At 31.7% G+C, this 72,089-nt stretch overlaps 1 non-coding gene across 1 annotated transcript; it reads right to left on the bottom strand.

The window, feature by feature from the left end:
* Window positions 1-50,259: 50,259 nt before the first annotated feature.
* Window positions 50,260-50,366, bottom strand: LOC148760780 (small nucleolar RNA R71). Its single transcript, XR_016028771.1, has one exon. It is a non-coding gene; the product is annotated as a small nucleolar RNA R71 (small nucleolar RNA).
* Between the last annotated feature and the right edge of the window lie 21,723 nt (window positions 50,367-72,089).

Genomic DNA, 72,089 nt, shown 5'->3' with positions numbered 1-72,089 from the left:
TCGGATAAGTTGCATGTCATATCATGCATATATACCGAGCCTGAATTGATTTTATAATGGTCAAGCATTGATGTGGTGAATTATGTATTGTACATTGTGGATAGGTGGTGAGCAAATTACACTGGTAAAAGTACAGAAATTGTGCTTGAAGACTGGGATTAGGAGTACATCGACTCCTAAAACTGTGAGTGGACAATTTATCGTCTTAAATATCTAGAGTTATTATACTTGTTTGATGCTTTTATTGAATGGTGAATTTAAATTATAAAATATTATGTTTTCCAATTAAAATGTTTTTTAATAAAAATGAGATTTATACTGGTTTTGAAATCAAATATTGTTTTGGGAAAATTGAGTATATGGAGACTGTGTTGAAATTTATGATTTTATATGTTATTGAAATTGGGGCTTATGACACTATGGTAGCATGATGGCTAAATTTTTGGGGTTGGCATGAAATATATAAACAATTTTGGATTGGTCTCGGTAGACTGGATTAAATTTTATTTGCCATATTAAGCTACTGAAAATTTTATGGGTCTGGTGGTATATTAAACGGTCACTGCAGTGGTGGGAGTTTCCGTGGACTGCCTATGAGAGGGGCACGGTAACTCAATTATATACTTACCTCCGGGGGGAGATGTTGGGTGAAGTATCTCCTGAGGTATGATTTGAGTGCACCTCACGTTCGGGCCACCACGTGAGAGTGAGACTCAGCCAACGCCAAGGAACGACTGTGTGTCAAATGTGAAAACATGTTTATGGGTATGGGTCATTGAACAACTTTGGCGGTCTCAGTGGGATACCTTGACGAAGGTACCCGCGAGAATGATTATGGTAGGGGCCAAGTTTAAGAAATTCATAAGCCGGGAAATTTTGATGAAAATAAATTGTTTGGTATAGATTGAAACGAAATTTGTGTTATGAACATTATTGAGATATAACGTTTTTATATTATCTCCATCTACTCGGCTTTAGATGCTTTTGATGGTAATTGTTTACTCACTGAGATTATTTTATCTCACCCCTCTTCCTATCCATTTTTCAGGCTCAGGACAGTTTGTTGATAGTTGATTAAGACGAGAATTAATCTCGGAGTTGCATCATAGGAAGTAAGGGTTTGTAGCTTTACACCTTCTTGGTTAGTTGGGGGCCCACGTGTCACTGTAAATGAAATTTCATACTTTAATTATCTTTATTACTATATGAATAAATTTATTTTACTCTGACGCTACAAAAGTTATTTTATGAAGACTTTGAAAATATTGTGTTTTAAGAAAATAAAATATTTTATTTAATATTTTTATTATATTCAAATAGCTATAATTTTACTTTAAACGAATGTTTTATACTTCAAAATTTAATTTAAATCATGAAATACGTGTTTCCACTTACATATTACATTTTTACGGATTTCAAAATTTCAAAAAAAAATGACGAAAATGCCCTAGTGAGCTAGAAAATAATATTTTTATTGTTTTGAGTTGGAAACAACTTATGATTTCTTGAAATGCGAGATTTAATAACTGTCGCTCACCGGGGAGATGCGGAAGTTGATGCTAAGCCTTGCGGGGTTTTGATCGGCATTCGGGGTAATGAGTGCTTATCGGGACGTCGCGACGGTTGTCACGGGCCCGATGGGAGTTTCGGGTCATGACATATATGATGCCACATTCATGTTACACAAAATTACTAATCGGAGATCTGTTTTTCCAATATTTTTCTTTTCATTACTAAACTATATATGGGTTGAAGTGATAATACAAAGTTTATTCTAATCTAAAGTTATTGGCCATTGTTTTTGCATGTAAACTTGCAATGCAATATTTCACTTCTTTTACTGCATGTTTGGTATGGGGAATAGCTATGCTATTCCCCCTCTATTCTCAACGCCTTCTTGTTACCTTATTTGGTTTAGGGGTGGAATGAGGAATAGGAATTCCTCAGCAATCTGTATTCTTTAAAATAGGAGAGAAGTCTGCTTTAAGTATTCCCGACTCTCCCTTTGGTTTTATCTATTCCGTGAATCATGGAATAACTTGAAAATGTTTAATGACTAAAATACCCTTACTAGATTTACAAAATTACAACTTGATCCATATAAAATAATTTTTTTTCTCTCTCATCCTCATTTCCCTTTTCTCTCAGTCGCTCTTCCCCTCTTTCTCTCTGCCGCTCGTCCCCTCTTTCTCTCAACCACTCTTCCCCGCTCTTCCCTTCTTTCTCTCGATCGCTTTTCCCCTCTTTCTCTCAGCCGCTCTTCCTCTATTTCTTTCAGCCATTCTTCCCCTCTTTCTCTCCATCGCTCTTCCACTATTTGGGTTCTGGCAGTAGCATCACCTTTCTCATCAAACTTTCCAGCTACGTTACTTTATTCCATAGTCCAAGTACTTGCTTATTGTGCTATTGTTTTCTGTTGAAGGTGTTCTTATTATGCTGGCTGTGATTTGGGTTTGCTGTGATTATGCTTAGTTTGTTACATGGGTTTTCAAATTTATTGTTTGCTGTGAAAATATTTTGGGTTTGCTGTGATTTACGGTTAAGGCTTACAAAAAATAGCCATGGTCAAAGCCTTGAGAAGCAAAACATCACACAGCATTTAAGTTCTCAATTCACAAGAAAATGCAATCAAAAGACACCAAAAGCCTACAAATGACCCAAACCAGGAATCCATCAGAAAACCTCAGGAAAACAGGACATGTAAGAAAAGCAAACAAAACCTTTCGAACTATTATAATATATATAAATAAAACCAAGAAGCTAGTGATGTCTTTTTTGGTTCTTTTTTAACATGCGAAGGGGTAAATAAATCTTAAAAGAAAAATACTATAGCAATTAAAAATCTGAGGCTTTAACCTGAAGAATTCAAGATCAATTTTTTAAAAATAATGTATGAGATTTATAAGATAAGAAATGATCACCTTCTATATATTATGTAAATCCAAATTATACATATCAAGAAAAATTATGGAAGGATAATATATGTATCATGAAAATTATGGAATGATCACCTTCTATATATTATGTACACCTTCTATAGCTGTACACATCACTCATTGTTGTTAGGTGACCTGAAATTAGCAGATGAATATGGGGTTAGGTTAGTGCATGTTTTGACTTTGAAACCAATGGAAAAGTTGCATTTGATAAAAATGTTTTTTAGAGTTAAACATGAAAACATAGATATTGATTTTGGAGTTTGCTGCCAGTGTCATTGCTTTCCATGAGGGTTAAATACTTTAAGATTGATTCAGGTTACCAGTCATGATATACTCTGGAGCAGCATAGCCTTGTGTGCCTATTACTCGGGTTGTTACATGTGTCTCTTCTCCTTCTGGACCATCCTTTGCTAACCCAAAATCTGATAGTTTACAATTGTAATCCTGCAATAAGAATTCAAAACAATCAGACAGCCATTTCAGAACTATTTTTCTCCTCTTATTTTCATCACCATTAGGACTTAGTGTATTATGTATAGAATATTGAAACATAAGAGCTTAGCAAAAGGGCTTACAGAGTCTAATAAGATGTTTGAAGTTTTAAAGTCTCAGTATATGTCACGACCCGAACTCCCATCGAGCCCGTGACAACCGCCGCGACGTCTCAATTTACATTCATTACCCGGAATGTCAACCGAGACCCCGCAAGGCTTTAATATCAGCTTCTCATTTCCCCTGTGGGTAACTGTTTCCAAATACCACATTTTAAAAGATTTTAAACTGTTTCCAACTTAAACAAATGAAATAATAATTTTCGTCTCACAAGGGTATTTTTGTCATTTATCCCAAAAATCTAAAAAATCATCTAAAAATATAGTATGTAAGTGGAAAACACATATTTCTTAATCAAAAATAATTTTGGATGTCTAAAACATTCGTTTAAAATGGAATTATGATTGTTATAATAAAATAAAAATATTCAATAAAATATTCAATTTTCACATAAAACGATATTTTAAGAACACTGCATAAATAATTTTTATAGCGTAAAAGCAAAATAAATTCTTACATACCGTAATACAGATAACCAAAGTATAGAATTTAATTTACAGTGACACGTGGGCCCACGAATGATCAAAAGTATCAAAAGAAATGAACCTACAGTCTTTGGATGTGGCAAGTTCAACTGTAATCCTTGCCGATATCAGTTATCTACAATCTATTCTGAACCTGAAATGGGTGGAAATGAGGGTGGTGAGATTATAAAATCCCAGTGAGTAAACAAACATCACTCAAAATATCTAAAGTCGAGTAAAAGGAGACTATTAAAACATTTCATCAAACTGTAATTTATCATCTTTCAACTTATTTCAACCAAATGAAATCAATTTATTTAAAGCAAGTAATCAGTATGGCTTATGAATTTCTTAAAAAGCTTGGCTCATGCCAAAAATTATTATCATACTCAGTTATTTGGGATACCTTGGCCGAGGGTTATCCCAACTGAGTCCGCCAAGGCTATTAGAAAGTCATGTTTTTATTTTGAAAACATAGCCATTCCTTGACGTTGGCCGAGTTCCCCTTCACGAGGTGGTTTGGCGTGAAGTGAACTCTAAAAGTTATACCTCAGGAGTTACCCTACTCGCCTCTCCAACCGAGGTAAAAATATAACAGGATTCTGTGCTCCTCTAATAGGCTAGTCCACAGAATCCAGCCCACTGCAGCAGGTCAAACCCACCATACAATAAAATTTTGACAGCATGACAGGGCTAATATATTACTACCCAGCTTGCAAGGGTAAAATAAAGCAATTCATACAATTCATAAAAAACATAGCCCAGCCAGTCATACCAATACAATAACATAAGCCATTAATTCAATTTTAAATTTACAACATATCAGTGGTCTCCAATTACTCTATTTGCAAAATCGTTATTTCGTTTCAAGACAATTTATAAAATATTTTCATTTAAACTCATTTTGTTTACAAAACATAAAAATTTACCATTTGAACTCATTTTCATAAAATTCACCAAAACCGAATAAAAACATACTTTAGATAATTAAAATGATGGTAAGGTTACTCACCGTGTCTAGAGTGGGGATTTTTGAAATACTCAAACTACTAGTCCTCGGGTGCAATTCCTTTGCCTTTATCGGAGGACTCACCACCTTGACACAGTACAAAATCGAGAAATTCACCACATTGGTACTAAATTGAAATTAAACTAATTTAGACTACGAATGCTTGATATGGAATGCAAAAATGTCTAAATTTTTGCCTAAATGCGGTGTTAGCCTATTTCGGTCTTTTACCCGATAAATTGATATACGCGTCCGTTTAAACTCCAAATTAATTTTTTTCAGTTTCTATACCTCAATTGCACCCAAATTGACTTAATGTCCCTCAGTGTGGTGCAAATTATCAGTCCCGATAACAAATTACGAAAATACCCCTAGTGGGTAAAAATTTGTATTTTTGCTCCGAAAATTTCCATTATTTTTCTAGGCTCATAATTCATCATTATTCATCATAATTCCTCAAATAACCATCAAGATAAGCAGCCAATATTCCCCTAGAAAATTCAGCATAATGGGTTTCAATGGGAGAAAATTATATTTCTAGCTTATTTTTGCTATATTTCAATATAACTTAACTAAAATCACTTAATTCAATTAAAATCAACCAAAAATCAAGCTCAAAACTCATCCATGGAGGTTTGGCCAGCATGGGTGTCCATACCCACTTTCTAATTTTGCATGGAAATGAGAAAAAAATGCATGGGTAGTGAAAATCACAAGGAAAATCAATGAAATTTACCTTTTTAATGCTTGATTTCTTGATTTCTCTTGATTTTCTCCAAATTTTTCAGGTAGGATTCTTGTTTTTTTTTTCCCTTTTCTCCCCTGGTTTGGACAGCTGAAGAAGATGAGAATTCCGGAATTTTTTACCTTTTTAAAGGCTAAAATAATATAATATTATTTTATTCATTTTTTTAATGTTTTATTAATTCCTTAAATTCTAGCCATCCATTTGTTTCCAAATTTTCACCATACACTTGTCCCACATATCCATAGCTTAGGTAAAATTATCAGACTTATCCAAAGTCTTGGTGGAGTAATTTTTGAAATTTACACTTTTACCCCCGTAAAAGTCAAAAATTACATTTTTGCCCCAAAAATTGAAAAATTGCCCATAGACATATTTTTCATCCCTTATACTCATACCATTCTCCAATTTGTCAAATTTGATCTAAATTCTCTCAAAATCTCAAATTTTGTCCGCGGGTGGCAAAATTACGATTTTGCCCCTACACTCTAGAAATCACTGCCAAACCCTCAAATTATACTCCAATACTCAAATCATACTCCAATAAGTCAAATGGGGCTAAAAAAATTCTTTTCTAAAAATTCCCATTGTGTCCTTGGGTGGCAAATGACCATTTTGCCCCTGGACAGTAAAAATTCTAGTTTGACTTCAAATTGATCCTCGAACTCCAAATCACCATATTAAACCATTCTGGGACTTTAATATTCTTAATTTCATTTTAAATTCTCTATTTGATCTAGTTCGAGACTTAAATTAACTTAATTGTACCATTTGGTACATTGTCGTCTTTTAACGATTTTTCTTTCAGGGCTTTCCAAGTATGCAAGCATATTGTCAATCATATGAATGACATGGAAAGTATTTTATAAGGTCGGGCTTGACAACACTATCCCCCTTAAAATAAAATTTTGACCTCAAAATTTCATGTACTGAACTCAGAGAAAATGTGGGGGTATTGTTTTCTCATATAATGCTCGACTTCTTATGTCCTCCCCTTTATAGGGAATTTCGATTTGTTCACCTCATTTACCTCCAATTCAACTCAAGTACGTCGCTTGTGTCTATTATTATCCTTTAAAATCATATCAATAATAACCTTCGCAATTATGATCTCTTATATTGAGACATTAAGCATGCTTCTATTACTATCATTAAGCTTGAACCATAACTCCATCTCAATCATACCAATTTCGATCGCATTTTATTCTTATTTAGGTATACCAATCACTATCTTATTACTTCATTCCATATCAAACTTCTCGACTTTCATTCATTCATCCTATCCTCATACACTATTGTGTAGTTTACAACATCATTAACACGCCATACTCATTCCTGTACATATCCTCAGCGTTCAGGAAAATTAATGGCTTTAATTATTTCTACATATTTCATGTTTACTTTGCATTTAGGAAATTTCAATCTTCTTAATCTTATTAATCCATCTCATATGGCTTAATCGTACTATAGATTATATTCCCTTAACTATTTCTCCAAAATTCCTTAGGTCACCATAAATCGTCTTCTGATAAGATTCTTAATCGTTACATTATCTATACAACTCATCAAATATATTGAGTTCAAATCTTGAACCACTAAAACCATTATTCATTTAGTTGGGTACATCACTACTCCACACATACATATACATATACATTCAAATGTCTATATTCCTCATTATGTATACAAGTCTCTGTTTTCAAATGCCTTCAGACTAATTTCTCTTAATTCATTCCCATCCACAATCAAGATTCAATAGAATAAGCTTCATAATTCATACAAATTCTCATCATGCCTGTGTATAGTTCCTCATCATTTATATACTTATATTCTCTTCTTATCGTTTCCAATTATATGCTTAAGTTTCCTTGTACTGTATATCATTGCATCACAATGTCATCTCCATTGAATTATAATCTATTATGCGTGTATGTTTTATAATCCCATTGGTATCTCAAAAATTTATCTTGACTTGATCATTGCATCTTATGCAATACTACAATTCCTAAAAGTCATCCTTATTCCTCGATTATCCTTCATGTCTCCTATATATTGTATCCTTATTGCATTTCGATATTGATTTGTCACTTAAAACTCAGATTCATTTGAATCATGTATGCCTCACGCATTTTCGAATTCCAATTCCCATAATATATTAAGAAAGTTTCATTATCTGACTTCATTATCAAGGTTAACTTCTATCATCCTTTATTCCACTCTTTCATATGAATATAACATCATTCTTCCTTAACTAATTTACAAATTGTACTTGAAATTACAAGACTTGAAACTAAATTCTCCTCAAGTACTTTTTAATGTTAATACTTATACCACTCTCAGCTTATAGCTTCCTTTTTATAACTACATAACTTAGTGCTTGCTTTCACAAGATCCATGGCAGAACTTCTCTTGTGTATTTCCTTAGGGATATTTATTTTAAATTTATGTCTCATAACATATGATCATTTAACCCGTAACTTAGCCATTTGGCTCCTTAGCAAGTTTCAAAGTCACGCATCTTATGCCCATCATGTATAACTTATAATTCTTTCTCAAGGGCGTGTAAACATTCTTGAAACACTTAATCACTTATTTACTCTTTTATACACCAAGTATATCATTTCCATAAAGGCATGCCCAACTACTCATGCTTCAATTTATCTCCATGGGTTTCTAGCATGTCACCTAGTTTACTTGTGTTGTTACTAATCCTTTCCTTTCAACAAGGTCAAGACAAGATCAGTATATTCTCATAACAATATTCTATATAAACTCATTTGCTATATCATTATTGAAATCTTTATTTACATTTTCCTCACTTGCTATTGACATCTCTTATCAGTATCTCATACATTCATCTAACCTTTCGCTCGCTTCCTCTTTAGTCTTTAACAAGACTTAATCTCTTGTCTTCTTTATTTCTTAAGATTTGACTTCAGTCATCATATTATTCATCTTAACACTCCACATGTTAATTTATTTTTATGTAGCCATCTCAAAAATTCTCTAACTTTTCTTCCTCTTACATGCCAATATATATAAGGTAATAAAATAAAAAAAAAAACTTTGTAATTTCACTCATCATCTTTATCTTAATACCTCCCAATGCACTTAAGACTCCAAACAACAAAGCTTAGCATGAAAACCAATGACCATTCTTCAACTCGTGTGTTTCATCTTCATGCCACTTTCAATTTGCTCTGCTTTCTAGCCATTAGGGGTTCTTAACGTGACAGCGTTTGATAGTCAGTACTGTGGCGTTGCAACGGTTTGAATTCACTTTATCTTAGCAACTCTTCCACCTTTAAAGCTACTACCTCAATTATTCACAATCGTGTGGCTTCCTTTCGAGTCTATACCACAATTAGCAAGACTAACTTTCTATCACAAGTGTGAAATCAAAACATTGATTTAACGTATTTTTTTTTTTGCCACTAGCATTCATATATCTTTACCATAACATTTAATACGAGTTTGCTTAAGCAAAGATCTCCAAATTTATTCATAGCTACATGTATCTCAAATTGCTCATCACTTATCATCAGTCAATAAATCCCACTCGAAAATACCCTTTCCATATTGTATAGTGATTTCACCATATAGCATCACTGCACGATGTTCCTCCATTCTACTATCATGGATACTCCATAGAAATTAATTAAAAGATTTACGTACCCTAACTAATGCTAATTCCATTTAATCATATCTTAAATACTTCAAACTTGTAAATTACAACTCCAAATGTATGTCCATATATTGATAATCTTTATATATTTCATGATCATGAAAACTACAACTTACAAACTAGCTTTCTATCATACGTACTTTATTAGAGCACTAATTTCAACTTATTTAATCTACCCTTGGTGGTATGTCAAAATCATCCCTGTCTCGGTTGCAATCCAGAGGAATCTCTCCTCTGTATATCCGTATGAGCTGGTGGAGATGGAGCAGCTACCGTAGCCCGTCCTAACTGTGGACAATCTCTCCTAATGTGACCCAGTTGATCACAATGAAAACATCGTGCAGGCCCTCTGCACGGCCCAACATGATAATTCCCACAATTTCTGCATCTACGTGAACTTCCTGAAACAGAGGAGTTTTTGCCCCTGTTTGGTGGTTGACTAGAAGATACACTCAGATTTCTCCTTTTTGCTAACTCAGCTCGCAAACTCCTATTTTCATTCGCAAGCTTCTCAGCTCTTATAGCCATTCGCACCACCTCTTTAGCCACGGTTGCGTCCGACTCACCCATAAAAGAAACACAACTATGTTGCCTAGCCTCTTTAAGCTTCTTAGAATCAGAAACATCCAGCACTGGTGGTGGGACAGGAGGTGGGGATGGTGGTACTGAAGGAGCAGCCAGAGGAACTGTAGGAAGAGCTTGACCAGCCTGAGCCTGGCCAGCAATAGCAGTAAAGAAGGTTGCTAATGCCTGAACTGCCTCAAGAGGCATAGCAAGAATACTAGTAAGTGGCAGAGGAGGTGGAGGATGTGGAGGAGTCTCGGTTTGTTCAGCAGCAGGTGCTGCCCGAATGGTGGATGCAGTCGATTCCTCCTCTATTGCACCTAACTGACGACGTTGAAAACAACCTCTTCCCCTCCCAGCTGATCTAGTGAAAGGTGGTTGTTTGCGTCGAGGAGACATAATAATCTACAAGAGGGAACAAAGTGAGTTTAGGCAACCTCAGGCTCTATATGCTTATGCATGTATTTTATTCAACCTAACCTAACTTAACTCGGGGCCACACTGACACTGTAAATTTTTAAAACAGCTTTAAAATAACTTTAAACCTAAAACTCTAATCTTTCAAACCAACAGCTCTGATACCAACTTAATTGTCACGACCCGAAACTCCCATCGAGCCCGTGACAACCGCCGCGACGTCTCAATTTACATTCATTACCCGGAATGTCAACCGAGACCCCGCAAGGCTTTAATATCAGCTTCTCATTTCCCCTGTGGGTAACTGTTTCCAAATACCACATTTTAAAAGATTTTAAACTGTTTCCAACTTAAACAAAATGAAATAATAATTTTCGTCTCACAAGGGTATTTTTGTCATTTATCCCAAAAATCTAAAAAATCATCTAAAAATATAGTATGTAAGTGGAAAACACATATTTCTTAATCAAAAATAATTTTGGATGTCTAAAACATTCGTTTAAAATGGAATTATGATTGTTATAATAAAATAAAAATATTCAATAAAATATTCAATTTTCACATAAAACGATATTTTAAGAACACTGCATAAATAATTTTTATAGCGTAAAAGCAAAATAAATTCTTACATACCGTAATACAGATAACCAAAGTATAGAATTTAATTTACAGTGACACGTGGGCCCACGAATGATCAAAAGTATCAAAAGAAATGAACCTACAATCTTTGGATGTGGCAAGTTCAACTGTAATCCTTGCCGATATCAGTTATCTACAATCTATTCTGAACCTGAAATGGGTGGAAATGAGGGTGGTGAGATTATAAAATCCCAGTGAGTAAACAAACATCACTCAAAATATCTAAAGTCGAGTAAAAGGAGACTATTAAAACATTTCATCAAACTGTAATTTATCATCTTTCAACTTATTTCAACCAAATGAAATCAATTTATTTAAAGCAAGTAATCAGTATGGCTTATGAATTTCTTAAAAAGCTTGGCTCATGCCAAAAATTATTATCATACTCAGTTATTTGGGATACCTTGGCCGAGGGCTATCCCAACTGAGTCCGCCAAGGCTATTAGAAAGTCATGTTTTTATTTTGAAAACATAGCCATTCCTTGACGTTGGCCGAGTTCCCCTTCACGAGGTGGTTTGGCGTGAAGTGAACTCTAAAAGTTATACCTCAGGAGTTACCCTACTCGCCTCTCCAACCGAGGTAAAAATATAACAGGATTCTGTGCTCCTCTAATAGGCTAGTCCACAGAATCCAGCCCACTGCAGCAGGTCAAACCCACCATACAATAAAATTTTGACAGCATGACAGAGCTAATATATTACTACCCAGCTTGCAAGGGTAAAATAAAGCAATTCATACAATTCATAAAAAACATAGCCCAGCCAGTCATACCAATACAATAACATAAGCCATTAATTCAATTTTAAATTTACAACATATCAGTGGTCTCCAATTACTCTATTTGCAAAATCGTTATTTCGTTTCAAGACAATTTATAAAATATTTTCATTTAAACTCATTTTGTTTACAAAACATAAAAATTTACCATTTGAACTCATTTTCATAAAATTCACCAAAACCGAATAAAAACATACTTTAGATAATTAAAATGATGGTAAGGTTACTCACCGTGTCTAGAGTGGGGATTTTTGAAATACTCAGACTACTAGTCCTCGGGTGCAATTCCTTTGCCTTTATCGGAGGACTCACCACCTTGACACAGTACAAAATCGAGAAATTCACCACATTGGTACTAAATTGAAATTAAACTAATTTAGACTACGAATGCTTGATATGGAATGCAAAAATGTCTAAATTTTTGCCTAAATGCGGTGTTAGCCTATTTCGGTCTTTTACCCGATAAATTGATATACGCGTCCGTTTAAACTCCAAATTAATTTTTTTCAGTTTCTATACCTCAATTGCACCCAAATTGACTTAATGTCCCTCAGTGTGGTGCAAATTATCAGTCCCGATAACAAATTACGAAAATACCCCTAGTGGGTAAAAATTTGTATTTTTGCTCCGAAAATTTCCATTATTTTTCTAGGCTCATAATTCATCATTATTCATCATAATTCCTCAAATAACCATCAAGATAAGCAGCCAATATTCCCCTAGAAAATTCAGCATAATGGGTTTCAATGGGAGAAAATTATATTTCTAGCTTATTTTTGCTATATTTCAATATAACTTAACTAAAATCACTTAATTCAATTAAAATCAACCAAAAATCAAGCTCAAAACTCATCCATGGAGGTTTGGCCAGCATGGGTGTCCATACCCACTTTCTAATTTTGCATGGAAATGAGAAAAAAATGCATGGGTAGTGAAAATCACAAGGAAAATCAATGAAATTTACCTTTTTAATGCTTGATTTCTTGATTTCTCTTGATTTTCTCCAAATTTTTCAGGTAGGATTCTTGTTTTTTTTTTTCCCTTTTCTCCCCTGGTTTGGACAGCTGAAGAAGATGAGAATTCCGGAATTTTTTACCTTTTTAAAGGCTAAAATAATATAATATTATTTTATTCATTTTTTTAATGTTTTATTAATTCCTTAAATTCTAGCCATCCATTTGTTTCCAAATTTTCACCATACACTTGTCCCACATATCCATAGCTTAGGTAAAATTATCAGACTTATCCAAAGTCTTGGTGGAGTAATTTTTGAAATTTACACTTTTACCCCCGTAAAAGTCAAAAATTATATTTTTGCCCCAAAAATTGAAAAATTGCCCATAGACATATTTTTCATCCCTTATACTCATACCATTCTCCAATTTGTCAAATTTGATCTAAATTCTCTCAAAATCTCAAATTTTGTTCGCGGGTGGCAAAATTACGATTTTGCCCCTACACTCTAGAAATCAATGGAATTAAACTTTTTCACTGCCAAACCCTCAAATTATACTCCAATACTCAAATCATACTCCAATAAGTCAAATGGGGCTAAAAAAATTCTTTTCTAAAAATTCCCATTGTGTCCTTGGGTGGCAAATGACCATTTTGCCCCTGGACAGTAAAAATTCTAGTTTGACTTCAAATTGATCCTCGAACTCCAAATCACCATATTAAACCATTCTGGGACTTTAATATTCTTAATTTCATTTTAAATTCTCTATTTGATCTAGTTCGAGACTTAAATTAACTTAATTGTACCATTTGGTACATTGTCGTCTTTTAACGATTTTTCTTTCAGGGCTTTCCAAGTATGCAAGCATATTGTCAATCATATGAATGACATGGAAAGTATTTTATAAGGTCGGGCTTGACAGTATATCACTGCCTTATCTGCTGCATGTAGGAAGGCAAGGCCCTTTGCTGCTCCTAATGCAATTTTCATCCTGGTTGACCACGGTAAAGTTGCAGAATACCTTATATATTGACCAAAAGCACAATTAAACTTTTGCAACTGGAAACTAGAACAGCTTATCACCTTAATTTGACATAATATATCTTGGAATGAAAAATATTTTTCTAATTTAACAAAAAAGGAAAAAAATAAGCTTTTTTACATTAAATTTGAAGTAGATTCACTTAAAAAGTCTCTAAACTTCATATATTTTACTTAAAACATTTTGGCATTTCAATTTGAAAGAAAGATAATTTTAATTAATTCCCTAAACCCTAATTTAAATGAAATACAATATTATGCATCATATTACTCATTTAATTAATTTCTTATTTACTTAATTATATAATAACACGTTCCATTACTTAATTAACTAAATTATTTTATTAACTCATTAAACCCTTAATTATTTTAAATATTTAATTCATTGGTAAATAACAAATTAAAACACGTATTCATTAATTTGATTAGTCAAATTCTTTTTATTACCCTAATACAACCTTAATTAAATTAACTAATTTTTATTTAATCTAAATTTAATCATTCAATTAATTGCTTAATTACCCTCAACCTTACTTAAGTTAAATAATTTTCATTTTTTCTAAATTTACTAATTTAATTTATTGATTAATTACTAATATATGATTATTTTTATTTACTTAAATTATTTAATTAATTCCCTAAGCCCTAAACCCTAATTTAAATGAAATATATTATTATGCATCATATTACTCATTTAATTAATTTGTTATTTACTTATAGGCCAAGAGTAAGATCTTATGCATTAGATTTTGCTGCAAATCGAGAGTATGTGAGGTGACTTGTGTATGATAATGATATTTCATGTATTTCACAAATTAGGATGAATAGGGAAACCTTTTTTAAATTGTGTGAAATGTTGTGTCAAGCCCTACTCTATTATATACTTTTCATGTCATTCATGTACTTGATAGCATATCTACATATTGGGATGCCTCGGAGAATCGTTAAAAGTCGGTATTGTACTTAGTGGTACAATTAAATCGATTAAAACCTCGAACTAGTTTGAATAGAGATTTTAGGATGTATTTAAGAGTTATTGAACCTTGGAATGTCTTAATATGGTGATTCGGAGTTCAAGGATTAATTTGGAGTCAAATTAGAAATTTTCATAACGTAGGGGCAAAATGGTCATTTTGCCATCCAAGGGCAAAATTGGAATTTTGGGTGATATTTTGACTAAATTTGACTAATTGGAGCATAATTTGAATTTGAGAAGTGAAAAAAATTTTAATTTCAACATTTTTTCGAATATAAGGGCAAAACAGTCATTTTAAGTGTCCATAGGGACGTAATTGGAATTTTTGAAATTTTACACCACCATAACACTTGTCAAGCCCATGAATTTCACCTATTATTATTTTATACTTTGGATAATTAAGAGATTACATGTGGTGGTGAGAAAATGCTTAATTGTTAAGTTTTAAGCATGGACCAATTACATAGTGACACGTGGCAAATTTTAATCCTTTTATAATTCCCTTTAAAAACTAGCACACACTCCTCCCAAATCACTCTCTCTTGGCCGGCCAAAGCAAAGAACAAAGAGAAAAGAATAAGAACAAACCCTAGAGAGGAAAATTCAAGAGAAATTTGTTGGATTTCAAGGAATCAAGCAAGTAAGGATAAGATTTTTTTATTTTAGCTTGTGATCTACCTTTCCCATGCATTCATTTTCATTCTCCATGGCTGAAATTCAAGTTTTTAAGAGGGAACCTTTGCTACCCAAACTTAGAGAGTGAAGTTTTTGTGATGAATTTTGCTAGATTTCATGATATTTTAGTGTTTTTAGATGTTTGATGATGTTTGGCATGAAAAACAAGCAAGAAAATCACATGCCCTTCAATAACCCACTTTGGCCAAATTTATTAGGTGACATGTTGATGATGGATTTTGTTGTATTTCATGTTAATTAGCTCGTAATTGATGATTTATGGTATCGGATATCGAAATCGAAATGAATTTCAGTTATGGTGAATTAAGTCACAATTAAGCTCATTGAGGTACTTTGGTGTATTTGGAATATTGGAAGTGTAATGAAGATATTTGGAGTTGAATTGGATGTTTTGGCTAATTAAACAAGGCATAGTGCGAGTTAGGTCGAATGCCAATTTAGTCCGATCATAATTGAACCCACGTAGAACACCGTCTTTAAGTGATTATTCGAACAATTCTCATTCAATGTCATGCATTCATATAGAGCCTGAAATAGTTTTATAATAGTTTGGCACAAATATCTTGAATTACGTATCGTGTATTATGTATAAGTGGTGAGCCCTCTGATAAGGGTAAAGATATTGTGCCCGAGGACAAGAATAAGAGTATGCCAAACTCCTGCTATTGTGAGTAATAGGATGTTCATCTTAATTATCTAAAGTGGTTTATACTAGTTTTAAGATTTTAAAGAATAAGGCACTTAATTTGCAAATTATTATATTTTACATTTTAAATGTTGGTTAAATGAATGAGATTTATAAATTATTCTGAAACTAAATGTTGATTTTCGAAATAGAGTAAGTGGAGGCTATACATTCGTATTATATATATCTATATATACATGATTTGAATTGATGGCTTATGAAATTGTGATAGCATGAATGGTTGAAATTGTCGTTTTGTGAATTATCTAAATTGTTTTGTCTTACATTGACAGGTTGGATAGTACTATATTAACCATGTTATGCTAACGAAATTTTATTGATTTGGTGAGTTATGTGTTTAGCTTACTGCAGTGGGCGGGTTTCCGTGGACTAGCCTATTAGAGAGGCACGGTAAACCCCGTTATATTTACATTAGTACAAGAGGTGCGGAGGGTATCTCCTAAGGTAAGTATAGAGTTCACTTCATGCCGAACCACCACATGAGGATGAAACTCAGCCAACGCCAAGGAATGGCTATATTTTAAAAGTAAAAACAAGTTTTATGGGTATATGTCGTTTTAACATCCTTGGCGGACTCGGTTGGATGCCTGGGCCAAGGTGTCACTGAGTATGAGTTTTGACACAAGCCAAATTTTTAAGAGAATCATAAGCCTTGTTGATTATTTTGATGAAATGTAATTGTTTTATAGGAATTGAAATGAGTTTTGAATGTTATGAACTATATTATGATGGGATGATTTAATTGTCTCCATTTACTCAGCTTTAGATGTTATAGATGAATTTTTCTTACTCACTAGGTTTGTAAAAAATCACCCTTTCTTTTTACCCATTTCAAGCTCAGGACAGTCTGTAGACAGCCGATTTTGTTGAGGGTTGCTTTTGGATTTGCCTCCTTAAAAATCGAAGGTCTACAGTCTTGTATATTTTCGGTTATTTTGAGACCTACATGTCATTGTAGAATATTTTCGTAAACCTGGTTTAGTGTGCTATTATATATATGAATTTATTTTGCTCTTACGCTACAAAAATTGTCTATGCAGGATTCTATAAATATTGTTTTATAAGAAAATAAAATATTTTATTTAATATTTTTATTTAGTTTGATTAGCCAAAATTTCATTTTAAATGGATGATTTAGATTACTAAAATTATTTTTAGATAAGAAATGTATATTTTTCGATCATATGCTGTGTTTTCACTAGGTTTCAAATTTTTTGGATAAAAATGACCAAAATACCTCTGTGTGGGAAAAATTACTTTTGTTTGTTTTTTATTTAAAAATAGTTTATATTCCCTTAAAACATGATATTTAGTAACTGTTGCTCACAGGGGAGACGTAAAATTGATGCAAGAGCCTTGCGAGGTTTCGATTAACATTCCGGGTAATGAATGTTTATCGAGACATCGTAGCAGTTATCACGGGCTCGAAGGGAGTACCGTGTCGTGACAGTTAAAAAGTATTGGAGGGTTGAAGTCAACGAAGAACATGCTTGTAGATGAGCAAGTAGCAATATTCTTACATATTATTGCTCATCATGTTAAGAATCGAGTAATTAGTTTAAATTTTAAAAGGTCGGGTGAGACAATCAGTCGGCACTTTCATAATGTTTTAAATGCAGTGCTGAAATTGTAAGAACATTTGTTTAAAAAACTTGAGCCAATTCCAACAAACTCAACAGACAATCGGTGGAAGTGGTTTAAGGTAGATTATTGATCTTCTTGCTTTTTGTAACTATATATATACAATACATTAATAGGTTTACTTATAAGTAATTCATTACATTGGATTTGTAGAATTGTTAAGGTGTTCTAGATGGGACATACATCAGGGTTAAGGTGCCAAGTGTAGATAAACCTAGATATCGCACTTGTAAAGAGGATATTGCAACAAATATGTTAGGTGTATGTACATCTGACATGCAATTTGTCTTTGTTCTTCCTAGTTGGGAAGGGTCTGTAGTTGATGGCAAAGTTCTTCGAGATGCACTAAAGAGAAGAAATAGACTTAAAGTGCCTCATGGTAAGCTTTCCTATGATAATGGGAAGGTATAATAAATTATGTACTATATGATTATTCTAATTAAATAAATAAATAACTTATTTAGTTTGTTTTATATAGGTTGTTACTATCTAGTTGATGCGGGCTATACAAATTGTGAGGGCTTTCTTGCACCTTTTGGGGGTCAACGATATCATTTGAATGAATGGCGTCAAGGACATGAACCAAGCAGTCTTGAAGAATTTTTTAATAGGAAACATGCTGTTGCTCGTAATGTTATAGAGATGTGTTTTGGGTTGTTGAAAATAAGGTGGGGTATCCTTAGGAGTCCATCATGTTATCCGATTAGAATACATAATTGGATTATTATAGCTTGTTGTTTGCTTCATAATTTTATTCGGAGGGAGATGAGTTTTGATCCTATTAAAGTGGATTTAGGGGAATATATTGAAACCAACATAGCAGTTGATGATGATTTTATAAGTACTATGGATCCTACTGATGTTTGGGGTAATTTGAGAATGGAATTAGCAAATCAGATGTTCAATGAATGGCAAGCATCTAGGCAAAATGATGATTGACATTTGTTAGGCACATTGTTATTGAAGGACTGTTTTAGTGTTTCTTTCATTTGTTAGTACAAGTTATGCTTTTTTCTAATTTGTTCTTAGTGTCTTAATGGGTTGTCAATTGTTGTTGTTAATTGTTGTTTATATTGTACTTTTTATCATGTGAATAAAGTTTGACAAGTTTTAATATATTATTGGATATATCTCTTGATCTTTTATTTTTTTAGCATTATAATTAATTTTTATAATTAAAAGTTTGGGGTATGGTAGAAAACAATGTCCACATCTTCAGACCTAGCTTCTCAAAGTTCAAAGGGAACCAAAAGAAAATGGAATTATCATGAAGATGTTGCACTTGTTTCAGCTTTGATTGATTTGCACAATATAGGAAAATACAATGCTAACAGTGGTTTTAGAGGGGGTTATTTGTTAGAACTTGAAAATATGCTTGCAACAAAATTACCAGATGCAAACTTGAAAGCGAAGCCTCACATAGAGTCTAGAATAAAGACTTTGAAAAAAGAATGGGCTATTATATATGATATGGTGCAAGGGACATATACTAGTGGATTTGGGTGGGATGATCAAAGGAACATGGTTGTTTTTGATGATCCTGTATGAGAATCTTACATACAGGTAAGTTTTTGGATTGAACTTATTTAAGTATTTTCATATTAGTTTCTTAATAATAATATAACTAATAGTCTTTTTTTTTTGTTATTAGAGTCACAAGGAGGCTAGCCGTTTTAGAAGAAAGAGTTTTCCTTTCTTTAATGTGCTTAGTCTTATTTATGCAAGAGATCGTGCAACAGGAAAATATGCACAAACTACAGCAGATATCCTCAAAGAAATGCAAGACTGTAATGATACAATGAATGTGGAAACTGAAGGTGAAAACCTAGCTGGATATAGTTTCGACGATGAGGATTTCTCCATTATTCAACATCAAACATCAGCTCCTAGAAGTGAAACAACTTCAGCAAGGAAGAGGAAAAGGCTAAATGAGACGGGTGATCCCATTACATCTGAATCAATTATTGCTGCTGCCACGATATTGGGTGAAAACATAAAAGAGGCTGAAATTGAGTTTAGCAAAAGTGTTGGGGCAGAGGTGAACATCCAACAAAAGGCTCAAAAGTTGGATGGAATTTTAAGTCAAGTAGAGGAATTGACAGCGATGAAAAGGGTTCTTGCTTCAATTAAACTTTCTGAATCTCTGACTCTTATGTTTATGTTTTTTAGTATTGATTCTGATCGAAGACTTGAATGGCTGAGGACATTTTTTGCTGACCGTTGAGCTTGGATGGTTCTAAAACTTTTTGTGAAGGTAAGTTCCTGATATTGTAAGTTTTTGGCACTTTTGATTGATGTCGATACTAATTATGAGGTTCATTAACAAGTCTAAACCCTTTTGAGTTGACTGTTGTGTTGCTGGTTGTATAATGGTGATGTTATTGTAGCTACTTTAATGCTTTCATGCATGTTGTAAGTTAATGTAATAGGATGAATATTCATCCATTACTTTCCTGGTTAGTGTATTTTGGTAAACTAGACTTTGGCTTTTGATTATATGTAATAATATTTTCATGCAAAGGGCATTTATAGTATGACAAAGCTTTTTTATTATTTATTGCTTTCCATGCTAATATGCACTAGTTATGCTTGTAAATTGTCATTTTCTTCCCAGAGATGGAATGCTTATCTAAATTGAAAGACACGTTATTTCTCTTTTTCGCATTTATGTTTCCTCAGCACCACATGCTTGGTTTAAATAAATGATATTTTTTAAGGTAATATGAATTTTTATTTAATATATCAAGGGACATAATTTACATTTTTTGTTAGGAAAAAATTTAAGACCATCTTTCTAATTTCAAAGATACGATTTTTTATTTAATATATAAAAAACATGATTTTCTACTTCTACTTGTTTTTTTTACCAAATATTTACTCTCAAATATTTTGTCTATGGAATATTTTGAAAATGATTCTTAACATGTGAAGAATTTACTAAAAATAAACATTTATACACAAAATTTAATTGAGTATGATGGAAAAAATATAATATAATATAATTATATTTTAGAATAATTATCCATTTATAAAAATATGTGTGTAAATTATAATTATTTTTAGCAATTGGGGTAAAACATAATTATGATGGATAATTATCTTTTGGGATAAATATGTATTTAAATTATAACAAGGATAATTTTATTTTTTTATGAAAATAAATGTTAATATGATCAAGGTTCTTTTTGGCTTTTAATTACCTATTCCTTTCTTATTCCAATTTTATTTCTACAAACCAAACACTATAATAAGTCATAATAGCAATTCCTGCTCTATTCCATTAACTATACCAAACAAAGTAATAACTATTCTATTTTATTCCTACTTTATTCTATTTCCACAGAATAACTATTCTATTCAATTTCTGTCTATTTCGCGAACCAAACATGCCATTAGAGTGGAACAGTTACCTTGATCTTTGTTTTTGAATACTAAAAATTCTATATCTACCACATATTAAGATACTATTATATACACTTTCTTAATTTTGCAATTTATTGTATATTTCTGGTGTTGATTTGGTTTTATTTAAATCTCCTCTACTAATAGTTGTTGACTTACTTTAAGTCATTGATCAATATTTGATGCTGCATTGTTCAAGATAGGATTATACTTGCCAAAACCTATGTTTAACCATGGATAATTATATGTAGCTGTCACGACCCGGAACTCCCATCGAGCTAGTGACAACCGTCGCGAAGCCTCGACAGATATTTTTCACCTCGAATGCCGATCGAAACCTCGCAAGGCTCTCGTATCAGCTTTCGTACTTCCCTAGTGAGCAATAGTTATCAAATATTATAATTCGAAGGATTACGAGTCATTTCCAAATCAGAACATAACATATTGTTTTCTAGCTCACAAGGGCATTTTCGTTATTTTTTGTTGAAAATCTCAAAACTTGCTAAAAATGTAGTAAGTAAGCAGAAAATATATATTTAGTGATTTAAAAACAAATTAAGTATCTAGAACGTTCATTTGAAGTGAAAATTTGACCATTTGAATATAATAAAAATATTCAATAAAATAAACTATTTTTTTGTAAAATAATTTTTATAAAGCTATCAGTAAATAATTCTTATAGCATAAAAGTTAATTATATTCATACATACTATAAAGAAAATAACCAAACCATAAAATTACTTTTACAGCGACACGTGGGCCCACATCTAACCAAAATGTATCAGAAGCTGAAAACCTACAGCTTTTGCCGATTTAAGTCCAAATGAAGGTCCTTGTCAAAGTTAGCTAACTATGAAATTCTCTGAGCCTGAAATGTGAGGAAATGAGGGTGGTGAGATTATAAAATCCCAATGAGTACACAGACACCATCTAAACTATCTAAAGGCGAGTAAATGGAGACAAATTAAAATAAGTCATCATACTGTAATTTCATTACCATTCAACTCATTTCAACCAAATAAACAAATAGGCTTATGATTTCCTGAAAAGCTTGGCTCGTGCCAAAAGTCATTCTCATACTTAGTTATTAGGGATACCTTGATCGAGGGTTATCCCAACCGAGTCTGTCACTGCTGTTAAATGTCTTTACATCCGAAATTTTAACCATACCTTAGCGTTGGCTGAGTCTCACTCTCACGCGATGGTCCACGTGAAGTGCACTCAAATCTTTACCTCAGGAGATACTTCATCCAACATCTCCCCCAGGAGGTAAATATATAATTAGGTTACCGAGCCCCTCTCATAAGCAGTCCACGGAAACCCCCACCACTGTAGTGACTATGGATTATTTTATCTACCACCTGATTTATAAAATCTTTTTCTGCATGACATGACAATTTATCGCAACCTAGCCTTTCAAGGCTGAATACACAGTACAAATAATTCTAATACCAAAAATCAGTTTAGCCATTCATGCTTATATATTGTCATAAACCATTCAATTTCAAACCATAAATTTACAACACAAGCAGGTAGTCTCCAATTACTCTATTTTCAAAACCAGTATTCAATTTTTCAGAAAATTCATAAAATCATTTTATAAAATCACAATTTCTCCTAAAACATAGCAATTTACCATTTAAATCCATTTTCCATAAAATCACACAATTGTATAAAACTACTCTAGATAATTAAGGCGATAATAAGTTTACTTACAGTTCTAGGAGTCGATGTACTCCTAATCCTAGTCTCCAAGCACAATCTCTGTACTTTTACCAGTTTAATTTACTCACCACCTATCCACAATGTACAATACATAATTCACCACATCAATGCTTGACCATTATAAAATTAATTCAGGCTCGGTGTATTTGCATGATATGATATGCAACTTATCCGACTACCGCTTAAATGCGGTGCTAACCTAATTCGGCCTATTACTCGATTAAATGACAATTGTGTCCAATTTGACTCCAAATTGCTTCATTTCATTTCTAATATTTCAATTCACTAAATACAATTCCAATAATCTAAAATTCAGCCTAACAACCCTCACAATTCTTCTTGAAAATTTCGGCCATTGTGGTGCACTATCACTAAAAATTTTTCCATTCCATTTTCTCACCATAAATCATCATTTCATCAATTTTTCAACCAATTCACTTGACCACAAAATCAATTCATTACTTCTACACTTCACATAGGGTTCGACCATTGAAGGTTCATGAGGAAAATGGATTCTTTCCTTGCTGTTTTGTTTCTAAACATGCTTAACTAACTAAAAATACTAACATAACTTAGAATCAAATCAATCTAACATCACTCTCTCTCCATACCCATTCCAACCAGCCATGAATTCATTATGAAAACATGTAATTTAACTATGGAAAATGAGGAGAAATGCATGGGAAAGGTAGATCACAAGTCAAAATCACGAAATTTTACCTGTTGTCACTTGTTTCCTTGAATTTTCACCAATTTTCCCTTGAATTTCTCCACCTAGGGTTTTTGTTTTTCTTTTCTCCCTTTGTTCTTCTTTTCTCTTGGTTTGGCCGGCCATATGAAAGACATGGGTTGATTTTTATGCCTTTTTATAAAGAAACAATAAAATAATAAAAGCATGACACATGGCATTTCCTTATTGGTTCAAATTTTAAATATTTGACTTTTAATTCTTTAATTCTCCACCACACATTTCTCATGTTTATCCATTTTCATGATGAATAAAATCCCTTCGTCTTGACAAGTGTCGGGGGTGAAAATTTACCAATTTACCCTCGAGGTGGCAAAATTATCATTTCGCCCCTATACTCTAAATTATACCAGAAATAAAATTTTTCACTTCTGAACCTCAAATTATACTCCAATACTCAAATCAGTCTCCAATAAGTCAAATGGGGCCCAAAAAATCTTCTCTAAAATTTTCATTTTGTCCCTAGGTGGCAAATTACCATTTTACCCCTTGATAGTGAAAATTCCAATTTAACTCCAAATTGATCCTCGAACTCCGAATTACCATTTTGAGTCATCCCTAGACTGTGAAACTCTTAATTTCACCTTAAAATCTCTATTTTAATTAGTTCGAGGTATAAATCGACTTACTTGTACTTCTAAGCACAATACCGACTTTCAAATATTCTTCCGGGGCTGTTCAAATATACAATTACTCTATCAGTCTCATGTGTAACATGGTAGATAATTTAGGGCTGGGCTTGACAATAGCTCTTTCAAGGGTTATATCTTGAAATGGATTAAAAATCTTAATCACAACTAATGATGGCCAATTGACTAATCAAACACAAAACATTGTTTACAAAGAGATATTTGATAACCTAAATACAGGTTCATGTCCTCTGCATCTATAAATATATATCTATTTTTATTTTATACCTTTTAAATACTTGAAATTCTATCCTATATCATTCACCAACACATTTAAATCTATCATCAATTTCATGTATTAATCTTTGATTATGCATGATATCATCCATTCTACCCTTGCTTATTTTTTTCTTTTATTGATTCAAAATTTATCATACTATTTTCCTGTTGAGAAAAAAGAGATTATAATAATCTTAATTTCTTATATTGATAAAATAATAAATACTTGCCTAAATAGTTTCATAATATTTGCTGATATTATTATATGTTTTGTACATTATATTAATACTAATTTATACTATTAAATTTATATTCTTTTATAGTATCTATTTATGCATACTATACACATTTAAACTAACCTTCTATGACCCTTGCTTTGAGTTATATATCTTTGTCTATTGCACACTTACCATCTTTTTTCAGAAACATTACCAACTTTATTAGCAATATTTTTTCCCACCTTTTTACTTCATATTATACTAATAATTTCTTATCCTCCAATACTGCACACAGCTTAAAAATGGGTGACCAATACTTGCATGATTTGCACATTTTCCAACCACATACTTTAATCAAAGTCAAGATTGTTAGAGTGTGGGAGTCTATTGACCCATCTCGACTAGATACACTGCTTAGTTTGGATTTCTTGGTTACAGATGCACAGGTATACAATTCTATATTGCAAAAACATCATTTAGACATATCTAACTCAATTTCGATATACATTTTAGTTTAGATAAAGTATATAAGACGTAAATTAGAATTTTTATAACTATGGACATTACACATTCCATAAAATTTTTTAGGAAATAGAACATTTAAAGAAATAACCATAAGAATATAACTGATACAAAGCTTCTATTTGCATTTTAAATTTTCCCCATGTGTAATGATAAATTAACAGTAAATTAAGAGTATGAGTCATAGTATAACCAATTGTTACATCCCAATTTTATAATAGGATATGACCAGTGCCTAAACTCAAACAAGTATAGCCCATTAGGCCCAAGCAAGCCTCATTCCATTTATTCATTAAACATTCATAATCATGTGTGGAAGCATACATTTAATCATCCATAAACGTACATTGTAATCACATGCAAGCAACCATAGGCAACATTATACAATTATAGAACTTCTTAACATAAATAGTGTAAGAAAAAACATATCATATATCATTAGAGTGCCATAATCTCATGCATAGTATCACATAAAACATTTAACAACACTCTCAAGTGTCCATGTAGGCTCTTAAGCCATCCTTTGCACATATAACATAACATTCATAAGTAAAATTCCAAACATTGGCTACATTATCATAAACATATTCATTATCCATAAACATAAACATAAATAAGATAGACTCGTCAGCAGAACATAACCCGACTCATTAAGCATTAAAGGGTTGCTAGACACCTATCAATGACGGATAAATGGATCACGTCACAATGATACTGGCTGCTAGTAATAAAGTGCTATCACTGATCTGTAATAAAAATAAGTAAGGAAAATAATGTTTGAGTTGCAAAGACTTCGTGAGTGGATATGGGGAGAGGGGCAAGCCAAAGGGATAAAGTAGCTCATGAACATGCACTTGTAATCTCATGCGATTCATAAACCATCTCATTAAATCCATATAGTTTATGAAACATGGTATCTAAACACCTTTTTAAATAACATTGCATAAAAAACAAGCTTGTATAACCTTTAGAAACCTTTTTGCCTTTGAAAAGCCTTTAAACATGCATAAACATTCAATATTATCTTCCATCTATCGATAAAAAAGGGTATTTATTAATAAATGGAATATAGAATGCTACCTGTAGCATTTTATCTCCTATCTATTGATAAATGTTCTTCAAGTATCGATAGATAGTATTTGAAACACTGTTTTCTAGGTAAAAGTATGCATAATGCCATACCATAAGTTCTGCTACCTCTAGGTTCTGTCTAACTAAGCCTATATTCATGTCATAAAACTATATTTCATAAACAATACTTTATCGACATAACTTACATAATCTCCATTTAACATAACAATCATTATCATTCAACATGTCATTAAATCATTCATGACTATTGCGTACACTTTTCTATGCTTTATATCATTCCTATGTGAGTGGATCCACCTCATTTCAATGAATAGTGGTTTAAACCTCTACTATTTTGAGTTCTTAGTGTGCTCTCGTGAATGGCACATCGACCTCATCCATGACCTATTGAGTGGTCTTACCCCACTCGAGCGAGTAGGGGACAAAGTCATCACTACCATTTAGTTGACATCACGTGAACAATCATCATAGTTGTGTGAGTGGCACATCGGCTTCACCCACAATCATCTTAAGATATCTTAAGCTTAGAATCATTCTCATCCTTATCTTACATCATAAGCATATTCATTTTCGTAAATCATTCTCATGCATATAAACATTATCGTATTTGGCCCATGAATGTCCTTAACACATATAACTCATGACATACATTTCACATTCTAACTTGAGAGGGGAATCCTACATCCTCCAAACTTATGGACATCATATTTATACATGTCGTATCATTCATTTTCTCATAAATGGAACTCATACATCGACAAATATAACGTCATCATGCTCATACATATCCTCATGGATGAAAACTCATACATCTAACATATCTTGCATGTTACCTTGTATCAAACATGTACATCTTATCATTCATACATTAACATGGATAACATTTCGTACCTACACTAGCTCGAAAGTCGGAGTAATCGAGTGCAATACAATTAGAAAAGGGCTTGCAACCCTTGTTGAAAACTAATACATAGTAGAGTGTTTACATACGTAGTAGATTCATAAACAATTTGAAAATCATTGTGTCATCTTACATCACAAATCATTTTTAAATCATTTCTTTTAAAACATATCCATTGGAAATCATTGGAAAGCCTTGAACATCAAATCCTTTGTAAACCATCAATGGAAACAGTATTTCATCATACAATAATAATCATTTCCATAAAAATCATGTTGACTTTACATATTAAAATACTTGAAAAGGTGTATATACTCACTTTATTGGAGATTCAATTCCTAGCTCTAATCATAACTCCTCTTCGGCATATTTTGTAGAGTTTTCAAGCCTTCTGAACATACAACAATCATCATAATCATTATCAAGAATAATAATCTTGTAATAATCACTCTAGGTACTTTCAAAACCATTCAGATTTAGCTAAAACTAATTTTTTAACTTAAATCCATTTCTGTTCAACATAATACATGTTTAGAAATTCATAAATCTTTCATTCTTACCTTAGGTGAGCTTAGATGCCAAGTAAAATTGTAAAACCTTTGAGCTTCAACAACTAATAGAAAATTTGGACAACAAAATCACATTTTTAAAATCTAAATATCAAGTTTTTGAGATTCCAAAGCTTAAAAATGTCACCTTTTTCTTAAAAATCCAAAACCAAGCTTAAAATCATAAAAAAAATGGTGATTTGAACCAAAAATGGGTTGGGAGGGCTTGTAGTTTGAGAAAATACCTTGAAAAAATGAGGGTTGAAAACCCCTGAAAAATGTGACGTATGTATAATATTGAGTGTGAAAATACGCTTTTACCTTTTTATTTTTCAAAAAATGGCATCATCTATTGATGGATCAGAACTATCAATCGATAGATTGGCTTCAAAGTCTTTTTAAAAAGTTTTCTAGTTACTATCTATCGATAAATCTGACTATCTATGGATAAATCTGGTTACTTATCCATAGATGTTCTTCAGGGATGCTTTAAGAAAATCTTTATAGATTGTATCTATCAATAAATGAAGAACATTTATTGATAGATAAGCTTCAGTAAGCAAAAATAAACTTTAAAAACATGTCCAATTGGACTCCTTTTAACATTAAACTTATTAAATCAACGTAATGCATCAAAACATGAATTTTTCCTAAATTAAAACTTATTTTTGAATCTTCAAAACACAAAATCATCATGCTCACCTAATGATTTCTTTACTTAGCATTTACATTAAAGTGAGATTTCACACCAATCAACTTCAAAATCCAACAATCAAAATTTTCTAACATTCTTATTATGTTTTCAAAATTAGAATTCTAAGACAACAAAAACTTAATCCATGTTTCCAACTTAATTTTCAAACAAAAATTTGTCTCCACTTTTATTAATTATATTCAAAACTGCACCCAAGTCTTTATTTATAGGTCCTTTTCTTTGGTTAAGCATATTGTTTATCGTTTTTGATTTATTTAGTAGCATTAAAAAATTTCTCCCCACCTTTTTTTTTGGTTAAATCTTTATTCTTTGCATTCAAACTCTAATCCAATGTTCAATATGCCATTCCTTTTAAAATTAAGAAGAAAAAAATTAGGAAAAAAAAGAGTTCATGATTGGGAATAAGTTTTGTCATTAATAGCAATAAAACTTTAGTGCATATAAACAAAAAGCAAAGCGAATAATGAACAAAATAGTCTAAAAAAGACAATTCAGGAACATTGGAGTAAAAAAATAAGATGCTAACCTACCTAGGTACAGTCAAGATTTAAAAATCGATCACTCAAATCTAATACACAATTCAAATAGAGATCCACCATCAAGCCTCTAACACAAAGTTGCATATACAATCATATAAGCATATCTACAAATCTAACCATACACGGTCAAATCCATAAAGCATAAACAATCCGCCGCGGTTATATTTTATTGTGAATTACATTTTATTGTCTTTTCTTTTAATATATTTACCTCAATTGGCTTTAATTATATAGAAAAATGAAAAGCACTATATGATTAAAAGTAAAAATGCACACCTATTGGCACCTAAATTAAAAGAAACCAGCCTCTATCGAATAAAAAAAATTTCAAGTGGCCAAGAAAAAAAAACTCTTTTATCGCAATTCCTTTAGAATTGATGACAATGCTCACAAGATATACTTAAATTAAAGAGATTCATGATGATCTAATCCCTACCTAACACACTACTTCCCTTTTGCAACCTTTGAACAACTCACCAATGAGCTTGTCATGATGCTATTTTAGCAGGTAAATTAAATGACAGCAACAACATTCTAATAATCTACATTTTTTATATTTGCACTGCACCAATCTGTTTGTACTATTATCACATAATCAAAATCTTTTTTAATTTACATTTAATTCATAATGGCTATTACACATCATACTGCTCACTACTTTTTCTCCTAACAGATTTTGTTGAAGCTTTCAAATCCATGACTACCATAAAAAAGTTTCGATTGAATAATAGAACAAATAATGTGAAAAAATGAGACCTTTTCATTGAAGATCTTTGGTAAAACAATGAATAAATATTTTTGTGCTTATACTTGCTTATCATAAATATTAAACATGTGAAACCCCATTTCTTAAATTAAGTTAAATTTGTAACTTAACTGGGTGAGCTGTTGTTTCAATGTTTTGAACTTAAATTTTAGATTATTTTGATTTAGAAATTTCATGTTTTCATAACCAAACATGTTTATAAGAGAGTTGGTACCTTTATGGGTTTGAATGGGATGGTTTTAGACTTAAAAATTACATTCTAGAAAAAATTAATTGATACGTGTCCATCATGTATCGATATATCAAACCCAGAAAGGGATTTTTATGAATATGTATCAAAACATGTTCATCATGTATCGATACATGAAACCTAAGGAAAAATGTATTGATACATTGCACTTATGTATCGATACATTAGGCATAGAGTTGAAAAAAATAAGGTTATTTCAATCTTTTCCTACTCATTTAAAAACCTTAAAACCTCAAACTTTACCCTATTTGGCTAAAAACATGGTTTTTCTTTGCAAACCCAACCACCTTCTTCCTCTTTTCTCTCAACTCTCATCTTCAACGAATTTGTGGATTTCAAGCATTAAAAGTCATCTTTAAGCTTGGAATTTGATTATAAGAATTTTGAAAGGTAAAGTTCTTTGTTTTAAATCTTTGAAATTAAGGTTTTGATTTTTCAAAATTTATGGATTCTCAAAATTGTTTTGTTCATGAAAAACGTAGGTTTTGAGTTGGTTTTGGAACTCTCAAGCTCACTAAGGTAAAGTTGTCTTAACTCTTGCTAGTGGTAGATCGAAATCTTTAGTTAGAGTTAGATTAGTTGCTGATTTGTGGATTTAAAGATTATTGGAAATTATTTGTGGAATAACATAAGATTATTAGTCTAGTATTATGTTACAGAACTAAGTACTAATGATGGAAAACTCCATGACAAGTATTGTGGAGAAAGTTTGAATTTTTGGAAAGCCATGTGTTCGACGAAAAGTGCTAAAAAGTAAGGCACGCTTTTTTGAGGTGGGTAAATGCGACTTTTTTTAATTATTTTAGTATAATTAAGCATGCCCATTCTACAACCTTGCATATGAATGAATTTCAATGAGTTTGTATTGTGAATAAAGGTTTACAAGTATGTTTTGATGAAAACTATAGACTAAGTATATATAGTCTACAATGTATTAGTTTTGAGCAAGGGGAACAAGCCTTTCAAAGTTTTGTCATCTCAAATATCTCATTTGTCTATGATTGATGGTTTTAAATATTAATGTGAGAAATTGTTTCTCTTTTGTGAAGCCATGGTATTTATGGTCATTGATCTCTTAATTGTTGATATACTTGATTGACTCCAGTTATGTTATGTCTCAACCTTTTGATATGTTGGTGAATGGATTCAAACCTTTACCTGATTGAATATTGAATATTGAATTATTGTATTGCAATTGGTGGAGCCTATCAAGATAAAGACTAATAGCTAGAGTGGGTAATCGCTAGCCATTGTGCATAATGAGTTACAACTTGAGTTGGTAGAGGTAAGTTCCTGAGACTCACTCGATATTGGTAGCTAACAGAGTTATACCCTTTTTTATGAATGGTTGTTGACTATAAGCAATAGACTGTTCTAGCAAGTGTGACAACACTTGGTGTTTTGGCCGTCATTGGGTAATGCTTCATAAATTGATTGCATTAATGTCTAATGTGTTAGATTTAAACTACAAATATGGTTTGATATGTTAAATTTGTATCATAGATGCTACCTATTTGATGATTACTTGACAATTAATTAATAGTCTTAATTGAGATCCTAGTTATGAGTTTTAGGTCGAAAAAGAGTGTTTTGTGCCAAATCTATCGATACATGTCACTGATGTATTGATAGATACAACATAGAACGAAGGGATTGCATTCTGTTTCAAATCTATCGATATATTGGGACAATGTATTCATATACTGGGTAATATATCGATACTCAATTCTAATATATCGATAAATAAAGTTTGTTTGAAATTTAAAAATGTTTTCAAAAGGTTTTTAAGATCTAAAAGTGAGTTGTTTTAAGATGGAACTTTTGATAATTTCAATTTATGTTTCAAACACCTATAAATTGATGTTTAATTCAAATTTATCGAAGCTTCTTGAATTGGTTTTCGAATTTTCGATATTGCTTTGAAAACTTACGAATTACTTTACAACTATGTTTTATAAAAATATTTCATTTATCCTTGTATTGTTTGGAAGATATCGAACATAGAGTTTTGGTAAACATATGTTTCTCAAGTCATTTGAAAGACAACAGACTTGTAAACTATGGGATTAGTTGGTCCATGATATGTTTGGAAGATAATGGGCTTGGAGACCATATGGGCATTTGATACGTTTAGTTAAGCGGGATTGTTTTATGATTATGCTTGGAGAGGCGAGTGTTACTTGGTTATGTCGGGTAAGGCGGGTTTTGCAAGACATTTGTTAATGTTTATTGCATATTTCTGAAAGTGTATTTTGTTAAATACTTTTTCCCATTAGCTTGCTCCCCTTTCGCGTATTTGCTAATGGAGTTATTTATAACTCACACATGTAAGATGAACTTATTATTTCAAATCAGAAGATTGTTTGTGTCGCTATCTTTTAGAGGGACCTACTTTTATAGACAGTTTTGGTAAGTGGTCATATGGCATCTAGTAAGCGTTAGCCCTTTTACTTCGAGTTGTACTCCGTTTGGTTTTGGTCCGATCCAATCTTTTATATTTAACTGTTATGGATTATAACTTGTTTATGTCATGCAATAAATAATATTATGGATGTTTGCCATGAGTTGGCTATGGATTGTATTCGCCATAAGATGGCTTATGCATCGGATTTGTTATATATGTTGCTTCAGCATTATGTGCACATAAGTGTGTCGGATTGATATGATATTTCTGTTATATGATATAATCTTGTTTATATTTGTTTGTATATGATGATTCCATGGTGAAGGTTCCCTTGAGGCATATATGATAATTGGTTTATTATTTATCTTAGGCTTGCATGAGTTAAGAGCATAACTCCTATCGATACTCTTGCATGGTTATGTCTTGGATTTGGGTGACAAAGTAATATTAATATTTATTTCTATCATTGATAATGGTAACAAGCTAAAAGTTGTTTTATATACGGATTAAGCACAAGAAATAGATGAAGATGAGCTCTTGAATGAAACAATAAACCCCATCCTCACCTTGGTTGTAACCACAGTGAAAAAATATAAGAGTAAGCTTGCTACAACACACAACTCACTTATAGTCTTTAAAAACCAACATAAAATACTAGTCTTAAAAACCACTCACCTATAAAATTATGGTTGTAATTTCTTCATATTCCACATACAATTTACGTCACATCATGTCTAGCCACAAGCGTTTATATAAATTTAAATATTACAAAAACCTCAGTTTTCAAACAAAGGTAATATCTACTCATTAAATACTTTCAATTTTGTATCAAAAGTAATAAATTAACATATAAATTGTAAGTATGAGAATGAACCATTCAATGTTGAAATCGTTCACATGGATGTAGATCCCAGCCAATCTCCTACTGATGGTAGCCAAGTGTTGCTCAATTTTCTACCCACGCAAGTATATGTATTGCAAAGATAATATAAAGATGAGTAAAGTGTCAATCCCATAGAGAATTGAATTAATTCTTACTGTTAACTACTAAAATTAACACACTCTAATTTTTCCAAACAATTAAATTTAAAATTATTAAAAAGAAAAATTAAACTAATAAATTGAAACTAAAATTAAATAGTAAATTTGTTTTATAAAACTCACATAACTACCAAACCTAAGATTATAATGTCCCTCAATACTTCATCTGATTATTGTCTCTTTCTTAACTTAGTTTACTGGATTAAGCTGCTAACCTGAAGTCCTAAATTATTTACAAGCCTTTATCGAGTTTCTCATAAAAACACCTCTCCAAATTAATTTACTATATGTCTATGCAAATTAAACTGAAGAAAGATTTATTAAATTCATGCTTTACTTTTGACTACGTATGGCTTATAGGTGTATGTTTACCCTATATGCAAATCAAACCACCTACTCAACTAAGTGCATTTAATTATACACTGTTCTATTCTAGGTCTACCTAAATCTTCTTCGTTAAGGTTTAAACTAGGTTTCCAATTTAATCTAATTGTTGATCAGGCAACTGAAAGCATTAAGAAAAAAATAAAATAAACACCTTAAATCCATCAAATATAAGTAAAAGAGAGATAAATAAATCAAACAACATATTGAGTTCAATCATAATCTTAGATAAAAAGTTTAGTTCCCCATCAAGTCACACATCATCATTGAATAAAATTTAAACATTAAAAACAAAACCAAGAAAATAAGAGAATAAAAAAAAGATAAAAAAACTCAAGAATTATGTTCTTGATCTCTAAATCTTCTTGAATCTTTCAAATTTTTCTTAACTTCAATGACTTTGTGGCTTGACTCTTAACTGTCAATCTGGTATTTTTTTTCTCTCCTCAAAGTCTTCCCAAAGGTTATTTTTATAGGGCTTTGGAGTTAGGTCAAGTTGGGTGAAGAAAGAAGTCAATTTCAACTGAGATTTCCTCATCAAACTATGTGGGCCCCAACCTTGACCAATTAATTAATAGAAATCGTAATTGCTCTAGGACTACTGAAGTGCTTCAACTTCAACAAGATTTTTAGCCACTTTCCAAGCCTAACTGGGTGAAGTGATAAACATAAAAGTTGTATTTTTTTTCTTTTATCTTTCTAATGTCTAAGAATCATATCATTTGAAGCTCTTTAGAGAGAGTTATGACCAAAATATCGAAATATGTGCAGTAAAAGTCTACAGCTTGAAATTGCTCTTCTTCTTCCACTAAATTTCTTCTTTCATCAAACACCTACAAAAGTATAAATAAATTAGCAACAACCTATCTTAATCACATTAACACCAAATTAAGCATAAAATTAACAAAAATTTGATTGACTCACCTAAAATAACTAACCTAAAATAATTTAAATAAAACTTACTAATTTTTATGCATTACTACAAGAACTACGTTAAATTACTATCAAATTAAGCCCAAATAACTCTATATCATAAAGTTATCACCAGGCCAGAAAAACAAGTTTTGCGGAGAAACTTACAACTGACCCAGCCACAATCTAGGTTCAAAAACAATATAATTAATGCATTTGCAACAAATGTTTTTGTTAACGAATATACTGATAATTTGTTCATGTTATAGAAAAACCAAACTCAAATTCAAAACTACAATTGTTGACATCAATACCTTTAACGATTGGTATTGTAATTCTTACAAAGAATATGGCACTGTCTTACGCTTTTGCGTTGGGAAATATTGGTGTGCAAATCATGAGGAATAACACCAATCTCAACGTAAGTATATCAACATTGGAAAATTTTAAAATAAAATTATATACCTCATTTGTTATTTTGTTATACCACTTTCTTGATACCAATGATAGCTCTTCAAATTTAAGAATCGTAAAGATCAAATACAAATTAGTTACAAAGAGTTGTTTGAAGAAAAGTGGAAAGTAAAAGGTTGCTCTACTTGACGAATAAGTTTTTTTCCATAATTATTTTGCATTGTGACTTTCACAAGAACCATTTTTTGAACTTGGCATATTGTGACTATTTAGTCAGCATTTATGTAGCGTTAGGCCTTATCTTTCATAATCAAAATAAATTGTGATTCTATAAATTTCAATGCTATGTTTTGTCTTGAAATTGTTCACCTTATTGTAGTGATAGCTGAAACACTTTAAATGCCAATTTCATTTGTGAATGCTTTAGGCCTTCTAATAAAGTAAACACACAAACTACTATATGATGCTAGGTATTGATCAAGAAAAATGTGGGTACAGTTTTAGTTTTGTTGACTCCATATGTTTTTGATGATAATAAAACATTCCTTTTTTATGCTAAATTTGAATATGGGTCGATCAGTTAAAGAGAGAAAGAAAAAAGTGATAAGTGAAGATAGAAAACTATTAACTGATTAACATGAAGCCTTAACTAGTTAAGGCATAACAAGGCACTAGATAAAAGCAAGGCAGACAAGCTTTAATCAGTTAGCACTAGACTTTACTAATTAAAGAGGTACTAAAAGTTGAAAATAGAGGCATGCTAATCGGTTAAGGAATGTGATTAATCGATTAGAGCACAAGACTTGAAGTGCCTTCAAGCGCTAAAATCGAAAGTTGAAATAAAGTTGATCGTTGAAGAAAGCCAAAATGAAAAAAATTAAAATTTGAATAATTTGAATTGGTTAAAGCTGATTTTAATTGATTAAAGATGAAAGAGATAAGCTTCAATCAGTTAAAACGATGGTTAACCAATTAAAGGAAGTCTACTAAATAAAGAACTTTGAAAATAAAGAGTTCTTAATCAGTTAAAGTCTCTTTTAATCGATTAACATAGTAAATAGAGCTGCTAGATAATGCATGTCAAAGAAGTCTTAATCACTTAGAGCCTGCCCTTAACCAGTTAATGAAACATTATCAGTTTATTTGAATTTAAATGCTAATGGCTAAAATGACATCAGAGTTGTTCCCAATGGCTAGAAATTGTCCTTAACTATAAAATTTGACTCCTTAAGTATAAATTAACGCTCTAACGGTCAAATAAGTAAGAGAGAAGCTACCAAGATCACATATTGAGCAAAATGCCATAGAACCCACTCTTACACTATTGTTTTTCATTCTTATTCTTGTAAAAGTGTTTGAGCTTGTTTGTATTCATCTTGGATCAGCAAAGGTGATCACATGTACTTCTTTTTCTTCTCTTTTCTTGGTTAATTAGAGTGTGATAAGCACTCTAAGGGCATTTATAAAAGATTAGAGCTTGGGTTGTAACTTCACCTTGTAAAAGCTTGGTAAAAGTTGTTAATTCCACCGGTGTAATGAAGTTGGGTTGAAAATCGTTGATTGGAAAATCAAGGTAGTGGATGTAGGTCAAGGGGATCGAACCATTATAAATGCATGTGCATTATCCACTTCCCTTTACCTCTTCTTTACTTAGTGTCTTTTAATTTTAACAAATTTTAATCTTTCTCTTTATCTTACAAAGAGTTTTAAGCATAAGAGTTGACTTCAAAACAATTTTTAGAACTGCTATTCATCCATTCTAGCACTCCTCAGGGACCAATAAGTGGTATCTAAGCCAAACTCTCAAAATTATGGCTTAACATCCTAAGGGGAGATCCAAATGGCTTTACAAAAGTTTGTTGTTGCTTAGGGACAATCCATAAATAGACCTCCTTCATTTGATAGATCAAATTATGCCTATTGAAACACTAGGATGTCCATTTACATTAGAACTTTTGATTATGAGATGTGGGATGTGATTATGAGAGGACTTTATATCCCCACATCACCTAGTTTTGTCACAAGAGAAAGAATTCTCAAACTAAGGGCAGAATGGACTAAAGTTGAAGTTAAAAAAGTTCAAACTAATTTTAAAGCTATCAACACTCTCCACTATGTGTTGACTCCTATTGAATTCAATAAAATCTCTAGTTATACCATAGCTAAAGAGATTTGGAAAAAACTTAGAGTCATCTATGAAAGGACTTATCAAGTTAAGGAGTCCAAAATTGCCTTATTCACCCATAACTATGAAATGTTCAAACTAGAACCGAGTGAAAATATCTCTACCATGTTTGATAGCTTTAACAACATTACGAACAAGCTCAATCAACTTGGCAAAACTATTCCTAAACATAAGTTAGTCAAGAGATTGCTTAGATGCCTCTCAAAAAGTTGGAAGCTTAAAGTCACTACCATCCATGAGGCTAAGGATTTGAATACAATCAGTCTTGATGAAATTTGTGGGTCTTTTTTCACACATGAACTTGTGTTGAAGAAGAAGAGGAAGAAGAAAAGAGAGAAGCTAAAGATAAAAAGAGGAACCTAGCCTTGAAAATCACCACACTTGAGGAAGAGCCAGAAAACCTTTCAAGTGATATTAAAGAGGAGTTGGCAATGATGGCTAGAAGATTTAGGAAGCTCATGTGGCAAAAAGGTAGAAGATTTGGAAGAAAGAATTTCAAATAGGATCAAGGTCCTCAATGGAAGAACAAAGCCAAAAATGACCTGAACAATAAGGATGAAATGGTTTGTTTTGAATGCAAAAAGTATGGACATTTCAAGTCTAAATGTCCACTACTCAAGGAAGAATATTCAAATAAGATGAAGAAACCAAAGAGAGCAATGGTGGCAGCAACATGGTCCGATAATGACTCCTTAAGCTTAGAAAAGAAAAAGGAACAATGGAAGAAAGAGCAAATTTTTGCTTGATGGCAAAACAAAAAAAATTAAGGTAACATTTAATTCTTGTGATATTTCCTATGATGAACTCCAAGATGAATATAATTGCCTATATGCTGAATTTAAAAAACTTGCATTGAAATATAAAACTATAAGAAATAAAGTTGTGGCATTGGATGATGAACTAGAAAAAATCAAGCATGATTTTAATTGCATTATTGAGCGAAGAAACATTTTTCAAATAGAACTCGAGCATTCCAAAACTGACTTTGAACTTTTAAAGTTAGAATTAGAAAGCAAAAGTTTAGAATTACAAAGAGTAGAAGAAGAAGAAGAAAATGTTGCACTTAAAGATTTAATGGAAGAAAGCTCATGTCATTGTTATGTGTGTGGTAAAAAACATCATATGCTTTATGATTGTTAACCTAATGGCAGAAATCTTCCCAAAACGAAATTGGTTTGGGTACCTAAAGGATTTCATGTGATTTTTAATCCCCAATGACCTATCAAAGTATGGGTACCTCTAAAGAAAAACGAAAAATTTGTTTTGTAGATTAAGCAATAGTAAAAGGATCAATGTTTTGAAGCTCAACAAAAGGAAAGGTAGCCTTGTTATTTGGACAGTGGTTGCTCAAGACACATGTATGGCAATGAGAAACTACTTTTAAAGCTTGATAGGAAGAAAAATGGTAGTGTTTCCTTTGGTGATGACTCCAAAGGTATTATCTAAGAAATTGGAACCATTGGTGCACTTCTCAAACTCAAGTCATACTTGTTTTATATGTTAAAGGTCTGAGACATAACCTACTTAGCATTAGTCGGCTTTATGATAAAGGGTTTAAAGTTTATTTTGAATCCAATGGATGTCAAGTAAGCAATGTTGGCACTAACAAAGTTGCATTCATTGGCAAAAGAATTAAGAACATGTATATTATATTTCTTGATGAAATTGAGCCCAATTGTAAATCATGTCTTATGGCCAATAATGTATGTGATTGTTGGTTGTGGTATAGAAGATTAAGATGTGCTAGCATGCACATTATTTTAAAACTTTTTTAAAAAAACCTAGTCATTGGACTTCCAAAGTTATCTTTTGAAATTGACAACGTTTGTGCTGCATGTCAATTTAGGAAACAAGTTGAAAGTTCTTTTAAGTATAAAAAAATCATATCAAGTTCGAGACTACTTGAACTATTGCATGTTGACTTATTTGGACTAATCATTATTGGTAGTCTAAAAGACAAGTCATATGGTTTTGTTATTATAAATGATTACTCTAGATATAAATGGGTATATTTTCTTACTCACAAAGATGATGCAATTGCCTACTTTTGTTAAACATTGTAAGAGAGTGCAAAATTTGAAATGGACTTACCATTGTTAGTGTTAGATATGACCATGGTGGTGAGTTTGAAAGTTATAATTTTGAAATCTTTTATAATGAAAATGGTTTTGACCACAATTTTCTACTCTTAGAACTCCACAACAAAATGGAGTTGTTGAAATGAAAAGTAGAACTTTAAAAGAAATGGCAAGAATAATGTATTGTGAAAACAATTTGCCAAAGTATTTTTGAGCTGAAGTTGTGAACACTGCAACTTACATTTTCAATAGAGTTTCCTTTAGGACCGTGATTTCTAAAACCCCTTATGAGCTTTATAAAGGAAAAAAACCAAACATTTCACATTTAAGGAGCTTTGCAAATGTTTCCAAATATTTGATGTTAAGAGTGATGAGACCATTTTCTTAGGATATGCATGATGAGTGCATCAAATACATATATTTAACGGGAGATTAAGTACCTAATTAGTCTAAGTTAGACTAGATTTAGGATCGAATTTAGGTATTTTTATTTATTTTATTAGTTTAGTTTAATTTATGTTTAAATGTTTATTTTAAGTTAATAATGTTAGTTTTATGTTATTAATATTTATTTTTATGTTTTTGTGGGAGTAGAATCAAAAATAATTTCAATTGGTGAAGAAAGGTGCATAATGGACTGTTGCTTTGTTTGCATATATTTCGGTTTTTAAGCATATCTCCCACTACAAAAGTCAAAATGACATGATTTTTAAACCATTAGAAAGCTAAGAGGTAGGGCTACAACTTTTTTGCCTATCACTTTTCCCAGTTCTAATCGAAAGATGGTCAAAATCTTTGTTGAAGTGAAATATTGCACCAAAAAAACAAAATTGGGCAAAACCTTTGAGAGCCCCGGCTCTGGAAAATGAGAGCTACAGCATTCACCGTATTTTCCAAAAGTAACAACCTTACGGGGATTTGGATGCTAGGGCTTTTGAAGGCTATTTAAGGGGTTTTTTTCAAAGGTTCTTGGGAAGAGGCAGTAAGCAATTTCTCTGGAGAAAACAAGCCAAAAACAAGCACGAAAGCAAGAGAATCGGACGGAGAATCAAGATCACAAAGCTTCAACTATTAGTTTTCTCTATTTACTTTTGTGTTTTTCTTATTTTCTTTGACTTGGATTAATGGCTAATTTTCTTTAGATGAAGTTTTTATTAGATATTATGAACTAAACTATTTTTCTAGGATTGCAATTGACCTCACATGTAATCTAAATTTTTAATCTCTTTCTTGCTTATCTTTAATGGGATTAGAATTGTTTATTCCAATTTGTTCTTAATGCTTTTAATTGCCTAGCCACCAATTAAATTGATTTAGGAACCTAAACAAACTTGAGAAAGGGAGTTTAATGTAGACTAAAATTAAGATAGCATATGATCATATTACTTGATTTGCATATAGGATAGGGATATACCTATAGGCCATATGTAGCCAAATTAGAGCCTGAACTTAATGAATCTGTTTTAATTTCAATTCACATAAGGATATAGTGTTTTGATTAAAATAGATATTTTTATAAGATAAGTCGGGAGATCCTTATAAATAATTTAGGATTCTAAGTTAGCAATTCAATCCATTGAAATAAGTTAAGGAAGAGAGGTAAGATTTAGATGAAGTGTGAGGGATATTGTAATCCTAGGCTTGTTTGATTTCATATTTACTCAAGGTATTATTACTTTGATTTTTCATCTTAGTTTAAATTTTGGTTAATTAGTTTTAGTTAATTAATTAATTTTGATTGTTTGGATAAGATTAAATTGTTCTAATTTTAGTATTTAGTAAAATTTTAGATCAATTCTCTGTGGGATCAATACTCTGCTTGCTTATATACTATCTACTCGATACGTATACTTGCATAATAGAATTTTAACTGACAATTGGTGCCGTTGCTGGGGAATTGTTTCTAGAATTTTTACTAATATTAATACCAAGCAAATTTTGTCTTAATTCGAATGGTTTTTATTTTATTTTCAAGTACTTTTGGTTGAGGTGATGAATTATTGTAACTATCAGTGGACATCTGAACAATTTGTGCCTAGGAGGGTTGTTAGTGATTATGAATTGGCTATCAGGGCTTTGGCAGTCAAAGTAGATGCTTTGTCTCAAAAAATTGACACTTGGGGCGTTAATGTTTTTCAAAGTCCTTTTGTGGCATGTGAGCTTTGTGGAGATAGGCATTCAAGTGATTGTTGTCCAACTTATTATGAATCAATGCAATTTAATGGAAACTTAAATGGGCAGCAAAACAATTCATACTCTAATAGTTACAACTCAAGGTGGAATAACCAAAACTTTTCTTGGAGAAATGATCATGGTCTTACATATTCATCACAGCCTATTTTCCATATTTTTAGTCACAAGTTAAAGTTCTTGTTCCTGAAGAGAAGTCTACCTTAAAAGATGTTCTCATGCAATTCATGACAAAGAATGATGCCATCATTCAAAGTTAAGGAGAATCAATCTGAAATCTTGAGACTTAATTGGGCCAACTTGCTAATTACATCAACAACAGGCCTCATGAAATTTTACCAAATGACATTGAGCCTAATCTTAGAAGAGAAGAATATGGTAAGCATCTTGATGAGGTAAATGGCAAGACTGTGGTAAATGATGGAGATAAAGTAGATCAAGGTAATACTTTCAGTGATCAAGTTCAAGATGAAAAAATTAAGCAAGATGAGGAAGTATCTACACCACCACAAGTCAAGACATATGTGCCTCCCAATCCTTTTCTAGATACAGTTGATGAGTTACCTAAGAAAGCTGTTGATATGGAAAATCCAAAGAAACTCCTTGAAGCTTGTTTGGTTCAAGATGCAACAACCAAGGACCAAAATGAAAAACTTACAAATGTTCCATATGTTTTGAAAGCTACACTAAAAGTGCATTATCCAAGAAGAACTCAATTTGAGAAGTTAGGTAAAAGTCAGCCTATTCTACCATCTTAGGTTGAGCAAGCACCAAATCTTGAGTTAAAGCCACTACAACCTCATTTTGTGGGGAGACTATTTTCACACCTCAAACTTTTTCCATACAAACTCAAACCTCCTTAAAGGGTGAATGAATACCTCAACCAAAGTCAAGCTAGTGACTATAAAGAAGTGCTTATTGGGAGGCAACTCAAGCTATATCCTTTTAGATTTAGTTGTTATTTTAGTTCCTTTTTGTTTTTCTATGTAAATAAGTACTTATAACCTCTCCCTAGCTTGTTTTGTTATGTATGCAGGTTTACAAAGCATGTAGATGAGGAGAAAGAAAATTAGAGCTTTCAAGGCACTGTCATCATTGATAAGGGAGTTTAATTTCCTTATTTTTTTTAGCTTTCCACATTGAGGACAATGTGCAATTTAAGTTTGGGGCAGAGTTTTATTGTTATTAGTCTTTGTGATGTTTTTAGGTTAGTTTATTTTTGTAATTTGTTTTTGTTTTTAGGATTTATTTTAGGAATGCTTGAGATGAAAATTGCTTATGCCATGATATTACCAATCTTAAGATGATATTTTAATTATCTTGCTATTTTGATTCTTGGTTTGATATAGACATGAATTGAGTGATTGTGATATTATTTTGTTAGTTTCATTATAGAATGCGATTTTCAATAATTTGTACACTAAATCTTTTACTTAGAATTATCATGTGATTTAGAGAAAGTTTATGTTGATAAAAAGTATAGTGAAGTCAAGGATTCTAGAATTTTTTTGATTCTCTCTCGAGGTGAAATTCTAGATAACACTTAGGATGGGACATGATTTAGGCTATCTTTGGATCGTTTGATCTTTTCAAGCTACCCTTGTTAAACTTTTATCCCTAGTATACCGCTTTGAGACTAATTTCCCCTTTCTTTGTTTAACCACATGATAATATCCTTAGCCTTAAAACAAAATTCCAATTTTGCAACCCTCACTTCTAAGCATGTTTATTGTTTTAGGAAATATAAATTGAGCTAAATGTTGAAAAAGGTAGAAAGGTGGAGTTGCTAAAAAAAATTTCAAAAATTGTTAGAATTCACCCCACTACCTACAATAAAAAAAGAAATAAGTTTGGGGGCATAGAATTGTGATAACCAAAAAAAAAAAAAGAGAAAAAGAAGAAGTGTTGAACAAAAAGAAAAAATTTCCTGAAAATGGTGTACTTGGTAAAGGAAAATAAAGCTCTATAGGTCCTAAAATAATTACATGCTTAGGGTGATATTGAGTCACATTATATCCTTTATCATGCCTAGCCCCTAGTCTTACATTATGAGCTTAATAAAGACCTATTGATCTTCAAATAAGTGTTAGTCTACATTAGTGGAGAGAGAGATGAAAAGCAAACCTATGGAATTCTAGCACTTAGCTAAATTTTGCATTGGCATAATCTTATCTGGATTTTATAGTTTTCTTTGTAAAAAGATCATTCAAACACACATAAATATTATGAAATCCATTTGAGAATGAACTTGCAGTTGAATTGAGCATGAATTTAATGATTATCTATGTTTTACATTGTTAAAATTGTGGGATACTTTTTGAGAAAAAAAATTGGAGAATTCATGCTTTGGTGAATTACATCTCTAGCTAGTTGTTTTGTTTTTAGTTCTACCCTTTTGCTTGGGACAAGCAAAGATTCAAGTTTGGGGGTATTTGATGAGTGTATCAAATACATATATTTAACGGGAGATTAAGTACATAATTAGTCTAAGTTAGACTAGATTTAGGATCAAATTTAGATATTTTTATTTATTTTATCAGTTTAGTTTAATTTATGTTTAAATATTTATTTTAAGTTAATAATGTTAGTTTTATGTTATTTATATTTATTTTTATGTTTTTGTAGGAGCAGAATAAAAAATAATTTCAATTGGTGAAGAAAGGTGCATAATGGACTGTTACTTTATTTGCATATGTTTTGGTTTTTCAAGTATATCTCCCACTAAAGAAGTCCAAATGATATGATTTTTAGACCAATAGAAAGATAAGAGGTAGGGCTACAACATTTATGTTTACTACTTTGTGCAGTTCTGATTGGAAGATGGTCAAAATCTTTGTTGAAGTGAAAGTACTACACTAAAAGAATAAAATTGGGCAAAACATTTGAGAGCCGCTGTTCTAGAAAATGAGAGCCGCGACACTCACCGTATTTTTCAAAAATAACAAGCGTATAGGGATTTGGATGGTAGGACTTTTGAAGGCTATTTAAGGGGCCTTTTTCAGAGGTTTCTGTGAAGAGGTAGCAAGCAATTTCTTTAGAGAAAAAGAGCCAAAAACAAAGCAAGAAAGCAAGAGAATTGGAGGGAGAATCAAGATCACAAAGCTTCAACTATTAGTTTTCTCTATCTACTTTTGTGTTTTTCTTATTTTCTTTGACTTGGATTAATGGCTAATTTTCTTTGAATGAAGTTTTTATTAGATATGATGAACTAAACTATTTTTCTATGATTGCAATTGAACTCACTTGTAATCTAAATTTTTAATCTCTTTCTTGCTTATCTTTAATGGGATTAGAATTGTTTATTTCAATTTATTCTTAATTCTTTTAATTGCTTGGCCACCAATTAAATTGATTTAGGAACTTAAACAAACTTGGGAAAGGGAGTTTACTGTGCACTAAAATTGGGATAGCATATGATCATATTACTTAAGTTACGTATAGGATAGGTATATACCTATAGGCCATATGTAGCTAGATTAGAGCCTGAGCTTAATGAATTTGTTTTAATTTCAATTCACATAGGGATATAGTGTTTTGGTTAAAATAAATATTTTTATAAGATGAGTTAGGAGACGTTTATAAATAATTTAGAATTTTAGGTTAGCAATTTAACCCATTGAAATAAGTTAAGGAAGAGAGGCAAGATTTAGATGAAGTGTGAGAGATATTGTAATCCTAGGCTTATTTGATTTCATATTTACTCAAGGTATTATTACTTTGATTTTTCATTTTAGTTTAAATTTTGTTAATTAGTTTTAGTTAATTAATTAATTTTGATTTTTTGGATAAGATTAAATTGTTCTAATTTTAGTATTTAGTAAAATTTTAGATCAATTCTCTGTGGGATCGATACTCTTGCGTGTTCTTGCGTATTAGAATTTTAATTGAGAATACATTGAACTCTAAAGCTTATAGAGTATTTAACAAAAGAACTCTAGTTATAGAAGACTATAATTTTTCATTCTAGTCAATTCATATCGTATTTGACGAGATTAATGCTGCATAAAGAAAAGTAGTGTCTGATGATGATGTTGCAGATGACATTGAGAAGAAAATGGAGAAGATGGGCTTGGATAACAAAGAAAATGATAGAGAAAGCTTAGAAAAGAAAAATAAGGAAGAATCACCATTAAAAGAATTGCAAAGAACTAAAGAGCAGCACAACAACTTCCTAGAAGTTGGAGGTTTGTAAGAAATCATACTTAGGGGTCCCTCGGAAGGTGTTAAAATTAGAAGGGGATTAAGAGGGACTTGTGAATATCTTACATTCATATCACAAGTGGAATCAAAAAACTTTGAGAAAGCTGAAAGGGAAGAGAATTGGATACTTTCCATGCAAGAGGAACTTGGCCAATTTGAAAGGAATAAGTTTTGGAATTAGTTTTAAGGCCAACCAACTATCCAATTGTTCGTACAAAATGGGTATTTAAAAACAAGATGGATGAGTTGGGAAATGTGGTAAGGAACAAAGTAAGGTTAGTTGCTCAAGGCTTCAATCAAGAAGAAGATATTGATTATGATGAAACCTTTGCCCCTGTAGCTAGATTAGAAGCTATTAGACTTTTACTTATCTATGGATGCTTTAAGAATTTTAAATTGTTTTAAATGGATGTGAAGAGTGCATTCCTTAATGGCTTTATATAAGAAGAAATGCATGTTGAACAGCCTTCTAGTTTTGAGGTCTTTGATAAAATTGATCATGTGTGTAAATTGCATAAAGCCTTATATGGTTTGTAACAAGCTCCTAGAGCTTGGTTGAAAGACTTTCAAAATTTTTAATTGAAAAAAGATATTCTAAGAGGAATGTAGATAATACTCTTTTCATTAAGAAAAATGAAACTAATTTGATTATAATGCAAATATATGTTGATGATATTGAGTTTGTACTACTAATCAAAGGTTGTGTGAGAATTTTGCTAAGGAAATACAATGAGAATTTGAAATGAGCATGATGGGAGAGTTAAAATTCTTCCTTGGTCTACAATTCAAGCAATATGAAGATGGAATATTCATCAACCAAGAGAAATATACCAAAGATATGCTAAAGAAATTTGGTGGGATGAATATGAAATCAATTGGAACTCCTATGAGTCCTTTCACAAAGCTTGATAAAGATGATAAAGGAAAATATGCAGACCAAAAACTCTATATAAGTGTGATTGGCTCACATTTTTATTTAATTGCAAGTAGACTTGATATTTTGTTTAGTGTTGCCTATGTGCAAGATTTTAATCATGTCCCAAGGAATCACATTTGACTGCAGTGAAGAGGATTTTTAGATATCTCTTGGATACTTAAGGTTTAGGCCTATGGTATCCAAAAGGTTCATCTTTTAATCTTTTTGGCTATTCCAATGTTGATTTTGCTGGTAGTAAAACTAATCGAAAAAACACTAGTGGTACTTGTTAATTCCTTGGAAACATGCTTATGTCTTGGTCTTGCAAGAAACAAAATTCTATTGCTTTATCAACTGTTGAAGCTGAATATATCTCACTAGGTAGTTGTTGTGCACAAACATTATGGATTAGACAACAACTAAATGATTTGAAATGGCTATTCGTAAAGTTCCTAGATATTGTGACAACATGAAGGCCATAAATATTTTCAAAAATCCTATTCAACACTCTAAAACTAAGTACATAGAATTAGAATCATTTCATTAGAGATAATGTGCTTAAAAGAGATATTAAAATAGATTTTGTAGATACCTTGCATTAATTAGCTGATATTTTCACAAAACCATTAAATGAAAATTAATTTTGTAGAATTAAGAGAGAATTAGGAATGCTAGATGTTAATGAAGCCTGACTGAGCTGAATTAACCATGTTTCTAGTTATATATAGGATGATGATTGTGTTTATTTCTTGGTTTAATTGATTAGAAAATGTTTTGATTAGTAAAGGGACCTTACAAGGAAGATAAGATTCATATTAATCAGTTAAGGGCTTCCCTAACCAATTAAAACAATTTTGAGTTAAGTTAGTTAATCTAAGTCAATGAGGTATTAGTTAGTTAAAAGCTCCCTTAACCAGTTAATGCAAGTTTGGTTGTTAGAAAGGTTCTAAGTCAGAACCTCTTTAATCAGTTAAGGCTTACTCTAACCGATTAGAGCTTCTAGTTAATGAGAAAACTAATATGTAGGAAAATTTTAATAAAAAAATAAGGAGTAAGAGGTACGAGATAACCTCTCACTAAGAACGTGGGTTAACCAGTTATTAAACCCTCTTCCCAAAACTCTTTAGTTTCTTATAAAACCCACTTACAAGAAAATCAAAACCCCCAAACACCCTGACCCTCTAAAATCATCTCCTCCTTGGCTCTTAGTCAAACCAAGACACCCTAAGTTCTCACTGATAACTCTATGATATAGAGTTACTTGGGCATAATGTTGATAGTAATTTTGTTTAGTTCTTGTTGTAATGCATAAAAATTAGTGAGTTTTATTTAAATTATTTTAAATTAGTAATTTAGGTGAGTCAATCTAATCTTAGTTAATTTTATACTTACTTTGATGTTAATGTGATTAAGATAGGTTGTTATTGATTTAATTGTTCTTTTTAGGTGTTTAATGAAAGAAGAATTTTAATGGAACAAGGAGAGCAATTTCAAGGTGCAGACTTCCACTGCATTTATCTTGGTATTTCAACCACAATTCTCTTCACAAAACTCCAAATGAGATAATTCTTGGACCATTCAAGAGTTCAGGGAAAAAGCTACAACTTTCATGTTTACCACTTCACCTAGTTTGACCTAGAAGCAATTACGATTTCTGCTAATTAATGGGTTAAGACAGCGGCCCACGTAGTCTAATGAAGAAATCTTGATTGGAATTGACTTCTTTCTTAACCCAACTTAACCTAACTTCAAAGCCCTATAAATACAACCTTTTAGAGGACTTTTAAAAGGAGAGAATGAAGACACTAGATTGACAACTGAGATTAAAGCCACAAAATCATTAAAAGAAATGTATCATTGGAGCTTAAAAGAAATTGAAGAATTCAAGAAGATTTAGAGATCAAGAGTTTCACTTTTAGAGTTTCTTTATTCTTTATGTTTCTTGGTTTAGTTTCAATGTTTAAACTTTATTTGATGATGATGTGTGACTTGATAGGAAACTAATTTATTTATCTAGGATTATGATTGAACTAAATACGTAGTTTGATTTATTTATCTCTCTTTTACTTATGTTTGATGGATTTAAGTTGTTTATTTTATACTATTCTTAATGCTTCCAATTGCTTGATCACCAATTAGATTGAATTGGAAACCTAAGTTAAACATTAACGAAGGAGATTTAGGTAGACCTAGAATAGAATAGCGTATGATCGAATACATTTAGTTGATTAAGTGATTTGATTTGCATATAGGGTAGATATACACCTATAAGCCATTTGTAGCCAAAATCAGAGCACAAACTTAATGAATCTTTCTTCAATTTAATTTGCATAGACATATAGTAAGTTAATTGGGAGAGATATTTTTATAAGAAACTCAACAGAAACTTATAAATAAGTTAGGACTCTAGGCTAACAATTTAATCCATTAAACTAAGTTAAGAGAGAGATATAATAATAAAAAGAAGTATTGAGGGATATTATAATCTTAGGTCTGGTAGTCACTCGAATTTAATAAAATAATTTTACTAATAGATTTTATATTAGTTTTAGTTATTAGTTTGAATTTTTTTCTTTTTAGTAATTAGGTTGTTTGGATAAGATTAGGGTGTTATAATTTTAGTAGTTAGTAATTAGGAATTAAGTCAATTCTCCGTGGGAATGAATTTTACTTTCTATTATATTACTTGTTAACGATACATGCACTTGCGTAAGAAATCAACAAGTTTTTAGTGCTGTTGCGGGGGAGTTGACTTTGAGTTCTTTCTTGTTAATATTAATACTAAGCATTCTTAATTTTAATCCAAACCTTTTTTTTCTTTAATTTTCTAGGTACTTTTGGTCATTGTATGCAAAGAGCTCAAAATTTGAAAATTGTTCCTTTTGTTCCAAAAATCGAAAAGACTTTTCGAAGACTTTGAAGGAAAAAAAAAATTTCTACTCCAAGTGAAACAATGACGAATCAATAAAAGGAAAAGACCAAGTCTTTGAGGGATTATGCTATCCCATGAGCACAAAATCTCCACTCTAGTATTCAAAGATCTCTTATTCAAGCCAACGACTTTGAAATTAAGCCATCAATTGCTCAGATGATTCAGATTGCTGTTCAGTTTGAGGGTTTGTCTAATGATGATCTAAATGCTCATATTGTAAATTTTCTAAAAATTTGCAATACATTCAAGGCTAATGGTGTTACTAATGATGCCATAAGATTGAGGCTTTTCCTTTTTTCATTAAGAGATAAAGCAAATAGTTGGTTAAATTTGCTTCCTGCTGGTTCCATTAATACTTGGGATGATTTGGCTCAAAAATTCTTTCCACCTGATAAGTCAACAAAGATGTGGAATGATATCACTTCTTTCATTCAATTTGATTCTGAATCACTATATGAGGCTTGGGAGTGGTACAAGAATTTGATAAAAAAGTGTCCTCACCATGGATTACCTAAATGGTTGCAAGTTCAGACTTTTTATGATAGTTTGCTGGGACCTTTTAAAACTACCATTGATGTTGTCGCTAGAGGTGCACTCATGAGTAAATCCATTAGTGAAGCTTATGGTTTGTTTGAAGAGATAGCTTCCAATAATTATCAATGGCCATCTGAAAGATTGGGTACAAGAAACATTGCTAGAATTCATGAATTAGAAGTGATAAATACTATTTTTACACAATTGGCTTCTCTCACAAAGAAAATAGATAAACTGAGTGTTTAGTGTCAAAACTCCTTTATGACGTGTGAATTTTGTGGGGAAAGACATTCCAATGACAATTATCCCCTTTATTCTAAGTCTTGTCAATTTGTTAGAAATAGGCAACAGAACAATCCCTATTCCAACACTTATAATCCTAGTTAGAGGAATCATCCTAATTTCTCATGGAATAATAACCAAGGGTTTTCATCAGCATCTAAGTCAAACTTTTGTCCTAGAATTTCATCTAGAGCCCCCATGCCAGAGAAAAAGCCTTCAATGGAGGATATGTTCACGCAATTCATGACAAAGACTAATGCATTCATAACAAAGACTGATGCATTTATGACAAGGATTGATGCCTCCATTTAAAATCGAGCAGCTTTAATTAGAAATCTTGAGACACAAATAGGCCAACTTGCCAGTGCTTTACATACTAGACCTTATGGTACCTTATCGAGTAATACTGAACCTAACCTAAGAAGAGAAAGTAAGGACCATGGTATGGCAATCACTCTCTGCAATGGAAAAAAGGTAAGTAAAGAGGTAAGTAATAAAGTTTTAAATTTTGAGATTTCAATTCAATCTAATGAGAAAGAAATTGAAAAAGAAATTATGGTTGAAAAAATCTGTTAAATTCAAAAGAAAAATCACAATTAAAATCTGCTCACACATCTCCACCACCTTTTCCTCAATGTTTTCAAAAGCAAAAACTTGACAAACAATTCAAGAGATTTCTTGAGGTATTTAAAAAGTTGCACATCAATATTCCTTTTGTTGAAGCTTTAGAAAAAATGTCAAGTTATCTTAAATTCTTAAAAGACATCTTGATCGAAAAGAGGAAATTGGAAGATTTTGAGACAATTGCACTTAATGAGGAGTGCAGTGCTATAATCCAGAATAAGCTCCCACTAAAGCTTAAGAATCCAAGGAGTTTTTCTATTCCTTGCACTATTTGTAGTTTTAAAATTTCTGAAGTTTTGTGTGATTTGGGTGCTAGTGTTTCAAAAATGCCTTTGTCTATTGCTAGAAAACTAGGATTTAAAGAGATACAACCTACCACAGTTACCTTGCAATTAGCAAACAAAACAATCAGGCACCCAATTAGGATTATAGAAGATGTTTTGCCTAAAGTTGGGCACCTACACATTCCGGTGGACTTCGTTGTGCTGGAAATTGAAGATGATATTGAAATTCCTCTTATTATGAGAAGACCATTTGATAACTCTATAATATAAAATTATTTGGGCTTAATTTTGATAATAATTTAGCTTAGTTCTTATAGTAATGCATATAAATTAGTATATTTTATTAAATTATTTTAAATTTGTTATTTTGGATGAGTCAATCTAATCTTAGATAATTTTATGCTTAATTTGGTGTATATGTGGTTAAAATGGGTTGTTATTGATTTATTTGTGATATTGTAGGTATTTAATGAAAGAAGAATTTTAATGAAAGAAAGAGAGCAATTTCAAGGTGCAAACTTCCACTACACATATTTTGGTTTTTTATATATAACTCTCTCTCTCTACAAAGCTCCAAATGAAGCAATTCTTAGACCATTGGAAAGATAAGAGAAAAATATTCAACTTTTATGTTTACCACTTTACTCAGTTCAACCTAAAAGATGATCAAAAATCTTATTGAAGTTGACACACTGTAGCAGTCTTAGAGCAATTACGATTTCTGTTAATTAATTGGGCAAGGTTGTGACCCACATAGTCTGAAGAGGAAATCTCAGTTGAAATTGACTTCTTCCTTCACCCAACTTGGCCTAACTTCAAAGCTCTATAAAAACAACCTTTTGAAAGAGAAAAAAGAGAGGAACAAAAACACCAGATTAACAGTTGAGAGTTAAGCCACAAAGTCATTGAAGCTGATAATAAATTGAAGTATTCAAGGAGATTTGGAGATCAAGAATACAATTCTTGGGTTTTTCTATCTTTTTGTTATTTTTTTATTTTTTTTAGTTTGATTTGAATGTTTAAATTTTATTCAATGATGATGTGTGACTTGATGGGAAACTAAATTGTTAATCTAAGATTATGATTGAACTCAATATGTAATCTGAATTATTTATCTCTCTTTTACTTATGTTTGATAGATTGAAGTTGTTTATTTTATTATGTTCTTACTGCTTCTAGTTGACTGCCCACCAATCAAATTGAATTAGAAACCTAGGTTAAACTTTAACAAAAGAGATTTAAGTAGACCTAGAATAGAATAGTGTATGATCAAATACAGTTAGTTGATTAGGTGATTTGATTTGCATATAGGGTAAATGAACACTTATAAGCCATACGTAATCAAAATTAGAGCACAAACTTAATGAATCTTTCTTCAATATAATTTACGTAGACATATAGTAAATTAACTAAGAAAGGTATGTTTATAAGAAACTCGACAGAGACTTGTAAATAATTTAGAACTCTAAGTTAGCAACTTAATCCATTAAACTGAATTAAGAGAGAGAGAGAGAGAGACAATATTCAGATGAAGTATTGAGGGATATCATAATCTTAAGTCTAGTAATCACTAGAAGTTAATAATTCTGTTGATACATTAGTTTTAGTTTTTAGTTTATTAGTTTTGAATTTTAATTTTAATTGTTTAGATAAAATTAGGGTGTGTTAATATTAGTAGTTAACAATAAAGGATTAACTTAATTCTTTGAGGGATCGACACTCTACTCATCTTTATATTATCTTTCCGATACGTACACTTGTGTGGGTAGAAAATTGAACAACACCATTCTTAGCTACAATTAGAGCAATTATTGATGTGAAGAATGGCAAAATAACTTCCAGAGTTAGAGAGAAGGAAGTGGCGTTTAATTTGTTCAATGCAACTCAGTATCCTTATACAGATAGTTACTATAAAGTAGATTTTATTAATGAGGGTAAAGGTAAGTCTAGTCCACCACCTTCAATGAAGCAGGAGCCAACTCTTGAGACAAAACCACTCCCACTTTCTGGTCATCTTGATTTTGTGGTTGGACAACAAGTATATTTTCTGATTCACGACTTTATCTTTTGCCATGGAATCTTAAACCATATTGGGAGAAAACTGTCAAGGTGGCAAAGATTCATCCCTATGATGTTGAAATTTATAGTGGGCTAACCAGAGCAATCAAGGTCAATAAAGAAAGTCTCAAACCTTAAAAAGTAGTGCAAAAAGGGGTGTCATAGTCAAGCTAGTGACAATAAAGAAGCGCTTCTTGGGAGGCAACCCAAGCACTCTAACTTACTTTATTTTCTTTTCTTTTAATTATTTTTGTTTATTCAATTATTAAATTATTAACACTTTTTTTATTTTTCAGGTACATTTTAAAAAAAATTCACTAAAAAATCCAAAAAAATATAAAATAATAATAATAATAGTAAATTAAAAAGGGTAGGCCACGACTCAAAGGGAAACCCAACATGGGTCGCGACGCTAGCGGCTTTCAGGAACGAGGGCCACTGCTCCCACTAGGGGTAAGCCATATCCCGGTGTTCAGTGGGCTACCAACAATGGGCAGCCCACAGTTAAAAAAAAAATTTGGGCCTGCGGCCTAACGGCTTGTTGGAGCACGAGCAGCCATTCCTCTGATGTGGGCAGCCCACTACACAAATAAAACCCTTTTCCTTTATTTGGGCTGCCATAACAAGGAAGCCATCACCTTCCAATATAAAACCCCCTTTCTCACTCCAGCTCCGTCCCATTTTTTTTTATGCAAATTTTTAGACTTTTCTATCTTTTCTGCTACTTATTACTCTTTGTCTCTCTTTTACTCTTTCACTCACCATTATTCCCCTTTCATCTTTATTCCTCCGTACCCATTACCCATATTTATTTTCAACACTTTTGCTCAAGATTTCCACTAAGTTTCAAGTTTCTTTTATTTATTTATTTTTATTATTTTCTTTTTTTCTTTTTATTTTTTATTTTTAAGAAATATTGTTAACTTGTTTCACATTATTTATTTTGTTGAGAAATTGTGTTTGGTGTTGATGATTTTTAAGCCATTGTGCTTAATTATTTTTTACTATGGTAGATTTTTTAGATTTGAGCTCTATAATTCTAAGGTAACTTGAAATTGGGACTACGAAAAAATTGAGAATGGCACCCAACCGAGTAAGACAAAATTCCAATGGTTCGTTTGATAAGATCCAATGCAATCAACATATGGACCACATGTTTCAAACCTATGATGCATTTATGGGAATGGACATGTCTACTCTTCCACTGTCACCTAATCCCCCTAAGGGTGCCAATGAGGCAGAGGACAATGATGCAGCGGATGATGGTGACGAGGAGGAGGATTAGAGCTTCTCCAAATTCATCCAACAATCAGGAGAGTATTATTTACCTTTCCTTTATTTTTTCTAATATTAAGGACAATGTTTAGTTTAAATTTGGGGGGGTGAATTTATTTTTCTGGTGGTAAATATTCTGTGGAAGTTTTAGATTTATTTTTATTTACATGAGTATTTAGATTTATAAATAATTTAGGGTTAGTTGATAAATGAATTTATTACTTGTTCAAATTTTAGGAATCTAGAGTAAAGTTGTGCCATTATTCGATGATTTCCTTATCCAATAATGATAACTAGTTGTCTTGAATTCTAGCTTTTGGTGAATAAAGTTTTTGTTTGGATTCATCTTAAATTCTTTTGTTAAGTATCATTGTTAAAATGTGATTCCACAATTTTGAGCACTTTATCTTTTGCTTTGAATTGTTGTGAATATCTAGAGAAAGTTTATATTGATTTGAATTTTAGATTATGTAATGAATTCTAGAATTTACTTGATTTTGTCTCAAGGTAAAATCTTAGGCAATACTTAGTTAGGGAGATGATTTAGGTCATCTTTGGATAGTTTGAGCCTAAAAAGCCAACCTTGTTAAATTTTTATTCCTGGTATACCCCGTTGAGCCTAATTTCCCGTTTCTTTGTTTAACTACATAATAATTGACCTAATCTTAAAATAAAATTTCGATTTTGCAATCCTCACTCCTAAGCATGTATATTGTTTTAGGAAATATAGATTGAGCTAAATGTTGAAAAAAGTGAAAAGGTGATGTTGATGTGAAAATAAAAAAAGAAAAAAAGTTCCAAATATTAAAAGCCACCCCACTACCTACAACATAAAAAAAAAAAAGTTTGGGGGTGTGAAATTGTGAAATTGTAAGTTAGAAAAAAATGTGAACAAAAGAAAAATTCAAATGTGGAAGAAAAGGGTGTGTGTGGAGAAGCAAAATAAAGCTCTATTTATAAGTCCTCGAATAATTATGTGCTTTGGGTGATTTGAGCCACATTATATTCTTTATCCTACCCAAACCCTAGCCATACATTACAAGCTTTATAAAGTCTTATTGATCCCTAGCTTGATGTTAGTCTATATTAGTAGAGAGAGAGATGAAAAGTAAACTTGTCAAACCCTGTTCTATAAAATAATTACGACGTCATTTACATGCTCAATAGAATGTTTGCATATTTAGGAAGTTCAAGAAATCGTTAAAAGACGATATTGCCCCTAATGGTACCATTAAGTCGATTAAGCCTCAAACTAGTTCAAATAGGAATTTTAAGGTGAAATTAAGAGTTTCACAATCCAGGAATGATTTAAAATAGTGATTTGGAGTTAGAGGATCAATTTGGAGTCAAACCGAAATTTTCACTATCTAGGGGTAAAATGGTCATTTGCTACCTGGGGATAAAATAAAAATTTTAGAAAATCTTTTTTTGACCCCATTTGACTTATTGGAGTATGATTTGAGTAATTGAAGTATGATTTGAGGTTTATAAGTGAAAAATTTTAATTTCGGTATAATTTGGAGTATAGGAATGAAATGGTAATTTTGCCACCTCGAGGGCAAATCGGTAAATTTTGACCCTAATATTTGTCCAGACCAAGGGATTTTATTCATCATGGAAATGGATAAACATAAGAAATGTGTGGTAGAGAATTTAAGAATTAAAAATCAAATATTTAAAATTTAGACCAATGGAAACATGCCATGTGTCAAGCTTAGGATATTTTATTATTTAACTTAAAAATCAGCATAAATCAACCTATTATCTCTCCAAATATTCAGCCAAGCAAGGAAGAGAGGGAAAGAAAGGAAGAACAAACCCTAGGTGAAGAATTTCAAGAGAAAAGTGTGGGAAATTCAAGGAAACAAGTGACAAAAGGTAAAATTTCTTGATTTTGACTTGTGATATACCTTTCCCATGCATTTCTCCTTATTTTTCATGGTTAAATTACATGTTTTCATGATGAATTCATGGCTGGTCAAAATGTGTCAAGCCCGACCTTATCAAATACTTGTCATGTCATTCATATGATTGACAATATGCTTGCATACTTGGAAAGCTCCGAAAGAAAAATCGTTAAAAGACGACAATGTACCAAATGGTACAATTAAGTTAATTTAAGTCTCGAACTAGATCAAATAGAGAATTTAAAATGAAATTAAGAATATTAAAGTCCCAGAATGGTTTAATATGGTGATTTGGAGTTCGAGGATCAATTTGGAGTCAAACCGAAATTTTTACTGTCCAAGGACAAAATGATCATTTGCCACCCAGGGACACAATGGGAATTTTAGAAAAGAATTTTTTTGGCCCCATTTGACTTATTGGAGTATGATTTGAGTATTGGAGTATAATTTGAGGGTTTGGTAGTGAAAAAATTTAATTTCAGTGATTTCTAGAGTGTAGGGGCAAAATCGTAATTTTACCACCCGCAGATAAAATTTGAGATTTTAAGAGAATTTAGATCAAATTTGACAAATTGGAGAATGGTATGAGTATAAGGGATGAAAAATATGTCTATGGGCAATTTTTCAGTTTTTGGGGCAAAAAAGTAATTTTTGACTTTTACGGGGGTAAAAGTGTAAATTTCAAAAATTACTCCACCAAGACTTTGGATAAGTCTGAGAATTTTATCTAAGCTATGGATATGTGGGACAAGTGTATGGTGAAAATTTGGAAACAAATGGATGGCTAGAATTTAAGGAATTAATAAAACATTAAAAAATGAATAAAATAATATTATATTATTTTAGCCTTTAAAAAGGTAAAAATTCCAGAATTCTCATCGTCTTCAGCTGTCCAAACCAGGGGAGAAAAGGGGGAAAAAAATAAGAACCCTACCTGAAAATTTGGGGAAAATCAAGAGAAATCAAGAAATCAGGCATTGAAAAGGTAAATTTCATTGATTTTCCTTGTGATTTTCACTACCCATGCATTTTTTTCTCATTTCCATGCAAAATTAGAAAGTGGGTATGGACACCCATGCTGGCCAAACCTCCATGGATGAGTTTTGAGCTTGATTTTTGGTTGATTTTAATTGAATTAAGTGATTTTAGTTAAGTTATATTCAAATATAGCAAAAATAAGCTAGAGATTTAATTTTCTCCCATTGAAACCCATTATGCCGAATTTTCTAGGGGAATATTGGCTGCTGATCTTGATGTTTATTTGAGGAATTATGATGAATAATGATGAATTATGAGCCTAGAAAAATAGTGGGAATTTTCGGAGTAAAAATATAAATTTTTACCCACTAGGGGTATTTTCGTAATTTACTATCGAGACTGATAATTTGCACCACACTGAGGGACATTAAGTCAATTTGGGTGCAATTGAGGTATAGAAAATGAAAAAAATTAATTTGGAGTTTAAACGGACACGTATATCGATTTATCGAGTAAAAGATCAAAATAGGCTAACACCGCATTTAGGCAAAAATTTAGACATTTTTGCATTCCATATCAAGCATTAGTAGTCTAAATTAGTTTAATTTCAATTTAGTACCAATGTGGTGAATTTCTCGATTTTGTACTGTGTCAAGGTGGTGAGTCCTCTGATAAAGGCAAGGGAATTGCACTCGAGGACCAGTAGTCTGAGTATTTTGAAAATCCCCACTCTAGACACGGTGAGTAACCTTACTATCATTTTAATTATCTAAAGTATGTTTTTATTCGGTTTTGGTGAATTTTATGAAAATGAGTTCAAATGGTAAATTTTTATGTTTTGTAAACAAAATGAGTTTAAATGAAAATATTTTATAAATTGTTTTGAAACGAAATAACGATTTTGAAAATAGAGTAATTGGAGACCACTGATATGTTGTAAATTTAAAATTGAATTAATGGCTTATGTTATTATATTGGCATGACTGGTTGGGCTGTGTTTCTTATGAATTGTATGAATTGCTTTATTTTATTTTACCCTTGCAGGCTGGGTAGTAATATATTAGCCCTGTCATGCTGTCAAAATTTTATTGTATGGTGGGTTGGACCTGCTGCAGTGGGCTGGATTCTGTGGACTAGCCTATTAGAGGGGCACAGAATCCTGTTATATTTTTACCTCGGTTGGAGAGGCGAGTAGGGTAACTCCCGAGGTATAACTTTTAGAGTTCACTTCACGCCAAACCACCACGTGAAGGGGAACTCGGCCAACGCCAAGGAATGGCTATGTTTTCAAAATAAAAAAACACGACTTTCTAATAGCCTTGGCGGACTCAGTTGGGATAGCCCTCAACCAAGGTATCCCAGATAACTGAGTATGATAATAATTTTTGGCATGAGCCAAGCTTTTTAAGAAATTCGTAAGCCATACTGATTACTTGCTTTAAATAAATTGATTTCATTTGGTTGAAATAAGTTGAAAGATGATAAATTACAGTTTGATGAAATGTTTTAATAGTCTCCTTTTACTCGACTTTAGATATTTTGAGTGATGTTTATTCACTCACTGGGATTTTATAATCTCACCACCCTCATTTACACCCATTTCAGGTTCAGAATAGATTGTAGATAACTGATATCGACGAGGATTACAGTTGAACTTGCCACATCCAAAGACTGTAGGTTCATTTCTTTTGATACTTTTGGTCATTCGTGGGCCCACGTGTCACTGTAAATTAAATTCTATACTTTGGTTATCTGTGTTACAGTATGTAAGAATTTATTTTACTTTTACGCTATAAAAATTATTTATGCAGTGTTCTTAAAATATCTTTTTATGTGAAAATTGAATATTTTATTTAATATTTTTATTTTATTATAACAGTTATAATTCTATTTTAAACGAATGTTTTAGACATCCAAATTATTTTTGATTATGAAATATGTGTTTTCCACTTACATACTATATTTTTAGATGATTTTGAGATTTTTGAGATAAATGACCAAAATACCCTTGTGAGATGGAAATTATTATTTTATTTGTTTAAGTTGGAAACAGTTTAAAATCTTTTAGAATGTGGTATTTGGAAAATATTACCCACAGGGGAAATGAGAGGCTGATGTTAAAGTTTTGCGAGGTTTCGATTGACATTCTGGGTAATGAATGTCGATCGAGACGTCGCGGCGGTTGTCACGGGCTCGATGGGAGTTTCGGGTCGTGACAAAATGGGTAAGGAGAGAGAAAGATGTTGGACTGATTTGATTTTCAGATATGTTAGTGTTTTTAGTTAGTTTAGCATATTTAGAAGCAAAACAACAAGAAAGGAATCCATTTTCCCCATGAATCTTCATGGCTGAATCTTCCTTAATGTGTGTGGGTGATGGATTGTTATTATTTCAAGAGAAATGGCTTAGAAAAGGATGAATAATGGTGAGAAAATTAAGTAGGAAAAATCACGGTGTTAGTGCACTATAATGGCCGAATTTTTCCATGAAGAAATGGGAAGGTTTTGATGCGAAAATTGGTATTATTTGAATAATGTTTGGTGAATTGAGGTATTAGAAATGAAATGGAGCAATTTGGAGCTAAATCGAATACAATTGTCATTTAATTGGGTAATAGGCCAAATTAGGTCAGCATCGCATTTAAACGGTAGTTGGATAAGTTGCATATCATATCATGCATATACACCAAGCTTGAATTGATTTTATAATGGTCAACATTGATGTGGTGAATTATGTATTGTACATTGTGGATAGGTGGTGAGTAAAGTATACTGGTAAAAGTATAGAGATTGTGCTTGAAGACTGGGATTAGGAGTACATCGACTCCTAGAACTGTGAGTAAACTTATTATCATCTTAATTATCTAAAGTAGTTTTATACAATTGTGTGATTTTAAAGAAAATGGGTTTAAATAGTAAATTGCTATGTTTTAGGAGAAATTGTGATTTTATAAAATGATTTTATAAATTTTCCAAAAAATTGAATATTGGTTTTGAAAATAAAGTAATTGGAGATTGCCTGCTTGTGTTATAAATTGTGTTTTAAATTATATGACCTATAGCAATATGTGAGTATGAATGGCAAAGTCGGTATTTGTATCAAAATTATATATACTATGTATTCAGCCTTGAGAGACTAGGTTGCGATAAATTGCCATGTCATGCAGATAAAGATTTTATAAATCAGGTGGTAGATAAAATAATCCATAGTCACTGCAGTGGTGGGGGTTTCCGTGGATTGCCTATGAAAGGGGCACGGTAACCCAATTATATATTTACCTCCGGGGGAGATGTTGGATGCAGTATCTCCTGAGGTAAAGATTTGAATGCACTTCACGTGGACCACCGCATGAGAGTGAGACTCAGCCAACGCCAAGGAACGGCTGTGTGTCAGATGCAAAAACATGTTTATGGGTATGAGACATTTAACAGCCTTGGCAATCTCAGTAGAATACCTTGACGAAGGTACCCGCGAGAACGATTTTGACAGAAGTCAAGTTTTGTGAGATATATAAGCCATGTTGATTAATTGAGTAAACTGAATATTCATGTTATGAAACATATATTGGAAAAGAATATTTTAATTCGTCTCCATTTACTCGCCTTTAGATAGTTTAGATGGTGTCTGTTTACTTACTGAGATTTTATAATCTCACCACCCTTCTTTCCTCACATTTCAAGCTCGGGGAATTTCATAGTTAGCTGACTTTGACAAGGACCTTCATTGGGACTTGAATCGGTAAAAGTTGTAAGTTTTTAGCTTTAGATGCAATTTGGTTAGATGTGGGCCCACGTGTCACTATAAAAGTAATTTTATGCTTTGGTTATTTGCTTTATAGTATATATGAATATAATTAACTTTTACGTTATAAAAATTATTTACCGATAGCTTTATAAAAATTATTTTACAAGAAAATAGTTTATTTTATTGAATATTTTATTATATTCAAATGGTCAGATTTTCACTTCAAATGAACGTTTTAGATACTTAATTTGTTTTTAAAAAACTAAATATATATTTTCTGCTTACCTACTACATTTTTAGCAAGTTTTGAGATTTTTGACGAAAAATGACGAAAATGCCCCTATGAACCAGAATACAATATGTTATGTTCTGATTTAAAAATGACTCGTAATCCTTCGAATTACAATATTTGATAACTATTGCTCACCGGGGAAGTGCGAAAGCTTATACAAGAGCCTTCCGAGGTTTCGATCAGCATTCGAGGTGAAGAATGTTTGTCGAAGCTTCGCGGCGGTTGTGACGGGTTCGATAAGAGTTTCGGATCATGACAATTAAAGTGGTATCAGAGCATGGTTTAAAGATAAGATATTTTGGTTTTAAAGCTTTAGATTTTAAAACTTTTGGTTTTAAAGTTATTTTAAAAATTTACAATATTAGCGTGGCCCCACGTTAAGTTAAATTAAGTCGAATAGAATGCATGAGTCTGCATATAGAGATCTGTTTGTTTTCAGGGTGTATAAGAGATTAAGTGATTGTCGTTAGACATTCTCCCCCAGGCTGTGGGAGCAATGTAAGTAAATGACAAGAGAAGAAAAAGGGAAAACTTGAAACGGACTCGAAAAAGGATCAAGTTGATAATGATCCTAAAGATGTTTAGTGCCTTGTTGAAGCTTGTAATATTGTAATCCTAGGCAGATGTAGTATAAGAAGGATAATAATCCCCTGTATAAAAAGCTTAAGAGTTTATTTTTGTCTTGTATAATATAAATGGATGATGGAGTAATTGTTTAAATGACAGAAGGAGTATAAAAATCTTTTAGTATGACAAAGGTAGATTAGTAATATAAGTATTGAGGATGAATAATTATCTTAGTGGCAAGATTGATTATTTTAAATAAGTACTGAAGGTTGAAATAGGAAGCCATTAATGGTTCCAACAATTATTAGATTTAATAACAATTAAACCTTGCAGTACTATGAATTGATCACCAGTTAACGGGGTTAAGTCAAGGATTATAAATTTGAGTATGGAGGGAATTAGAAGGTGATACCGTAAAATTTTAAGATGAGAAATATAATCGGTTACGACTATGAGAATAGTGGGATACTATAAATAATGAATCATTAGGCGTATGATGAAGTTGTGATCTATTGAACCATATGGGAAGACTGTCCTAAGGTGAGACATAAGACATGAGGATTTTTGGAGATGCTTATAGAGGGAGATATAAATTGTAAAGTATGTTTTTCCCCACAAGTTTTAATTTATTCGAGAAATTATCATGGTAAAGATAAATGAATATTGGTAGTGAAATATGCCTTAAAGGATAACTGTGGCATATCACATAGATAATATAGATATGTTGGGGTCAGTATCCCGATCATGCATCTGTGATAGAAAATTACTTTGCTAATTGTAGTATAGACTCACAAAGGAGTCAAGCCAATGAGAACGACTAAGGTAATAACTCCAAAATTAAAAGATTTGTTTTAATTAAGTAAAATTACAACGGCTACATTGAAATAAATTACCTTGTAGAGTATTAAGATCAATAATGTATTGATCAAAGTCAAATCTTAAGAAATAAAGAGGATGAGAGATTAATGAGAAGGGACATCAATGTTAAGTAACGAATTTGTGAATAAAGGATTACGATGGTGGCATAGAAAATGAGTACTATAAAGGATTACTATGAGGATTTATAATTCTTGTATTAACTCAGTTGAATGAAAAGTGATTAAATGAAGCAACTCTTGTGGTAAATAGCAAAATAGTAGAGTTAACGTAGAGTCTTGTTTATAGTCAGTGACTGCAGCACCGATTATAGACAAGAGGCTGTGTAGACTCTTTATCTTGGGAAACTACCTAGTGAAATCCTAAATGACATAAAGACTCATGATTGAGAGGATTATTGCTGATCAAATTCTAAAGGGTAATAATAGATATAAGTGAAGTATTCAAGTTGAGTTGGAAATAAATACGAGGAGCAAATCAAGATTCCCCATAAAAGAGATAACAGCATAAGTTGAGCATCGAATAAAAGATAATACCCCACATTTTCTTTGAGTTTGATAAGTGAAATTTTGAGGACAAAATTTTATTTTAAGGGGGGTAGTGTTGTCAAACCCTGTTCTATAAAATAATTACGACATCATTTACATGCTCAATAGAATGTTTCCATATTTAGGAAGTTCAAGAAATCGTTAAAAGATGATATTGCCCTTAATGGTACCATTAAGTCGATTAAGCCTCAAACTAGTTCAAATAGGAATTTTAAGGTGAAATTAAGAGTTTCACAATCCAGGAATGATTTAAAATGGTGATTTGGAGTTCGAGGATCAATTTGGAGTCAAACTAGAATTTTCACTATCCATGGGCAAAATGGTCATTTGCTATCTAGGGACAAAATGGGAATTTTAAAAAAGATTTTTTTGGCCCCATTTGACTTATTGGAGTATGATTTGAGTAATTGAAGTATGATTTGAGGTTTAGAAGTGAAAAATTTTAATTTCGGTATAATTTGGAGTGTAGGGGTGAATTGGTAATTTTGCCATCCCGGGGGCAAATCAGTAAATTTTCACCTTGACATTTGTCTAGACCAAGGGATTTTATTCATCATAGAAATTGATAAATATGAGAAATGTGTGGTAGAGAATTTAAGAATTAAAAATCAAATATTTAAAATTTATACCAATGGAAACATGTCATGTGTCAAGCTTAGGATATTTTATTATTTAACTTAAAAATCAGCATAAATCAACCCATTATCTCTCCAAATATTCAGCCAAGCAAGGAAAAGAGGGAAAGAAAGGAAGAACAAACCCTAGGTGAAGAATTTCAAGAGAAAAGTGTGGGAAATTCAAGGAAACAAGTGACAAAAGGTAAAATTTCTTGATTTTGACTTGTGATCTACCTTTCCCATGCATTTCTCCTTATTTTCCATGGTTAAATTACATGTTTTCATGATGAATTCATGGCTGGTCAAAATGGGTAAGGAGAGAAAAAGATGTTGGATTGATTTGATTTTAAGATATGTTAGTGTTTTTAGTTAGTTTAGCATATTTAGAAACAAAACAACAAGAAAGAAATTCATTTTCCCCATGAATCTTCATGGCCGAATCTTCCTTGATGTGTGTGGGTGATGGATTGTTATTATTTCAAGAGAAATGGCTTAGAAAATGATGAATAATGGTGAGAAAATTAAGTAAGAAAAATCACGATGTTAGTGCACTGTAATGGCCGAATTTTTCCATGAAGAAATGGGAAGGTTTTGATGCGAAAATTGGTGCTATTTGAATAATGTTTGGTGAATTGAGGTATTAGAAATGAAATGGAGCAATTTGGAATCAAATCGGATACAATTGTCATTTAATCGGATAATAGGCCAAATTAGGTCAGCATCGCATTTAAGCGGTAGTCGGATAAGTTGCATATCATATCATACATATACACCGAGCCTGAATTGATTTTATAATGGTCAAGCATTGATGTGGTGAATTATGTATTGTACATTGTGGATAGGTGGTGAGTAAAGCATACTAGTAAAAGTACAGAGATTGTGCTTGAAGACTGGGATTAGGAGTACATCGACTCCTAGAACTGTGAGTAAACTTATTATCGTCTTAATTATCTAAAGTAGTTTTATACAATTGTGTGATTTTTAAAAAATGGGTTTAAATAGTAAATTGCTATGTTTTAGGAAAAAATTGTGATTTTATAAAATGATTTTATAAATTTTTTGGAAAATTGAATACTGGTTTTGAAAATAGAGTAATTGGAGATTGTCTGCTTGTGTTATAAATTGTGTTTTAAATTATATGACCTATAGCAATATGTGAGAATGAATGGCAAAGTCGGTATTTGTATCAAAATTATATATACTATATATTCAGCCTTGAGAGGCTAGGTTGCGATAAATTGCCATGTCATGCAAATAAAGATTTTATAAATCAGGTGGTAGATAAAATAATCCATAGTCACTATAGTGGTGGGGGTTTCCGTGGACTGCCTATGAGAGGGGCACGGTAACCCAATTATATATTTACCTCCGGGGGGAGATGTTGGATGAAGTATCTCCTGGGGTAAAGATTTGAGTGCACTTCACGTGGACCACCGCGTGAGAGTGAGACTCAGCCAACGCCAATGAACGACTGTGTGTCAGATGCGAAAACATGTTCATGGGTATGAGACATTTAACAGCCTTGGCGATCTCAGTGGAATACCTTTACGAAGTTACCCGCGAGAACGATTTTGGCAGGAGCCAAGTTTTATGAGATATATAAGCCATGTTGATTAATTGAGTAAACTGAATATTCATGTTATGAAACATATATTGGAAAAAAATATTTTAATTCGTCTCCATTTACTCACCTTTAGATAGTTTAGATTGTGTCTGTTTACTCACTGGGATTTTATAATCTCACCACCCTCCTTTCCTCACATTTCAGGCTCGGGGAATTCCATAGTTAGCTGACTTTGACAAGGACCTTTATTGGGACTTGAATCGGCAAAAGCTATAGGTTTTCAGCTTCCGATACATTTTGCTTAGATGTGAGCCCACGTGTCACTGTAAAAGTAATTTTATGCTTTGGTTATTTGTTTTATAGTATATATGAATATAATTAACTTTTACGCTATAAGAATTATTTTTCGATAGCTTTATAAAAATTATTTTACAAGAAAATAGTTTATTTTATTGAATATTTTATTATATTCAAATGGTCAAATTCACTTCAAATGAACATTTTAGATACTTAATTTGTTTTTAAATCACTAAATATATATTTTCTGCTTACCTACTACATTTTTAGCAAGTTTTGAGATTTTTTATGAAAAATGACGAAAATGCCCCTATGAGCTAGAAAACAATATGTTATGTTCTTATTTGAAAATGACTCGTAATCTTTCGAATTACGATATTTGATAACTATTGCTCCCCGTGGAAGTGCGAAAGTTGATACGAGAGCCTTGTGAGGTTTCGATCGGCATTCGAGGTGAAGAATGTCTGTTGAGGCTTCGCGACGGTTGTCATGAGCTCGATAAGAGTTTCGGGTCATGACAAAACCTATGGAATCAAGTACTAATTTAAAATTTGCATTGGTATAAACTCATCCAGATGCCATGATATTCCTATTAAAAGATTTCACACATACACGAATATCATTCAATAATGTGCTGGCATTAAAATTGAAACATAAAATTGAATGATGCTTATATTTTTCCTTAGGTTAATAATTGATAGACATACTTTTGAGGAAACCATAGGGAGTCATCAAGTTGGTGCACTTTATCTCTAGTAGCAGTACAAGTAATAGTAGTAGTAGTAACTATATTTATTTTAGCTTTCATTAACTGAATTTGATTTTTGTAAGTTAGTTTTTTGTCTATGTTTTGCTCTAAGACTAGCACTCACCATCAGCAAAACCCATGGCTAGAACTTCTCTCACATGCAAGGCTACAGACAAAGGGAAAGAGAAGAGATTAGCTAGGGATTCCCCTGCCCTACCACCAAAGAAAAGAAGCAAAATCATTCAAGGTTCTTCAACCAAAACAAAACGGGAAAGTCAGGGGAAAATGACAGCAAAAATAAAAAGGTCTATTGTAACAAGGGTTTTCATCGAGAAAGGTAACACTTCAAACTCTCAATTTAGAAATAAGGCACATGCTGATAGGTTTAAAAAGATAGAAAATGCAACCATCTCATGTGGAAAGTTTTTCGATTGGCCCAATTTTGATGAAATACCTATTATAAAGACTGATTTGCTGAGGTATTTTGATGAGTTAAAATTGAAAGATATAAGCATTTTTGGAGATAAGGCATTTAGTCCAATACTAGTTAAAGAATTTTATTCTAGTATTGCTCTGAATAAGGATGAATTGGTGAATCTAGAAGAATTTGTAAAAGATAGTCTAAATGCTTTTTTGAGTGGAAAAGAATTTCAAATTACTGCCAAAGATTTATGAGAATTTCTAAAAACAGAATTTGAGATAAGAGAATTTAGAGTTCTAGAGAAATATGACCTTTGTCCTTTCTGGGAAACAGTAACTGGTAGAAAAAAGAAATTTCCTTTTAGAAGTTATGTAAGTGACATTAAGAATGCACAGTTGAGGATTTTTCACTACTTCATTGCCTCTACACTTCATGAGAGAGTTAAGTAAGTGCATAAGATCTTTAGTTAATAGAGTCTGCTTTCAATGAGATTCCACTAAATGTAGCTAGATTTATGATTGAAAGAATTAAAGGGACATAATTGGGAGATAAAGCAAACCTACCAAATGGTAATGTCATTTCATCTCTTATTAAGAAAAACGAAATTTGAAGCTTAAGGTTTCAAGCAGATTTGATGAAGAGCAAAGATCAAGGAATTTTCTTGGCTAGTCTATTAAAGATAGGATACAAGCTGGACAAGAAAGAATGTATCAAGTCCATTAGAGGCACCCCAATCCCCAAGACACAGAAACTTTCTCCACACCTCACTCAAGAGTAGTCAACCCCCCTTTCAAAGTGAAATGATGCTCAATCTTTTAATGAGAATTGATAGGAAGTTGATTGAACAAATTGAAAAGATGGTTAAAATTTAGGAAAAACTCATGAAGACCTCATTCTCAAAGAAAAAGGAACTAAACCCCTACTTTTGACAATCATGTTATAACTGCAAGTGCCTCAAGTGAAAAAATTACCACAGAGCAATTTGACATTCATGCATCTGACCATAAAGATGAAACTGTTAAAAAAAAGCTGAAAATGAGAACAAAGATCAAAATCATGAAGTCTTAGAGCAAAACCAACTAAAGGGATTAAGAAGGAAAAATAGAGTGAAAAGTGACAGAAAAAAATGATCAAGAAAAAGAAATAGAGAAAGAAACAAAAGGTCAAAAACCAAATCTAAATAAAGGAGATCAACAACTACAAAAGCAAATGAAAAATCTCCTGAAGAATTTGAAGGCTTACTGCTATCAGATTTCATTGTTGAAATGTTTAAAGAAGACACAGTTGACCAAGCTAAAGGAAAAGAGAAGAAAGAACAAGAAGCTCAGTCAAAACAAAAAGAAAACGAAGTGATCACTCCCCAACAAATTTAGAACAAAGAGAAGGTAGAAATCATTAGTTCAATTTCTGAGAAACCTTTTGGAAAAGGAAGAAAAACAATGGCTACAAAGACCAAAGTCTTCAGAAGAAGAAAATCTGCTAGAATAGCTGAGTCCACTATCAAACCAACCCTTAAACCTGCATCCCCTAAAATCATATCCTCTAGATCTTTTTTATCATTCGACCTTGAATCTCTTCATTCCCATCATGTTGATCTTCTATCTATCCACTTAGAACTGATGAATCATCAGACTTTGATAAGAGGAAATACAAATTCAAGACCCTCTTTTGATTGATGACAAAAATGAGGGAAAAAATGGAAAATTAGGATTAGGTTGAACAATGTTTAATGTTTATGGTTATATGTTGAGCTGAATGCTTATGTTTTGTGCTGCTATGTTAAGTGATAATTGTTTTTTTTTTGTGCTGAACTGCTGGTTTAGTTGAACAATATGTTAAGGGATATTTTTGTTGAATGTTCATCTCTATGATCTTATGTTGAATGGTTATATCTATACATTAAATTGGAAAGAAAATTTTGAGTTCTTTATTATTTTTTATGCACATATTAAAGGGGAGCATATACCTAAGGGGTGCAATCCTTAAATCTACACATAGAATTTATTGCCTTAAAGACATTACACTCTTAATCTATGAGTGTTTTATTATGATCAAAAAAGGGAGAGAATGTTGACTCCATATGTTTTTTATGATAACAAAACATTCCTTATTCATTAATATCTAACTTCATTATTTAAGTGTGTAGGATATAGATTATTTTCTCTAAAAAATTTGTTAATTAAAAGAAAGTCAAGAAGCTCGCTAAATTTGACAATAGGTCAATCAATTAAAGAAAGAAAGAAGAAAGTGATTAGTGAGGATAGAAAACTATTAACTTATTGACATGAAGCCTTAACTAGTTAAAGCATAACAAGGCGCTGGATAAAAACAAGGCAGAAAAGCCTTAATCAGTTAGCACTAAGTTTAACTAATTAAGGAGGTAATAGAAGTTGAAAACAGAGGCATGTTAATCGATTAAGGAATGGGATTAATCGATTAGATCACAAGACTTGAAGTATCTTCAAGGACCAAAATCCAAAGTTGAAATAAAGTTAACCGTTTAAGGAAGCTAAAATAGAAAATTTCAAATTTGATGAATTTTTAATTTGTTAAAGCTAATTTTAATCAGTTAAAGGTGAAGGGAGATAAGCTTCAACTTAAAGGAAGTCCACTGGATAAAGAACTTTGAAAATAGAGAGTTCTTAATCGGTTAGAGAACATTATCTGCTTATTTAAATTTAAATACTAGATGACAAAATAACATCAAAGTTTTTCCTAATGACTAGACACTATCCTTAATAGCAAAATTTGACTCCCTAAGTGTAAATTGAAGCTCCAACAGTCAAAGAAGCAAAAGAGAAGCTAGCAAGATCACATATTGAGCAAAAAGCCTAAAAACCCACTCTTACACTACTATTTTTCATTCTTATTTTTGTAAAAGTGTTTGAGCTTGTTTGTATTCATCTTAGATCAATAAGGATGATCAAATGTACTTCTTTTTCTTCTTTTTTCTTGGTTAATTAGAGTGTGGGAAACACTTTAAAGGTATTTATAAGAGATTAAAGCTTTAGTTGTAAGCTTATATTGTAAAAGCTTGGTAGAAGTTGCTAATTCTACTGGTATAGTGAAGTTGGGTTGAAAATCCCTGATTGAGAGATTAAGGTAGTAGATGTAGGTCAAAAGGACCAAACCACTATAAATTCTTGTGTATTGTCCATTTCTATTTACCTTTTCTGTACTTTGGTGTCTTTTAACCTTAGCAAGTTTGAATCTTTCCCTTTATCTTACAAAGAGTTTTAAGCATAAGAGCTAACTTCAAAACAATTTTTAGAAGTGTTATTCACCCCTTTTAGCACTCCTTAGGGACCAACAAGTTTTATACACACTTTTCTGTCTACTTTGAATTTGATTAGTTCTCAATTTCAACAAATTGAAAGGAAAAAATTATGGGAAAAAAGAAAATGTGAATTAGAAAAGAAATTAGATGAACAACCCCTCGTAATTGTACATATAAAGACAAACAACACCATAAGCATTACCTCTATTATCTGATTACATAGTTTAAGTAACATTACAATGAAAATAGTGAAAAACATATCTGCAAGCACTAATACAAAATGAAGTTTTTATTAATTAAGAATACATACAAAATTCAAGTGCTTACATTTCTTGACAATGAATTTGCTTTAATTATTGTAGCCTCCTTATATGAACATAAATATATTAGAAATTTTCTAACATACCTTTAATTGCTTTTAAATTTGTTCCAAACTTTTATGTTTTTGAATTTGCCTTCCTAACTTCTACAAATATTAAATCAACTCTATATTTTTTTTTCTAGATGCTACTTACAACTGGAGTTGAAGGAAGATTTAGGATAGATGGAAGTCATAGCATTCAGACTAACAACGAAAAAACTAATAAAGGCAACAATAACCAAACTTTCAACAATGAATATTGTCCATCGAATAACACTGCCTAGACTCATGAAAGCATTAATTAATCAAACAAGGACGTTAACAATAGGTCTCACCCCAAACATATCCAAAATAGGAATTGTAAATTTCAAGCTGTATGATTGTGATTAGAACCAACATGAACAGCCACTCAATGCAAATATGCAAGCCCATCTGAGTCTTTTCTTCTACAAATCACACCTAAAGAGTCTCAATATCACCTTCCATCATCTTTAATCAATAGCCAAGTTGTAAAAGAGCTTTTCCCTGAAACGATACCTTAGAAACAACTTACCAGCAACCTTGGAGAACAATCGCCAAACAAGAAAAGAAAAACTAGGTCATTTCAATTCTTTAACCTATAGGTTACAATTGTTCAATTACAATTTCACAAATCATTTGAGTCGCCAAATGCATTTATTGTTCTTTAGTTTCAAAATTAGAACTTGTAAATAAAAGCGTAACCATTTAGTTATTGAATATTGGCATTGTCCATGCATATTTAACTACATTTTTGCAAACTAGTTAATTCATACTATTATTTTTCTATATACAACTAGTATTAAAATTGCATGTTGAATACAATATTCCTACTATGCACATTATTTTATCATAATCTAAAAAAATTTCACAATCTAAAGTCTTTATATATTACTATTAACTTTTGATAACTAACATTTACAATCAAATGAAATACTAACATAAAATCTTCTTCATACA

The sequence above is a fragment of the Theobroma cacao genome, chromosome 9, assembly GCF_053813885.1.
Source record: "Theobroma cacao isolate CCN51 chromosome 9, ASM5381388v1, whole genome shotgun sequence".
Taxonomy (NCBI): Eukaryota; Viridiplantae; Streptophyta; class Magnoliopsida; order Malvales; family Malvaceae; genus Theobroma; species Theobroma cacao.
This window is presented reverse-complemented; position numbering and strand designations above follow the sequence as displayed.